Raw genomic sequence first — 72,089 nt, 5'->3', positions numbered from 1 at the left:
GTGGCAATCCCTTTTCCACATTCTTTTATGTGGCTCTCATCATTCACACAATATCTTATGGGCATTCTTATCTTTCCACAACTCACAAGATAATATCTTGCACCTCTAGGGTGCATTCACACACTCAACCAAATAACCCAAGCTTTATTTTACATTGCACATTTCAACAAGGAAGGCTCTCCATATCTCACAATCCACTAGAAACTCCTTGTTTTGTTGAGATTTGAACTGATTAAATCGAGAAAAATTTAAAAAATTATCTAGATGCTTAAATGCTAATCAAGATACTTAATTAGGATGCTCAACTTATCTAAATAATAAAGGCTAGCTCTAATACCAATTATGGAATGACTTGTAGCATTACGACGAGTAGCTATGGTGGATCATAATGAGAAGATAGCATGACTAGCAACATGATTAGGAGTTAATAATATTGATTAACACTAATAGAGCACTAATCAAAATTGTGGGAGATTAAGGTATAAACTTGATCACTTTATTCATAAAAAGGAGTCTCTTTTATAGGCACATTACAAGAATAAGAAGCTAACTATAATTCTCCTTTAATTTCTCCACTATTCTCTCACTTTGAATCATTTTCTTCTCCTAGATTGTAGGCCTTCACATTGATTCAAGGTGGGCACATTTGTTTTTTCTTCTCACTTGATTTTGTAGAGATTCCTAGGCCTTCACCTAGGAATCAAGGTGGGCACATTTGTTCTTTCTTCCCACTTGATTTTGTAGATATTCCTAGGCCTTCACCTAGATTCAAGGTGGGCACATTTGTTCTTTCTTCCCGTTTGATTTTATAGAGATTCGTAAGAGGCAGAAATAAAGGCTTTGACTTGGTTATTGCCTTCACCTAGATTCACCTAGATTCAAGGTGGGCACATTTGACTTGGTTATTGCCTTCACCTAGATTCAAGGTGGGCGCATTTGTTCTTTCTTCCCATTTGATTTTATAGAGATTTGTAGAGGCAGAAATAAAGGCTTTGACTTGGTTATTGCCTTTTACAAAGATTGAGTGAATCTAAGGTTCTTTGGACGAATACAACTTTGGATAAAAGTGTCCTCCTAGTGAAATCCCAACAATTATATCAACAAATGTAGAAAAAGATTAGAGAAGGAGAAGACGAAAGAGTGAGGCATGGTTGGGGTTGGCTGATGCACTAGCACCAAGTGCTAAAAAGAAGGAGTGATTAAACTATGCACAAGATGATTGGGAATTCATTAGGCACTACAGTTTATGACCCGTATGTCCATGATGTATACATGTTAGTGATAAATAAACGTGTCTCGTGTTTTAACAGTGATGCTAACAACAAGCAGATTACTTCTCAGCATGATTTGTTTTCCTCCCTTAAGTCTGCTCCTCAAGGAGGCATAGTCACGTGTGCAAACAACTCCTCATATCCAATGAAAGGAGTTGGTAAGGTTGTGCTCACTTCTATACATGGTGGGATAATCATTATCTCAAAAGTCTTGTTTGTGAAATAGTCATTAAAAAGAACTTATTGTCAGTCTCTACCATTGCTAGGTAGGCCTAGTGATCAAATTTTTTGATGATGACAAGTGTACAGTCTATGATCGAAGTGATGGGAGACATCACTATGGTATATCTGATACTCTAAGCCATGGGCTTTATAAGCTAGATATGTATGAGATATTAGCACATAATTCTTATTAATTTACTACCACATGTGCTATGAGTGACGTGGAGCTATGGCACGCTCTCTTTAGTCACTTAAATTTTGGCAATTTGTTGTGCCTTCAACTATGAGAGATGGTGTTAGAGTTTCCAAAGCTTGAAGCCCTTATCACATGTATGTGAGGGGTGCATTTTGGGCAAGATATAATAGGTGTCATTCTAAAAATATGGATCAGTAAAGGGCTTACAACATATACATAGTGATATATGTGGTCCTATGAGGACACCATCAGATTGAAGGATATCTCTCCTTTGCGACTTTTATTATTGACTACTCCAGGCACACCTGGGTGTATCCATTCAAGGCAAAGTTAGAGGTTTTACATGCTTTAGACAATTTGTTTCTATAGCTAAATATATGTCTACATGTAAAGCTAGCACCCTTCATATAGTTTGAGAGGGGGAGCATATATATCAAAGGGTTTTTATGCATATATTATGGCTTAAAGAGGCATAAAACATCAATGCACGGTTCCTTACACACCTGAGCAAAATAGTGTGGCTAAGGTGAAGAATAGATCTCTCATGGAGGTTGCACGTTGCATGGTTTAAAGACTAAGATTTTCCTCATGTTTTGGGTTGGAGGCACTTATATGTGTTGAAAAGATGTCCCATCAAGCCTTACAGACTGTTGCATTTTTTTAGGGCCTCAGGAGCATGTTATTGAGTGAGCATTGCATGCATGTATGTGTTATGTGTTCACACGTCTCCATTTACTACCGTTATGTGCATCTTGCATAATATTTATCTCACACCGATGATGATCTCACGTGGTCACCCTTGACGATCTATTTTGATAGGGAGACCTCACACAAATGAGAAGAGAAGATACGCCATGTCAAAGGGATGAAAGCCCATCAAGAAGAGGAACATTTTGTGATGGTACCACATATAAAGGGATGCAGTAATGTCATCATATTTGTAAACAGTGAAACAAAATCTGCTTGTGTCTTGAGACGAGAGTGACTGCAAGGTAGTAGTGTAACGAGCAAATGTTTTCAAGAACAAATATGCCCGATATCGCCGAGCATTTGATCAGGGGTTGGGTCAATCCAACCATACAATGCGACCATAAAAGAGATTATGGTTGGCTGATTAGCTAAAGCAACCTTAATCTGGGTGTAGATTATCTAATTGATGGATAACGATAAAGAGGGATGAAGTTGTGATGTGAATACTAGTGGTAGAGATTATTAACCGCAAATATAATAGTAAATCAAGGTTTTTTTAAAAGAAGGGTTATAACCCTTAGATGTGGAGGCGCAACTTTAATAGGATAGAGAAACCGAGCGATAGGAGGGGCATCACGGGCAATGGTTTAGTGGGCACAAAATGACTACCTTGCACAGAAATAACAAAGAAAGAAAAGAAACTTCATGCTTGGCCACCTTCCGCGAAGAGAAGAAGTGCCTCTCCAAAAGCGAAATGCAACTCGAAAAGAAGAGAAGACGGAGCGGCATCAAAACCAAAGCGTCCATCGAGAGCATCATCCGGCACCCACAATCATGAATTATGAGCTAAATGGAAGGGATAAGTACCCTTGTTGAATTATGAGCATTTGAAATAATAATTTAAATCCTCTTTAATTAGCATTTGTAACATAATCATTGTACAAAACTAATGGATAACCCATTAATAAAATATCACTATAATTACATTGTTGAATATAACATCATTATAATTACATTGTTGAATATAACATCAATGTGCATTAATTTCACCATCATTTCAAGATTAAGTGATGCATACATTTTGGCTAGTATAGTTTTTCTTAGACCATTGTTTCGCTCCATTACATAGTGTCGAAAAATTATCTAACAGATGCACACTTCCAGCCATAGGTCCTTTTCTTGTCACAAGCTTTACTTTGGGAGTTGAGGAGAGTTGTCAAAAATGAGCAGCTTTCTTTGTTAGGTATTCTTGGGCTTGGGTTTAGCTCCTGAGCTTAGGCTCTAGAATATTTCCTAACATTGGCACACCTAATGGGACTCTTTCCTTTACATTGTGGTCCACTGATGCAAACCTATAAATTTTTTTTCATAGAGCTCATAGTACATTCCTATTTTTGTTTTAGGTTGCTAGCTTTTCTTTTGGACTTGCAGTATAGTTGCAGCTTTAACACCCTAAAGCATAAGAGGTCCAGAGACTTTGCAACCCAAAATGTTGAAAACATTGATAAAGAATGAGTGTGATTTTTGAGGGAGCTTGGTGGAGGGAGCTTTTTCTAGCAACTCCTCTCTTCAAAATGTAGACATTCTCTCTCCATTCCCTCCACCACTACCTCCTCCCATTTCCTTCATGCTCACTTATCCCTCCCTTTGCCCCCCCTCTCTCTCTCTCTCTCTCTCTCTCTCTGTCTCTCTGTCTCTCTCTCCCTCTCTCTGTTATGTGCACATTATATACTAGGAGGCTAACCCACATTAGGCTTATGAGCATGGGAGCATGGGAACAAGCTCTAGTGGAGCATGGGTTAGGGCTAACCTTAAGAGTTGAGGGGTTAGGGTCAGGCATCCAAGGGTCACACATGGAAAATTGAGAGTCAAGAGTCACTTGAGGGCCCTCCTATATAATATGGGCATGGGGCACACTCAAGGAATGGTTCTCTTGTGTAAAGGATTGTATCTACTCTCATGCCATTTCACACTAGAGCTATGTGCTACTAGAATGATGTCATATCTCTTGGCGGTGTGGGACACCAAGGTAAGGTATGTGGTACTTCATTGTATTTATGGAACACCAAGGTAAGGTTATGGTACTTCATTGTATTTATGTGTGCATCCTTGGGCTCGGGGGTGGTTGGGTGGATAAGTTTATGCCTGGTTTATACATGTTTATATTTGGTGATTACCTAGAGAGATCTTAGGGTTTTAACAGTGGTATCAAAGCAATCTCTAGTTAATTATTGTTGTTTTTTTCTTTCTTACTTCAATTTTTAGCATCTTTTAAAGTAAATTTTAATATTTATTAAATAAAAATATTATTTTGTTGGTTCTTTTTGGTGATTACACACGTGGATCATCGATATGGTGGTTGGAATGCGTGTTTCTTCTATTCAATGGATGAATCAACATTATGGAAAAATTTCGTGAGTTCAATGCTATTTTTTCTAAATTTTTGGGTTTAAAACAAGCATTTATGGAACTTTTACCAAAAATACCACACATTTTATTATGGATATTCTTGGTAGATTGAATTCCTTGAATTTTCATAATTTTAAAAAAAGCTATTTATTTAGAAAATTTTAGAATTTTTTTTAAAAAAATTATATTTTTTATACATTTTGGGCGGGGTTTTTCGCGGAGATGCTATCAATTTTTTGTCAAATTTCTACTGAATTGCAGTATGGGACAGCCAGTTGATGCATTGGGTTCTCTGCCGTGTGCACGTAAAATTCATTTCTTCCCTCAAAATCTGGAATTTCCTTCTATTTCTCTCTCCCGTGTGTGTGAACACCTCTTAGAAGGCATAGTTTGATTAAACATTAATCATAATTCAATTATAATTATGATTAAGAAAGACTTAATTGAAATTTTAATCAACCTCCTCTCTGTTAACAGAGAAGGAGGGACTGGAGAGAGAAAGAAAGAAGAAATGGAAAAGAAGGGGAGGAGAGAGGAGCTCTCCGCCTCTCTCTCTCTCTCATTTTTCACAACGCGGGGAGGGGGAGGGGTGCGCTGCAGGTTGCTGGGCAGAAAAAAGCCGCCCCTCCCCATAAAATCGTTTTTTTAGAAGCTTAAAAAAGCTTTAATTAAAACTTTTAAAAATAAAAAAAGAGTTTTTTTATTTTAAAAAAAACTTTTCAAAGCTTTTCAAAAAAGCTTGGGGAAAAAGGTTTTAAAAAATAAGAGATTTGAAAAAAAAATCTTCTCTGAAATTTCTTAAATTTTTTCTCTTGGAGCCTTTTGGCTTTCCGTTTTCTAGAAAACCTATTGACCTTCTGAATTCCGAGGATCTTTTGACCTTTCGGTTTTTGGAAACTTTTGACCTTTCACATTCCTTTTTTTTTAAATCTTTTCATTTTCCTGAAACTATTGGCTTTCCGTATTCTGGGAAGACCATTGGGATTCTGAAATTTTTGGACCGTTCGTATTCTAATGTGTTCGGGGTAAAATAAAATTTTAACAAAATTCTTAGAAATTAGTGAAAAAATAGACAAAGATTATTTTAACTTTTTGCAAAATCTGGAATTGGTGATTGGCATGTGGTGTGTCCATTCAAGCACCCGTGGATCATTCAAATTCCTTTAAAAATCTCTTTTTTGTCTTTAAAAATAGAAAATTCATTAAAATTATAAATTTTTATTGGAGTTGAGAATTGTCATGCAGAAGTGGAAATTTCGTGAACGATGGGATTCTCAGGAGAAATTAGGAATATTCTAGAAATTATTTTTAAAAATCTTAGAAATTTATATTTTTAAAATATCAATGGTATTGTGGCATATCTAATTGCTTTTTTTTTTTTTGAAAAATATAGGTTTGGAATGCCATAAGATAGATTTGGTGGAATGTTTAAGTGTGGTCTATGCTTAATTTCCTAAGCTTAAGACAAATTCTATCATGGGTTAGTTGATCTATTTGTTTTGGTGGATTTTATGGATGGTTTCCAAGTTTTATATGGACTCATTAGGTTTTGCCTAGATCACTTGTGTTCAGGGGTTTTTAATGAGTGCTACATACATGTGTTTCACTTTATCACTTTGGAGTTTTGCTTGCACAACACCACGTTCATAGTTGGCCACCAATTTTAATGCTTCTTTTGGCATGATTAATGACCATTAGATGGCATGCATTGATTTTTTTGATCAACTATGGTTTTCATGGATTCGAGGTGCTTCTATGCTTCTATCCATGGTTCTATGAGGATCTTTTGGATAATATCATGTGCTTTGAAGGTAGCATTTGCCTTCATTTTTGCACATAATTTCGGAGTCTGTTCCTTGTACTCTTGTATATATTCCAACTTAGATACCTATTTACTTATGTATCTAGGTGAATTGTTATTTTTCTACCCTAGCTTTATTGTGTTTATTGGGTAGTTATCATTAGAAAGGCGCTAATAATTCAAATTATTTTCGAATGATGTACTTGGAAAAAGTTATTTCTTGATGTGGTCTCAAGTATATAGAGACAAGTTTTAGTATGTGAAAGTCTAGGATAAGGCCATCTCATTCCTTTTATGGAGGGTTTTATTCATATTTCCTAGACAGCATACTAGGGAGTTCCAAATTGGTAAGGTATGTATGGGTGGTATCATGGTGGTATGGGACGCTAGTGATTCCTCACATATATTATCTTATCGGATAATTTGGGCTCAGGATTGTTGCCTTGCTTACATCACTTGGCATGTTGACCCCAACATTCAAAGACAATCTCATTTTTTGACTGCACTTGAAGTTGTAGTGTAGGCATTGTCTAGATAATTTTTTTTATCTATAGCATGTATGTTTTGATGGGTGTAATCTCGTCGGCATTTTCACGTGTTGAATCACTTTCTTTAGAAATTAACGAGTTTATCTTATTGTGTTCGAGGATTCAGAAATTTTGGATTCTTCCTTTGTTGGCATTTATTTCTCTAGTTCCGTCCTTTTGGTTATTTATATAGTCCACCTGATGGTTTACGGATGTACATATGTGACTCATGGAGACGTTGATGACTCCCTATGTTGATATGGGTAACTCCGTACGTCGATAAATCACTGTGCAGATGTGGCTACGTTGGGCCGCAGATAGATCTTTGGTTCTTGCCGTTATAATGCCATGTCATTCCGAATGGTTTACAACAAGGAAACTACTTTAAGTATGAGTTCCTTTGATCATCCCGCAGTTTGATGGGCAAACAGAGTGTGTGAATCAGATTGTAGAGGATATGCTGAAAACCATCAAATTGGAAAAAGTATCTTCTAATGATGGAATTTGCCTATAACTATTCTAAACATACGATACTGGTTTTAGTCCGTTCATGCTTATGTATGGGTGTCAACCCAGGGCACCTATTGATGTTAGTCTTAAGGACATTGAGCTTGACGCATCGAGGGATTTCTTGCATGATATGTAGGAAATGCTGACCAAAGCTCGAGATTCAGGAGTGCTCAGGATAGGGCACAGTTTTATGCTGATAGAGGATGCTCACCTTGGTCTTTTGAACCAAGAGCATTGGTTTATTTAAAAGTTCCTAAGGTCTCTCAGACTTTTTCAACTAGAAAATGCTCGGAATTATCTCCTAGATATTATGGTCCATTTCGAGTTATACATCCAATTTGGCACGGTTCCGTTTGAACTAAAACTGCCTCCACATGTTAGAGTTTATCCAGTCTTTCATGTAAGTAGATTGAAAGAGAAACTGGGAGGTGAGGATAACACAGTTACTCCTCAAGAACTCATTGAAGTCAAAGATTTATTCTATGTTCCACATGAGCCTGAAAAGGTACTTGAATTTAGGGAAAGGAAACTTCGTATACTCGTCTACTCCCTGAGGTTAAAATTATGTGGAAAGATAGGAAAATAGAGGGTTTGACTTGGGAGTCGGTTGAGAATGTTCAACGCAGATTTTCGTCTTTTCATTACAAGAGTGCAATGTTTTGAGAGAGGGGAAGTATGTTATGTGCACATTATATGTGCATATACTAGGAGGCTAACCCACATTAGGCTTGTGAGCATGGGAGCATGGGAACAAGCTCTAGGAAGCATGGGTTAGGGCTAACCTTAAGGGTTGAGGTTAGAGTCAGGCATCCAAGGGTCACACATGGGAAATGGAGAGTCAAGAGTCACTTGAGGGCCCTCCTATATAATAGGGGCATGGGGCACACGCAAGGGATGGTCCTCATCTTGTGTAGAGGATTGTATCTACTCTCATGCCATTTCACACTAGAGCTATGTGCTGCTAGAATGATGTCATATCTCTTGGTGGTATGGGACACCAAGGTAAGGTATGTGGTACTTCATTGTAGTTGTGTGCACCCTTGGGCTCGGGGGTGGTTGGGTGGATGAGTTTATGCCTGGTTTATACATGTTTATGTATGATGATTATCTAGAGAGATCTTAGGGTTTTAACACTCTCTCTCTCTCTCTCTCTCTCTCTCTCTCTCTCTCTCTCTCTCTCATCTTCACATGCCTTTGCATAGCATTGCATGTGAGTTTAGGATCTGCATTTGTATTTTTGCATTTGCATGACATTGCCTACTTTTTATTATCCTTTTGCATGTCAATGCATGTATGTGCCATTATAATACATTACATTGCATGTCATGGTATGGCATTGCATTTGGATGTTATTACATGTGAAGGTCATTACATGGTACTACTTGCCCTTTGCATAGTGTTGCATGTCATTTGCATAGTGTTTCATGCCATTACATGCCTTTTCATGTGATTGTACGTCATTTGAAGCCTTTACATGTGATTGCATACAAGTAAAATTGACGTGGCTGCATACAAGTAAAATTTACATGTGACTGCATACAAGTAAAATTGACATGTGACTGTACGTCATTTGAAGCCTTTACATGTGCATGTCATTGCATGGTACTACTTGCCCTTTGCATAGTGTTGCATGTCATTTGCATAGTGTTTCATGCCATTACATGCCTTTGCATGTGATTGTACGTCATTTGAAGTCTTTACATGTAACTGCATATCATTGCATACAAGTAAAATTGACAAGGTGAATAATGTACACAATTATACATAAAAGATAATTTTATTCTAGGTAAGATATCTAGTATGCCTTTCGTACAGTTTCATAAAAACCATTGAACAATGTAAATTTATTAAGGTTACTAATTTGGTGGCATAATTATTTGAGAAGAGAGAGAGAGAGAGAGAGAGAGAGAGAGAGAGAGAGAGAGAGAGAGAGAGAGAGAGAGAGAGAGAGAGAGAGCAACATGACAACATTACATCCTCATAATCGAAAATACTGCTTTCAATTACAAATAAAACTAAGTTCATTCACATACAACTTCCAAAAACAACTCTTCTATCATAACTGATATTGAGTTCCATCAAGAGTTCTATGGGTGTCGCTTATCCTCCGTGGTGTAGGCATAAAGTAAGCAAACGACGTTCGTTCCCTTTTGCACTTCCTCTAGCAAGAGACACTCAGACACATCATCAATAAAACCATGGGCTCGCCATGTAGCAATTAATCCCACCACTTTGGTCTGCATTAGAGAAATATCATCATCACTACTAGGAAGTTGTAAGGATGTTAGAGCTTTCTATGCTTGTGCACCATCTACAGTCTTTTTTATGACCTCCGCATTGGTGGCCTTCCTAGCAATACTTGCAACAACAACTTCAATGCTAATATTTTATGAGGCCATCACAAACAATACGAAGGAGGGTTGCTCTACTAAGAATGCTATGCTAAATGGTGGTTAACAAAGTTATATGAAGGTTATCTATATATTTATAGTAGTGGGAGAGGGTGCACTTCTTTTGCACTAAACAAAAAAAGTTACCTTTCTTCTTTTTTAATGTCCATATAATAAAGGCATATTCTCTCAAAATCCTACACCCCAATAATGAAGGCATCTTTTCTTTCTTTTTTGGGGAAGAGCGAGTATTTCAGGAAGAACAAAGAACAATACAAAATTGAATAGGCTAATATTGCTGTCAATTTTTCTCTCGAAAAGAAATTTTATTTAGATCACATATTGTTTACTCAAAACAACAAACCGGAAATTGGACAAGGCAACTAATAAAAAAGACAAGGCAAATTATAGTTGAGAGATCACTTTATTCTAGAAAGGTTATTACACATCATCCTCTTGGGTTGAAGACAACTACGTACTTATATAAGGGCTACAGCAATCAAACACTATTAACATACAATAACTACCTAGGTTCCTACACCTATGCACTTTTATGGACTACTCTATTCTTCAACTCCTATCGACGCGTGGAGTGCTCCTCCATCTCTTCGGTAATGTACCGGTAACTCCGCCAAAAGTGCCGATAGCGCTTCCAATCTTCATATTCCACACATAAAAATATCCAGAATCAATAGGCTCATTCGTCGCTAGCATATTGCTCCAAAGATTACGGTCCTTTATCGTGATTCCGAGATGTTCTACCGAATCTCCACCCGTTTTCTTGCATAAATCTTTGCATACCCTATCAAGGGTATCCTTCATAGTATAGTTGGGACCATTAGAAGAAGCCATTAGAGATCACCAAAGGTTAGTTGATGATGCTGAGGGTTGTAAGGAAGAGAATGATAGTGAGGGAGAGAAATACAATAAGAGGGAGAGGGAGGCAATAAGATTTGGAAGTGAGGATTAGAGTAAGAGCTAGGGGTCATATTTATAGATACACAAAGCTAAAAGCTAAAAGGTACTTTGCATGGCTATTCCCTAAATTTAGAAAAGTAGATGCATAGCTATTCCCTAAATTTAGAAAAGTAGATGCATGGATAAATATTGTGTGTAAAAAGAGGAATTGCATTAAAGTAATATATTCAAGAAAACCTACGTACACATCAACATTGAGAAGACCTTGAAATAGTAAATGAACATATTCCAACCATTGGTATACAACCATATTGATTGTCCTGCTACAACCATATTGATTGTCTTGCTAAAACATTTAAAAAATGAAAAGTAAAAAGTCCTTGCTAGAGAGTTGAGACAAAGGACATTTTATTATTGCAACATGAAGGACCTTTTCAAAACTACAGTACAAGGTCCTTTTCAAATTGTTCTCCTTCTGTGCTGAACATTAGGTCCTCCTTTTTTAGAGTGGGTTGATGTATAATCATATTATGGTTTGCATCTAACCTAAAGATATGCAAATATACAAAATAAAGGTGCTTGCCTACACACAGCTTGCCTACACAATATGGTCTACCAGCACCTACCCTAATTTGAAAATCGGGGCATTTGCATGATGGATTCTTTCCCATAGTCACCTGTTATTTTTCATTGCATGGATTCTTTCACATTTGCATGATGGATTCTTTCCCATAGTCACCTGTTATTTTTCATTGCATAGTAGGGATTCCTCGGTCTCAATTACAAACACTTCCATCTATCTGGCCTTAATGACCAGATGCTCAAAGACCATAGTTGTGTTTGAAATTGCCGAATCTATTCTCTTAGCTGCCATATCCGATATGCCACTTCGGTACTTTGTTGACTGATTGGCTACATCATTTGCTTCCTGGTGTAGTCCCTTTTGCAACACAAATAGCCTCCAATGCTTGAACCTCATCCACAGTCAGGTTTGTACCACGTCCAACTGGCCATACAATTGGGGGTCTAGTAGGTGATTGACAGATGGTATTGCATACTCTCCAAGTATGTTTCACACTGCTTTTTGCAAAACCACATGAACTGATACCTCTAACCACTCTCTCATACAATAGAAAGATGGAGCTGGAACACCTTGCCTGCAGTTCTTGATGCTTTTCTTACACTTGCCATCTTGGCCACCTAACCATCCTTGGCAAGTGATCTTGATATGTAGAGGTGATTGGCGTATATCCCACATTGAGTCATGTATGTCATTCTCTAAAATTTCCTGCACCTCTAATTCAGTTGCTAATCCCTCTACATTGTGACCACCTTCTGCAATAGTTGAAGGAATAGTGGGTGGAAAGTTTAATCTGGTATCTTATTTCTTGTGTGGTTGATTTTCTATGACATATTCCGAACGATGTGATGAGTTATCTTCCTCAAAATTTATAATTGTGGGTTTTTGACACTGGCTAACTGTAATGTTATCACCAATATAGTTTGGTTGTATGTGCATTGGACTGCCACTCATCACTGTTTCTCCCACCAATTTGCCAGTGGTGGTTGACACACTTGGAGCTTTTGATGTTCTGGCCGTCTCCATCAACTTTGTTATTATAGGGCTTGCTCCGTGATATTTACCTTTCATGAATGCATGCTTCTTCGTGGATTGCGAGAGGGCATTAGCGAGATCTAAAACAGCAGCATCATATAAAGAGATGGTTCCCTTGAAACCCTCTCCTGCAAACCAACCTGCATGTTTCGTTTCTACTAGATTAGTGGTCAGCATGTGTGAAAAAGTAGTGTCATCCACATCCTATAACAAAAGGTTAACTGATAAGAATTGAAGTTGTAAGCTCCAACCACATTCCACAACAAAAGACTAGATTTACAATTCAAATTCCAAATGCGAGCTATTGGTTTTCAAATCCAAGAAAGTTATACCTACCCCTATAAGGTGCTTCCTCCAATGGGGGATATCTAGTATGCCACCAACTAAGCCAACTTTATCGTTCATCCACCACAATCTAATGTGTCTATATTTCAAGAGTGCTACCTCTTCACTCAATGCACGATGCCACTGATGACATAGTCGCTTGTGCTCTTGAAATATAGACATCTAATGTGTCTATATTTCAAGAGTGCTACCTCTTCACTCAATGCACAATGCCACTGATGACATAGTCGCTTGTGCTCTTCTTGAAAATTCATGACATATTGTATTTCATGGATGTTCAAGCTTTGTTCCCAATGAAAAAGACAAGAATGCTCAAGACCTTCCATTATACTATCTTGTCCATTATTATAGACTGTCATCACTACCCTCCACTTGGCTCCTGCCTCATTAGCCCCATGAAGCCAAAAAATTTAGGTTTGGAAAAGTCTTTTTGCACCACAACATTGTTGATCATTTCCCAGAAAAGAACTTGTGCAACTGTGTCCTCCTCTTTCATTCCGCAAGTCGCAATTGTTATGAGCTCTTGCAGGTTGCATGCCATAATATAACAATTGAAAAGCAGTCAAAAACAAGTTTAATTTCAAAGAATTTGAAAAGACCAAAATGTACCTTGGATCATATACGTGTGCAGCCATTGTTGTCCTTCCCTACACATGCCTACCTACACATGCTGCCTAATGGATCAAAACAAACCCAAGCCTTTCTCAAATCAGTGTCTCTTGTTTGGCGCATACGGTTTGTTGTAACATGTCAATAATAGGATGAGTACCTCTCACAGCCACACTCGCAATATTGACCCCCTAGTAGATAGCTTACCTGCAAATGAGTTCAAAGAGAAATGGAGAACTGCATTTTATAAAGATGAAAAGAAGTGGAAGCATGCTACAAGGCGGCTGGCACAGTAGTGATTGCAAACCCTGCACAAGGGGAAGATTTCTTTGAGTAAGAAAGCCTACACTCTTTCCTATGTCTATTTAGTAGGCTTAGACGACGACAATGGCTCTATTATTGTCATCGATACTATGTATCAAGTGACAACCATTATAACATAGGCTGAGCAATCTGGCTTCTCCTTAGACACCCTGGTGAATGTGCAATGTACAATGCAAATTGGAAAGGCGTTTGGACAAGAGGTAAGCAACACTAACCATAGAGGTTGCCATTGAACGTCACTTTTTGCTACAAAAAATCATCTCATACTCTTGTGCAGATACATACCCGTGTTGTTACCTTCACGAGCATAGTTGGAGTAAACCATATGCAACCTTTCTTACCTAATTATATCATTGATCTTTGCCCAAATGGGACAGGATGGCAAGGTATGGAGCAAACATTTTTGTGCTCCAAAATAAGGGTGTTACATTATGTTATGGAATTAAGAGAGATGTTTTCTTTGCAAGTGGATGTTAATGTGGATATGACTTTTGGGATAGCATGTTGAAGCGTCATGTAAAAAAAGGGCAAGTGATAGTAAAGCTTTATGCTGGATGTGCAGATTGTGCTATGGCAATACAAAAACTAGGCATGAACATTGTTTGTATTAATCCTGAAGAGGTCATTGTGGAAGGTGTCTTTATGAAGATTTCATTGTAGTGTAGTAAACATATTTGTTTGTGAATATTCAAGTGACTGGATTTAGCAATTGTTTATGATTATGTGGCTTTTCTTGAGAGAAAGTGGATTCCACCATGGATTCCTCTATGTTGCTCTCCATTTTCAACCCTTCCAAATGTTCCAACTTCATTTTCATTAACGTAATGCATTAAATTAGCAACATTTTTTTTTCGAATGCAAGCCCTTGTCCTTGAACGGTTACGGGCGAGTCACACGTGTTGCATCCAAAACCCGACCGATGAACTTGGTTTAAACTCAAGTATAAACAGCTCCTAACCATCTTCAAATCTCCTTTAAAACCAAAATAGGGAATACTAACTTCCTTTTAAAACATTCTTAACTTCAAACAACAACATAATATTCTACTTCAACAACCATTATCACACATGACCCTGCTCCAAATAGACTCAACTCTCTAAGACTGTAATTCTTAGAGAAGTTTTTAATACATACATGAGTATAATGTATACAAACCATTTCCTAGATGAATAAGTGAGCATAAGCTATTCAATCCATCTCATACAAAGATAAAGGGTAATAACATATATAGTCACAGAGATAGATAGATACAAAAAGAGAGAGAGAGAGAGAGAGAGAGAGAGAGAGAGAGAGAGAGAGAGAGAGAGAGGAAATAGAAGTTGAGATACAATAAAAAAGTGCTAGAGATCAAAATAATAGAGAAGTGTGAAATTTAAGAAAATGAAAAATTCATACATATAGCCAAAGAGAGAGCAGATTCTGCAAGTCGCAATACAATTTGTGCCTTGAGTAAAAACGAGAGAGAGAGAGAGAGAGAGAGAGAGAGAGAGAGAGAGAGAGAGAGAGAGAGAGAGCAAAGAGAAGAACAAAAAGAGTGTGTGTGTGCGTGTGTGCGTGTGTGTGTGTGTGTGTGTTTATGTGTGTGTGTGTGTGTGTGTGTGTGTGTGTGTGTGTGTGTGTGTGTGAGAGAGAGAGAGAGAGAGAGAGAGAGAGAGAGAGAGAGTGAAAGCAAAGAGAAGGGTAGAGAGAGAGAGTGAGTGAGAGTGAGAGTGAGAGTGAGCGAAAGCAAAGAGAAGGGGAGAGAGAGAGAGAGAGAGAGAGAGAGAGAGAGAGAGAGAGACTGAGTAAAGAATGCTAAAGAGAGTGAGATAGGGAGGACAGAGAATTACCAAAGAGAGAGACGGATAGAGAGAGTGAGAAAAGAGAAGGATGGAGAGAGAGAGAGAGAGAGAGAGAGAGAGAGAGAGAGAGAGAGAGAGAGAGAGAGAGAGAGAGAGAGAGAGAGAGCAAGAGCAAAGAGAAGGGTAGAGAGAGAGACACGGAGAGGAGAGAGAGAGTGAGTAAAGATAATGATAGAAGAGAGTGAGATAGGGAGAACAGAGAGAGTTAGCAAAGAGAGAGTGAGTAAAGATAATGATAGAAGAGAGTGAGATAGGGAGAACAGAGAGAGTTAGCAAAGAGAGAGAATGATAGAGAGAGTGAGCACAGAGAGAGAGAGAGAGAGAGGAGAGAGAGAGAGAGAGAGAGAGAGAGAGAGAGAGAGAGAGAGCCAAGAGAAGGATAGAGAGAGGGGGGGAGAATAGAGAGAGTGAGTAATGAGAAGAATAGAGAGAATGAGGTAGGGAGGACAAAAAGAGTTAGAAAAGAGAGAGAAGGATAGAGAGAGTGAGATAGGGAGGAGAGAGAGAGAGAGAGAGAGAGAGAGAGAGAGAGAGAGAGAGAGAGAGAGAGAGAGAGTAAAGAGAAGAATAGACAGAGTGAGATAGGGAGGACAGAGAGAGTTAGCAAAGAGAGAGAAGGATAGAGAGAGTGAGATAGAGAGGATACAGAGAGTGAGTAAAGAGAAGAATAGAGAGAGAGAAATAGGGGGGATAGAGAGAGTTAGCAAAGAGAGAGAAATAGGGGGGATAGAGAGAGTTAGCAAAGAGAGAGAAGGATACAGAGAGTGGGAGATGGAGGATAGAGAGAGTCAGTAAAGAGAAGGATAGAGAGAGCGGGATAGGGAGGACAGAGAGTGACCAAAGAGAAGGGTAGAGAGACTAGGATAGTGAGAACAGAGAGTGAGCAAAGAGAGAGAGAGAGAGAGAGAGAGAGAGAGAGAGAGAGAGAGGAGGAAATAGAGAGCGAGAGAGATAAGGAGGATAAGCAGTAAGAGAAGGAGAGAGAGAGAGAGAGAGAGAGAGAGAGAGAGAGGTAAGAGAAGGATAGAGAGAGAGAGAGAGAGAGAGAGAGAGAGAGAGAGAGAGAGAGAGGGATGGTAGATAGAGAGAGTGAGCAAAGAGACAGATATAGAGAGAGAAAAGCAATAAAAATACTTGAATGTTGGTTGGAGAGAGGGAGAGGAGAGAAGAGGAAGAGACGATGGTAATAAATAGAGAGAGAAGGAAAGCAACAAGGTTGGTGGTGGAGGGAGCTGGGTTGGGCAGGGGTGGACAGAGATGGTGGTAGGCTAGCATGGGCTGGGTTGGGGCGGTGGTGGACAGAGATGGTGGTAGGCTAGGATGGGGCTGGGTTGGGCGGTGGTGGACAGAGATGGTGGTAGGCTGGGCTGGGTGATGGTGGGCGGAGATGGTGGTGGGCTGGGCTGGGTGATGGTGGTAGGCTGGGCTGGGCGGAGATGGTGGTGGCAATAGTTAGAGAGATATTGTTCAAGTAGAGAGAGAGGATAGCCAAAAAAAACTCCCTCCACCAAGCTCCCTCGATGACCATCCCCATAAAGAACACAAAAATTTCTCAGAGGATGATGAGGCTAGTTTCCTAAGAATATGGGATGAGTTTCTTGATAAACTTATGTTGATGACCAAGCTTTAGAGGCCAAAGAGATTCTTGTGAGTAAAGGCAAAAAAGAGTGTAAAGGAGAATGATGCAATAAAGACTCCTCTTAAACCTAGAGGGTTTATATAAAGCCTTATGATGGGGTTGGGAGTGAAGAAGCAAACACTCATGTCAAAGATTTCATTCTTTAATGTATGATAGTTGGATATATGCATCCCAACGAGTGGAAATCATGGTTCCCAATAAATTTGAGCGAAAAGCTAAAAATTAGTTCTATGACATGGAGAAGCATGAAGCCCATAGGATTGCTACCTGGGAAGGGCTAATAGGGATCTTTCTTGAACATTTTTCACCTACCCCTGAGTCCATTAAATTCCCTTATTGTCTTGGGTAGTTTCTTTCAAAGGAGAGCATGAGACAATGAAAAGCTATGTGGGAAGATTTGTTAAGTTTAAAATAAAACATTGTGATCCTCATAGTTTTGATGAAAGAATAATAATGGAGAGTTTTATCAAGGATTTGTTGTGCTCATTGCAAGTCCATGTGAGGTTAGCAAGGACACTATCACTTGAAGATGCATTCACCAAAACGTATGAGGTAGAAAAAGCCATTTTGGATACAAATTTAGCAATACAATTTCGAGCTATGCAAGAGCCAAAGAAAATTGAAATTTCACATGATCTAGAAATTCTTAGAAACATGATAAATTATAGCCTTGGTGGAGAAACCAAATGAGCAAACAAATATTTCAAGGAGATGCTCTAGGGAGCCATGAGAGAAGGGGGATAGCATTTCACAAAGGACTAGAGGACAAAAAAAGAAAAGTGTGTTCTATGTTTTGAGAAGAAAAGAAGACGGGGTAATAAAAACACTTGATAGAAGCCTAATGAATAAGGCACCAATCTAACCAAAAATCTAGGTTCACACTAGCAAGCTAGTTTCCTTGTAGGACACCAGTCACTTTTTTTTTTGGAGCCTGGGAGCATGTTATTGTGTGAGCATTTCAAGCATGTATGTGTTTTGTGTCCGCACGTGTCCATCTACTACGGTTATGTGCATCTCACATTACATTTATCTCACACCAATGATAATCTCACTTGGTCAGCATCGTTGAGGATATATTTTGATAGGGACAAGGATCGTCGGCACCAAAGCAAGCACAAGATGAAGTGCAACCTCACAAGAATGAGAAGAGAAGATACACCATGTCAAAGGGATGCAAGCCCATCAAGAAAAGGAACATTTTGTGATGGTTCCACATATAAAGAGATGCAGCAATGTCATTATGTTTGGAAAGAGTGAAACAAAATCTGATGGTGCTTTGAGACAGGAGTGACTGCAAAGTAATAGTGTAATGGGCAAATGTTTTCGGAACAAATATGCCAAGTGCGGTATCGATATTGCCAAGGGTTGGGTCGATCCGGGCACAAATGAGACCATAAAAGAGATTAGGGCTGGCAAGTTACAAATTATCCAATTGATAGAGAGGGATGAAGTTGTGATGTATCTTTTTTGATACTTAATATAAATTTCTTTGCATTAAAAAAAAAAAGTTGTGATGTGAATAGTAGTGTTAGAGATTATTAACCGGCGATAATGCAAATATAATAGTAAATCAAGGTATTTATTTTATAAGGGTTGCAACCCTTGGGAGAGGAGTTGCACCTGCTCAAATATTCACATAATCACAAGAAGAAGGGAGGCACATGCGCATAAGAGAGAGAGAGAGAGAGCTTGTTGCTCACAACATAGACAGGAAAAGCCTACCCATAAGAGATTGAAAAGCCAACCCTATGCCAGCAGCATAAGTGCAGCGTGTAGCAGAATCACTACCTTCTTGCACAGCAATAACAAAGAAAGAAAATAAACTTCGTGCTTGGCCACCTTGCGCAGAGCGAAGGAGCGCCTCTGCAAAAGCAAAACGCAACTGGAAAAAAAAGAAAAGACGAAGCGGCATCAAAATAAGAGCCTCCATCAAGAGCATCATCGCAGCACTACAATCAAAGCTCATCGGAAGGGATAAGTACCTGTGTTGAATTCTGAGCATTTGAAATAATAACTTAAATAATCTCTTTAATTAGCATTTGTTAACCTAATCATTGTACAAAACTACTAGATAGCCCACCATCATTTCAAGATTACATTTTGGTTAGTACAGATTTTCTTATACTATTGATTCGCTCCATTACGTGGCGTCAGAAAATTATCTAACAGACGCACACTCCAACCACCATAGGTCCTTTTGAGGAGAGTCGTAAGTTTTGAGCGACATTCTTTGCTGGGTGTTATTGGGCTTGGGTTTAGCTCCAAAGCTTACGCTCCAAAATATTTCCAAACACGGATAACTATCCCTTATGAAGCTTGGAATTGGCAAGAAGCTGTATGTGGCTCATTTGCATGCTTTTAATTACTTTGCCTATGCTCTTGTGCGTGAGCACAAAAATTGAAATAAGTTAGATGATAAGGCCGTAAAATGCGTTTTTGTGGGCTCACGAAGGAAAGGGTATAGACTCTACTAGCTGGACACAAATTGGATTTTGGTGAGTAGAGATGTTATCTTTATTGCGAAATCAATTCACCCCACACTTGGAATGTTAGGAAGCTCAATGTGCCTTATTTATATGCTTTTAATTGACTTGCCTATTCTCTTGTGCCTGAGCACAACAATTTCAATAAGTAAGAAGATCATAAGGCGGTAAAATACACTTTTGTGGGCTCAGAAAGCAAAGGGTATAGAATCTACCATCTGGATTTTGGTGGGTAGTGATGTTATCTTTATTGAAAAATCAGTTCATCCCATGCTTTTATGTAAAAAATAGCAAAATGTATGCTCACATGATATCTTTGATACACTCCTACCTTGGTACACCTACTTTTGTATAACGCCAAAAAATGTGGAGTAAATGAATACTCAACAAGGTGCTCCAAATCAGCCTATAGGCTGAAAACACGGCTTGAATTTCAGCTTATGAGACAATTGTGGATGAGGAAAGGTCAGCCACACAAGAGTATGCCAAAATGGCTCGAACATTACAGGATAGAAAATTAGCTACTCCTTTGCATCTTATTCTTTCTTATATATGCTCTCACTAGATGCAAGCCATGAAGGATGAGTATAACTCAATCCTAAAAAATGACACTATAGTTGGCAGATTTGCCTTATGGTAAAAGGCAGTTCATATGAAGTTTACTTATAAGCTTTAGTGTAAAGCTAATGGTAGTGTTGGGAATACTACAAGGCAAGGCTTGTTGCAACACAAAGGGTTATGCTCATGAGAAGGACATAGATTATGATGAGATCTTTTCTCCCACATCTCATATTATTGCATTGGCAATGTATCATGGATGGAATGTACATCACCTGGATATCAAGACTGCCTTCTTGAATGATCATCTGCATGAAGAGGTTTATGTATCTCAGCCTCTTGGTTTTGTTTAAAAGGGACAAGAGTCTAAAGTATGCATTGTAAGAAAAGGTTAATATAGCCTTAAGTAGGCTCCCAAAGCATGGTATGAGAAGATAAATGTGTAATTAGTTATAAATGGTTTTTGCAATAGTCCCAACTGAGAGAGTACCCTCTATGAGAAGATAAATGTGTAATTAGTTATAAATGGTTTTTGCAACAATCCAACTGAGAGAGTACCCTCTATGTAAAGAGGAGTAATAATTGTTATGAATTATTTTTTGGTCATTGTTTTATACGTTGATAGCATGACGTTCACAGGTACTAATGAGGAGAAGATTAGTAACACATAATTCGTTGCAAATTGGTTTTGTAACAGTCAATGGGAGAGAGTGCCCTCTATGTTGGTCATCATTTTATACATTAAATAACATGATGCTCACATGCCCTAATGAGGAGAAGATTTCAGCCTTCAAGGCTAATTACATGTGTGACAAATTTAAGCTCATTGTATTATTATTTAAGCATACAATTTATGTAGCATGTAATGATGGTATTGTGATGTTGCAGTCAAAGTAAGCATTGGCAAGTTGTCACGTAAATATTTTGATACTTACAAGGCACTCAATCCCTTGGGCTATTCTATGCTAAGGGGGGGTGATATTTAGCTGCATGCTTTTAATGATTCCGATGGGGCTAGATATGAGTGTCATACTAGTGGTTTTCTTTTATCTTGGTGATTCCTGTATATCATGGCTCAGCAAGAAGCCACTGTGAATTATGAAGCTAAGTACTAGGAGTGTGTATGGCTCAATGCCTTTTGGCAAATCTTATATAAAGCCAGACATTCGGTTTAGGGTTTCCTAGTTGAGTAGGTTTATGCACAATCCAGGAAGTAAGCATTGGCAAGTTGTCACGTAAATATTTTGATACTTACAAGGCACTCAATCCCTTGGGCTATTCTATGCTAAGGGGGGTGATATTTAGCTGCATGCTTTTAATGATTCCGATGGGGCCAGATATGAGTGTCATACTAGTGGTTTTCTTTTATCTTGGTGATTCATGTATATCATGGCTTAGCAAGAAGCCACTGTGAATTATGAAGCTAAGTACTGGGAGTGTGTATGGCTCAATGCCTTTTGGCAAATCTTGGTGTTGGACACAGTAGTCCTCCACATCCATCTTCACTTTATAGCATGAGTACATTATCTATTATTGAGGAAGCCATTGTTTTATGTTCACACAAAGCACGAAGGCTTTCTCACAAAGAGAAGTTTAAAGTTTTTCACAAATCTTTAGGCTTATTGCCTTTTAGGGATTATTATCCATATGATCCTTATATATGTTCACATTATCACTACAAGGGAGATTTATAGCCATTTATATGGTAGTGATTGTGTGGACGTAGGCTAATAATGGACTGGGCCACTCTTTCCGTTAGTAAGAGGTTTTTTTTCCTATCTGTACACACTTGAGTATGTGTAAGTGACCTTATCATGTCACTTCATTAGTTTCTCATCAATTTACTTTTGAGTGTTGTGCTTCTCTCTATCTTTGTTTACTTGATGTATTTGTGTGTGTGTGTGTGTTACTACCTTTGTCTTTGCTTACTTGATGTCTCTATGTGTGTGTTACTACCTTCGTCTCCACTCCAACAAAAGTTGACCTAATTATAGCTTCTACCCCAACAAAATTTGGGGCTTTTCTCAAATTGTTTTTGAGTACCACTATTAAGAACCAATTTGAGTGACTTTCTATAGGCTTCTCATTAGTAGGACATTTACTAATCATATTGTGCACTCTTGGGATGTAACCTTGGGCCTTGCCACTTTTCTCCTTGTGTTTGTGAGCTAAAGATTTGGTTAGTCCCAAAATCTAGGTAATTTGAGCCTTTTGACTTCTTCCTCTCCCTTGAGACTACTTCCAAGTCCACATACCAATCAGCTACATTATTGATGCAACACAAGATATATCTAATGTAGAAATTATGGCCTTCGAACATGTAGAGCTTCTCAAATTTGTCCACTCCATTGACCATGTGGCCAAGAAATGTTACACAAACTTCTATGAATCCCCATGACGAGAGTATTTCTAGATATATTGTTAAGAGGTTTGGCTTTTCTTCCACTTATGATGGTGTTTTGTTCTTTGTCCACGTTAATGGTAGGGTTTTGTGACATCAAGTGATCATGTCAAAGTTAATGGTAGGGTTTTGTGCCATGGAGTCTTTTGTTCTTTGTCCAAGTGGAAAACTTTCATGATGAGTGAAATGGTGTTGCTGATGAAGATTTTCTTCGAATATGAAACACCATTTCCCTCATCATGAAGGTTTTCTAAGGTATTAAAACACCTTTTCACAACTGTGCTTTTTGCACCAGTGAAACAACTTTTCACCTACGACACAATATTAAACCATGACCACCTTCTTGATATGCATCAAAATTTCACACTACTTGGAGAATTCCTTGGTGGGTTTTTTGGGCTTGTTTAGTAAGACCTTGTTATGAGGCCATTTTTCAAGGTCAAGGCTTTTTAGTCAATATCATATCATATTCATTTTTGTCTTCTATATTCATGACGTTCTAAGAGGGTTGTTAGGCAACTAGGCGGGCAACATTTACGTCATTCTATATTTTTAAATTTACATTTGGCATGTCTTATTGGTGTGAATGAAAATTTGACTAAAATCTAGAGAGCATTTAACAAAAGTCTTAAGTGAGGTGCCTAAACCAAATCAAAAGTATTTCTATCACCAAAATTTTGACTACTTTTTTGGCACATTTGTAACTACTTTCAATCTATAATAATATGTAAAACCACATCATGATGCTAATTTCAAAATTGTTAATTATAAAGGTAAACCCATTGAGAAACTTGATTGTAAGCCATTGATCGAACAGGCGGTCACAGCAGGGTTCGTTTTTTGCGTATGCAGTGGGGAAAGGCTTTGGAAGAGTATTGGTCTCTTCTTGCACCCTAAAAATATTTATCAAAGAGCAACATTCTCAAAAAAATGCATCGCTACTGATTCATTTCTTGAACATGACAAGTGAATACAATGTCAATGCCACCTTCAAATGTGAAAAGACTTAACACCTGCGTTATCTACCCACAGCCACCTTATTGCAGACAGACAAGAGGCCCATAGTTGCTCACACCACTGATGTAAAAAACCCCCGTCCATCAAAGGTGTTATGAGCTCCCAATGTGCATGTGATCTTGCTAGGTGGTGCCCCTACATTTACCATCCACAGTTGGGAACTTATAATTTCCATTCAAAAATAGAATAATCATGTACCAAGCTAGCATATGATGGATCTTGTTCGCTGTTACCAACCTGTCTGCTTTCAGCACACATTGCTAGATGTGGGCACCCCAAATTACACACATGATAAGGCATGCAACGCAAGAAAACCCAAAAGCTGCATGATCAAAGCTTCCAGCTCTTACTTCAGCAGACAAACTCCACACAAATGCATGTGAACCGTTCAAGGTAAGGGGGCAGCTGGGATACAAACTGGCATCCGAGAATTGCACTCCACGTGCCATTCCCTGATACTTCAGACTCAAAAGACACCCATGAAAACAAAAATAAATTACCACATAGAATAGAATGCAAGCTCACTGATCTCATACCATTACACACGTCTCAAAACGCTCTCACCATGACTATTCAAGCTGCCAGTGGAGGTGAGGTAAATTAGCTTTTAGAGTGAATATACATGCCAGTACCTGAAATACAGTGAGCAAATTAAGGAATTTACATTGTACACTACAATGGCCACAACGCATTTCTGAACAAGGAGCAAATATGCAATTCAGACAGAGCTCCAAAAGGTAGATCTCTTGAATTCAAAAGAAAACCTCGTAAAATAAATGAAACTTCCGCCCCAGCCCCTAACTGTGTGATCCCGCTTCAGCACTTTAGATTAAAATGTATGAGCATCAGCCAAATGTGACCTTAACGATAGCTACCGCCACATCGTCTGCTTAAAGCCAGATCTGAATGGATCAAACCCACCTTCAGGTTCTTTTCTCTTTGACAGTCCAGGTGAGGGTCCTGCTTGTTGAAACGAAAGCTGACCAGGAGATGGCACCTGCTGCATTCTAAGTCCTTCCTCTCTGGAATTGCGGTCAGCTGAATCTGGGCCAGCATTTAAGTCAAGACTGGGCCTTGACCAAGAAGCGCTGGTCTCTGCCACAGGAACCTCTATGGCCCCCTTGAGATAAGGCCTTCCATATGGTGAAACAACTGACCCTGCACTCACTAGCTGAGATGGTCCAGTTGCAAAAAAAGGTGAACTCGTTGAAGTTATGTAGGGTGTGGTACTCATGTTGTATGAGGCTGATGTGAATGGAAAACCTGATCCAAATGGAAAGCCAGTATGTGGAAACATAGCTGGCATGGTTGTGGAATAAGAACCAGCCGTTGACAAGGCACCTGTGGGATATAAATCACCGTTAAAAGTTCCCAGTGTATGGCTCATGCTAGCTAAGTTTCTGGTAGTTGGAGCTGCTGGGACAGGGTATGCTGATTCTGACCTGCTTGCAGAAAATGCTACCATGGTATGCAAGGGATTTGCAACAGAATACCAAGGCACAACATTTGCAAACTCTGCATTGGAACTCATCTCAGGAACAACAGGTGCCTTACTCTCAAGATCTTCATGGTGGCTAAATTGAGGAGGCTCTTCCCTAATAGATTCTTCCACTCCAGGTCCGTCATTCAAATCGAAGTCCCGAATTGTGCGAATAGCAGCACCTCTCAAGTCAGAGAGAGGAACCATGCTCTCTTCGCTCTCATCTACCCTGTTTAAGTCGAGCTCTGGCCTAGATGCTGGGAGGCTATTATTTACAGGTAGCCCTGCACTAGAGGCCTCGATTGAAGAGCCTCTCTGGGCCTGACAGGTGGTGGTATTCACAATCAGAGGATTAAGTGAGGAAAGACTAGAAGCCACACAGGTGTCTTCCATCACTCTCTCATCTGCTAAATTTAAATCTATATCCCAATTCCTGTTACACTTCCCAGTTCGCCCAGTAGCATCAGCTGCTGCTTCTGTGCCATTAGAATCAGCAGGTGGTTCAGTTGCACGGCGAGGTTCTGCAGGTCGGAAAGCACTTGTAGCTGCTGAGCCTTTCCAGCCTAAATCTGCGTTACTCCTGAGAAATTTAGATGGTGGGATGAAGCCTCCTTTTGCGACAGCAACCACAGCAATAGGTGCTGCCAGAGCACTTGGCAATGCAGGAGGACAGACTAGGGAGTCAGGAATAACGTGTGAATTAACTACAGGGCCACTTGATGGTGGGGCATTATCATGGCAAACATCATCAGCAAAAAACCCTTCATTTAAATCAAACACTGGTCTGCCACAGGCATTGCTGCTTCTACCATTTCCATCATCGCCAGCAGATGCCAATGCAGCTGCTTGAGATGGTAATGATGCTTCAGCATTTTGAACATGACAGACTAGTGTGTCCATGTGATTATCTTGGCCTACTGGAGGAGAACACTGTTTATTTTCTTTCAAAGCCACCGATTCCTCTGCTTCTCTGATGCCCCTATCATCAACAACAGAGCCATGCACTGATTCAAACAAAGTTCTTGACTTCTCTGTGCTGTTAAGAGAGTAAGGAGCCTGCTCCACCTTTTGAACATCCCCGACTGAGGGCATTTTGTCTGCTTCTGTCTCTTCCCTTTTCTCTGTAACAGTCTCCTGACTGTTATCAGAAGCACAATGGTGAACTCTGTCTTGGTCAGAACCTTTTGCCTTGAGAGCATCCGCACCAAAGGAGACCCGGGGGCTTACAGGACTGTCGTGTCTAGGTTCCATTGGGCCGGCATCTTGGCCCTCAGGCTTGTTGTGTCCCTCCACCTCTTGCTCAACTTCCTTAGCAACCTGCCATGCCACTTCAAGAGCATCTTCCTCATAATATCCGCAGACAGAATCCCCACCCTTGGCAACACATCCATCTGAACCCAGACATTTTGGACTGTTGATACTGGCCCTTTTTGCATCCTCGAGCCCTTCTTCAAGGCAGTTGACATTATCCAAACCTGGTGCAGCGACAGACGTAGTGCCAGTTTGACATTCTCTTAACAAAGAATGGGCATCAGCCAGCAACCTTGGAGCGCTACCCTTGTCCTCATTGGTAGACTCCCTTCTGACTACTGAGCAGTCACCACCACATCCATCTTGACTACCAAAAGCTTCCACTCTCCTTATTCCAGCACAATTCGGATCCTTCAAAGAGGAGCTTTCAGAAGAGACTGAAGTAGAGTCAAAGGCATCCTCTCTCCTTTCTTCTAGACTCTGTGGTGATGTTGAAACACCTGATTGCTCTTTTGAATCGCCTGCAGATACTGCTGCTGCTTTGATATCGCTTCCATGATCTTCATGTACGTGCTTTCCATGTTTTAGAGGCTCTCTGATGAAATCCTTAGCCATGCAATTCCCTTCCCCAATGACACCCTTTTCGGCTTCAGAACCTTCACATGCAGCTACACCTGCCAGTAAATCTATGCCACCTTCATTAGAGTCGAGATTATGAAGTTCTAAACTCATGTCACTAGAGCCTACCCCTTTCTCCAAAACCCTCCTAACCTGTAAGCTGGCTGCTGGTGCCATAGTTTTGCCAGCATGATCAGGCCTTTGTTCAGCATCTGAAGATAAGCAGTCATTGTTCTCTACTCTGATGAAGCAAGGCCTCTCTTTCTCCTCACTACAATCAATAGAAGACTTCGCACCACTGCAATTGCCATTGCCAGTTTTTCGGTCTACACTTACACTTGAAGATTGATTAGCTGAGGGAGCACAGAATATCTTACTTTTTGCATCAACAGGATCCTGCCTCTCTGTGAGACCTGGTGAAGAGCCTTGACTAGCTGGAATCCCTACATCACCCCTACTAGCACGACTTTGTACTGGATTAGGAAGCCTAACAATGATCCTATGATTGCTCAAGCTATCAGACCGCAAATTATCGTTTGTGCCCTTCTCTGTCACCAATGGCGCTGCCACCTTTTCAATTCCCAAAATCGTATTCCATACTGGCTGTTTCCCGCCAGCAACACCTTTCATAGTTCCTGCTGAGGAAGTTGTTGAGTGACCTTTTCCTAGGGTGTTATGGCTCTGCAGTGTAGTGGTGGTACTTTGACTGCCAGTTGTGATCGCAGATGAGGCCTTGACCTCTTCTTTACATAATCCAGCCCCTTTTATTGATACGCTACACCATGACTGGCTATTCGGTGATTGACTGGAGCTACTGCTCTTCTCTTCTTTTGCAGCTATTAGTGGAACCTCATTTCCCGCATTTGCATTAGGTTTCATGGAACTGTCTTTGGAGACTGTATTGGAGATCTGAGTTGAAGCCTCTTTGGATCCACAAACACTTAAAGAGCTACACTTTAGATCCCCTGAAGGTGAGGTTTTTGTAGTGGGCTTCACCCCTGTGCTGGTTTTTTCAAGCCCGCCATCAACAGCAGGACAACCTTTAACTCCAAAAGCCTCGTCAAGTTGCTTGCTTGACAGAGGATTGGACTCACCAGAGGATTTCATCTCAGCATCCACACGTTTCTTCCACATATCTACAAGCTTTCTAGCCTTCTTTTGAATTTCCAGATTCCTGTGGCTTCGTAAATTTCTCACTGACTTCCCTACCGAACAACCTTTCAATGCATCCAAGTCAACTGGCAACTTATCTAGTACTTTGAGTAGACTTAGTGTGAGCTCATCCAGCCCTTTACCTCTGTCCTTAGGACATTCACCATCTCCAAGCCTTCCCTTGTGAGCGTCTTGCAGCCAGTCATCTAGAACTGGTAAACCACCAAGCTGCACAAAGCGTGTGAGATAATCCTCATCTTCTGTGGCAGCAATAATGCCTGCAAGAAGGGTTCGCCGTGAGATTGCATCACCTGAATTTTTTGCACCATCATTCTGCTCCTGAAGCATTAATTGTAAAAGATCTACCACTAGCACACTTGTAAGACCTCCATCCTTATTAACAAATTCCTCGAGCTTCACACTGCCATCTCGTTTCAAAGGTCCACAATCAGTCTCCTCCACCTTCGTCAATCTTTCTCGCTTGCATGGGTCCTGAATTTGATCTGTCCTTTCCCTCTTTTTGCCCTTGCTTTCAGACATATCAGCCTTGCACTGCTGTGATGAAGTGATGATACTTGAGGCTCTCTGCAAAGAACCTCCTGCTTGCACTACTGCCTGCATCTTGTGCTGTATACTCTGACCAATCTAGCATTTCCTGTTTGAAAAAAAAAAAAAGGAAACCACAATCATGTGTATGAGATGGCTATTCAAATAAATCCACCAAATGTACGACTAAGACAGATTAAGAAGGCAAATAAAACCTATTTAGCGACCACTAGAAGCTTGCAGAACTTTCATCGATAGCATTGCAGGAACAAAGCCTTAACCTCCTCCATATAACCAGATTAATGTATTTGCACACCATCAAGAATACTGCACAGGCACCTTTATTGACATGCCACACATCTTTCTCTGCTTCTCCATCCCCATTTCATTCCCTGTTCTGTTTCCATGTTTAGAATCTAAGTTTCCATTTTTTAATTTCCACTGGAATCTAAATTTCAGCAGATATGACGAAAAGTTGGAGACCTTTTTCGGCTTTCACCATTGTCACCATTTGCAGCGCCTATCTTGTTCATTAGGAAATGTCACTAACCTAACATTTCCCAGTGCTATCATATCTGAAAAGGCTCTAGTGGACTCCTGGACACCTAAATATTTATGGGTGTACAAAGCTTTGGGAATGGAGGATTATCCCAGTAGAAGAGCTAAAAGCCCGGAACCTGCTCATGGCACCTGGAATAAAACATTGGACAAGATCTAGGCATTCGAAGCTTCAGCATGCCCGATGAGCCCCAAGGATTTGGGAAAGGTTATGGCATGGAAAGACACTCTTATTCGTCTCTCCACACATTTACAATGTGAGAAGACAAGTTATTACATGCGCACCTTCGTTTTTAAAGGGATTGAAAATCATTATAATAAAGGTAGGACATTTTATAAATTGGGGTCCCCATGAGTAATGAGTTTCACACATTTTGGGCTGGACATTAATAAAAAAGAGCGCCCATGCATGTTATAGCAAGAAGAGAGTCATGGAAAACTCGAAAAGGCCACGAATTGGAAAAATTTTGTACTTGCAAGCCACCATTGAAGGCATCTTACAGATTGTAGTGCTATGTGTGAACATGGGCGGTTAGTGCAGGAATTAAAACCAAGAGCTCTTTCTCATAAATGCCAAGATAGAGCTCTGCATCATGCAATCTACAGCTCTCGTAAGCCACAGCATGTCCCTCTTGATTTAGGACGACAACTATGCAATTTCCAAATGCATCACATTCCACACTGAATGGCTTTTGTAAATCCAGAATGATCAACACTGAACCATGTGTAGTTGCACCTACTAATTTGAGAAATGCACACATCTCAACATCAATCCATTTAAATCTAGGCTTCTTTCTTGTCAAGTCATGCAAAGAAAAAGCAATCCATGCAAAGTGCAACATCACATTCCACTGAATGGCTTTTGTAAATCAAGAATGATCAACACTGAACCATGTGTAGTTGCACCTGCTAATTTGAGAAATGCACACATCTCAACATCAATCCATTTAAATCTAGGCTTCTTTCTTGTCAAGTCATGCAAAGGAGAAGCAATCTATGCAAAGTGCCGAATGAATCTCTAGTAGTAAGAGCATAGCCCAAGAAAACTACGGATCTCATGCACCGATCTCAATTCAGGCCAATTCCAAATTGCATCAATCTTTGAAGAATCCATCCGCACTCTATTGAATGTAGCTAAGGCATTCTAAGACCGAAAGCATAACAAGATACTCATAAAGCCCAATTGTTGTCTTGAAAGCGGTTATATGTACATCCTCAGGCACCACACGCACTTATGATGCCCACTCTTGAGATCAATTTGGCTAAAATATATTGATCCATCTAACTTGGTAAGAATGTCGTCTATGTGTGGGATCAGAAACCGATTCTTGATGGTGAGCTTATTCAAAGTTCTATAATCCACACACATATGAAAAGATCCATCCTTCTTTTGAACCAAGAGTATGGGTGAACAATATGGCAAAGAGCTTAGCTGAACCAAACCCTTCTCAAAATGAAAGAAAGCAACATCTAGATTATCTTAGAATTAGCTTGAATTAATCTTGGATTAGTCTAGATTAGAAAGATTAGCCTAAGTTTAGAGAGAAAAAAAGAGTAATTTCTCATATTCAAGTGATTAGCCCCAATTATGGCTTATTTTGGTATATATACATGATCACCCTTTTCACACTATCATTAATATTATCTATGGGCATGGTCTATTGGCCTTGGACCCATTATTTATATGAGACCACACTTTGTTACAAACCATCAACACCCAAGCGATCAAACCTTCCCGATTTTGAGAAAATTTTACCATAGTCCCCTTTGTATTTGCATCAAAACCTCACTATGGAAACTATGAGAAAATTGCATTTCTTTGTCCATTCATTGCCAATTTACAAACCATGCCAATATTATTGACGGATGTCAATGAGACGCTACTTGTTGATCTCCCGATCAAGTCTTCTCGCCTCCTTACCAAAGTTTATGAGCCAATGGCAAGGACCGAGCCAAGTCTTCACACCATGTACCTAATCCTCCATCTATCCACCTTTCCAAGGCACTCACGGATAGACAGATTCAAACCATGCTCCCCTTCCGCCTCTTCACCTATGCCAAAGGTACCCTCTCAACATACTAGATTCTACAAGCCTTTTGAATTGAAATTTGTATACAACTATGAGCTTGCAATAGAATATGTGAGAGTCCACTTATACCATAGGCACTTATTATTGCATGCCAACACAATCCATGTCAATACAACATTTTAATGTCGATGGTGAGGCTTGCAAAGGTGAGCTCCAAAAGAATATCTTCCAATATACAACTTCAAGCATTGCCTTGCATAATCCCCAAATGCTATGGCCAATCTCTCAAAACCAATTATGCAAACTCAAGATCAAATGCATGCTCAATGTGATGAAGAACTCATGTCTTTGATCCAATGAATGAGAGAAAGCCATGCATTGATTTTCATTAAGCTTGATTAGGCAATTGATGAAAGAAATGAAGGTAATCTTGAATTATTGAAGAAATGCCCCAAATATGCAAGAATAAATGCATAAGATCAAATGATTCAAAATCTTGGCTTCATGGAACATTAATGGCTATTGAGCAAAGATTATGATAAAGGAACAAGATTAATGGCCATGAGGATCTCCCAAATCATGATTCAATTCTTGAAAGGCCTCAAGAAATGCATCCACTTCAAAAGAGAGTCTGTAAACACAATGTCCAAGATCATTTGGCTTAATGGCTCATTAAAGAAGTTAATCCATGATTAAGAGAATGAAGAATTTCAACCTTCATAGAAAAACCCCTAATCTTGATACAAGAATGGTGATTCAGGCCAAAATTGACGAGATCATTCTATGAAGCAATCAATCATGAGCAATGTGGTGATAAAGAAACCTAACTTTTTCGCCGCTTTTTTTCAATATTCCCAGCCAACGTCAGTAATATATGGGCTTCAAGCAACAACCTCCTCTACCTCTTGGACAGCCTTCACCTCCAGAATCCCTTTCATCTCTTGGGAATACTCTATATTCCACCATCATTGATTTGCAAAAACAATTACAGAAGAGACGCTCCCAAGTTTCCCAAGCTGCAGCTAGTAAACTCCTCATGCAAGGTTCTTTCAACCCGGATCGCTTCTGGGGAGAGTAGGAAGGGCATGAGGAGCTTTACATAGATAGTTGGCTTGGGAATGTTTTCTTTGATTTGAATAGATAGACTAACAAATAGCGTATCAGACAAATACAGATCATGCTAGAGAATAAAACATTCCCTTGGTGGAAAGATCTCCATGTAGAGCCAACAAAGTGGGCTGATTTTCAGCTTGTGGTCAAAGCAGCTTTTGTTTCTACAAACAAATTAGACAACTTTCGGAAGTTGTATAAAACTTGAGATGGGGAAGAATAGCCCTAACACCTATACCCAAGAATTCAAGGATTTAGCGAACCGCTGCAAATCTATGGAGGAACCTCAAGTGTTGGTGAATATGCTGTATCTTTTTGGTCTTCCACCTGAATACCAGAATGCGGTTCTCAGTAACCAGATTACTTCACTGGATGAGGTCTACCACTATGCAAAGAACTTTGACAATACCCTTGTTATCAAAAGTGGAAGTGGTGAGCATGCATGTACTTCTTGCAAGAACCAAAACCCTTCAAAGGACAAGACGCGGTAATATACTGAAACGTCACAAAGAGGTCAATCACAAAGCAATCCCAAGAAGCGCTCAAAAAAGAAGCAAGAGGAAACCCGTGCAACCGACCAATGAGGCATTGGCGAAGGCACAAAAGGACAACCTATGCTTGTAGTGCAACCATCCCAGCCATCATCAACAGAATTGTCCAAAGAGAAAGTCCTTGGGTGGTAAGACCTCAATACACATAACAGAACTACAAGGCAACCCTTTGATCTCATCTATTGAAATTCATCATCTTGATAATAATCGTTACCAAGGTTCAAATAAATAAATATGCCTTGATCCACATGATCTCCTCCAAGTTGAGGGATCTATAGGCAGTCATTGAGTGGCAGTTTTTGTTTGACAACGGCTCTACCCACAATTTTACGACCAAGGAGATAAGGACGGCTCAGATCCGAAAGGGTGTTAGCTGAAGAGCAAGAACCAAAGACAATGGCACTATGATTCCTATAGGCTGCCATAACAACTTCATGAAGATGGCCAGCCTACGATGGCTAAGCATGTGCCCAACACCAGGCTCTTGTCAGCAAGTAGCCAAAGGAAGAGGAGAATCTTCTGAGGCCGCCCACTAAACACTCTCCCAAAGTTGATGCCAAAAATCAAGGGGAGGGTCTTGGGCCTGCCAATAGGTGACAGCAGCCCAAGAGTCATCTAGCTCCTGCAACAAAATGTGGTGGCCCAATGTAAAGCGATTATTGAAAGAAGGCCTCCGGCCAAATGATGGGATCTCGCCTGCACCATAGAAGCAATGCCAACGCCGTCCACAAGCCTCATAGGTGGGTTTTCACAAGAGGCATTGCACTTGCAGGTACTTGCATAGGGCAATGTGTGCCCTGTGGTTTTAAGGTTTTTTTTTGCATAGTGCAGATAGCAACCCCCCAAAAAAAACACAAAATTTGCAGCCGGAAAAACAGTTATGAAACTTAGAGGAAAATAATAATAATAGTGAACACATTTCATTGCAAACATGAATATGGAGCCCACTGGATTCAACCCTGACACCTCACCCGATCACAACAAATGCCTTAATTGTTGAAATGACATTAAAAGCTACACTTTACATAAAAATGTCCATCCGCTCCTTGTGAAGAAAGAAGTGGGTACTTCTACCTGGTCGCTCTCTCTTTCTCCTGCGTACATTGCTTGGGAGCATCATCAGTCTGGAGACAGTAGTGAAGCTCCCCTTAACAAGCTCTTAGATGGAAAACAACAAGATAAATGTGCAAACTCAAAAATTAAAATGCTTGGCAATAAAACAAACTTCACAGGCCGTAATCATGAATATGATCATCACAGCATGTCATTCAACAACCTTATGAATCGAAACTTAGATACCCTTCCTATGCTAGCGACAATACTTGCTCTTACTGTCAAGCAACCTAAATATGCTCATCTACAAGACGTAAAATCCAGCAAGTACAGCACTTCTCCACTCCCCAACGCCTTAAGGGTCTCAAAGGGATTCCTGCTTTATAGAAACAACATAGGAACAACTTCAAGCTAGCTCTCTGCTGCCCCTGCTATTTATAGCTAACCATCCCTGGGTGACAAGGATGCTTGACTGAATACCACAACCGGACCCAACGTCCCAGTAGCCCGGGTAGCTAACTAACAGACTTTGGCTCACCCCATAAGACAAACCAATCCTTGCTCTCACTTGCTGATGCCATCAAATGGCCCGGTCTCTCCGCGATGCCTTACCCCTCTCCTGTGCTAATATATGGCCAATTGAAAGAAACCAATCTCCGTAGAACCCCTATTAGTGCAATGATGCACATATCTAGGCAAAGAGGACACCAAGCACAAAATTGAAGTGTTCGCCTTAGCATCCATCTATAATCTTAGCATCATCTTTCATTCTCTCAAAGAGAAAGCACATGAACTATGACCACTGACAGTAGTTAGACAGGGAGACACATCAAACTTCAATTAAGTGAAATAAGCACAAATTGCTTCACCCACCTTAAAGGGCCTGCGTGCTGCACCGCATTCTGGATGCTGTCCACCATGGGTGATGTTTTGCAGCAGATAATTTTCTTAAGGACTTCGCAGCGCTCACTATCATGAACCCGTGGGACTTCATACCGGTGCTGCATAAGTGCAAATCATCCACAAAAGAGAAACCTCGCAACTTCTGGTGTTATCCTTCTCCCATAATACCCGAGAGGAATTTTCTTCTCTGCTGCTAGGCCATGGCTGAAGAAAGCACAGAGAAATGCTACAGCCTTAAGAAAAGCTTTTCTGCCTCTTCGGCGCCGGTTTACCTTGATCCCGGTTAGGGTATGCTAGGGTTTCCTTTGTTGCAGAAAAACTGCAGAGTTTCCCTTTACCAATCTTTTAGGATCCACCCCCCCCCCCCATGCAGAAACTGCAACATAATAGGGTTTCTCGTTTCGAAGTAAGCCTTAGAGTAGTGTGCTGGGGTTTGGGAGCAATTCTCTGAAGGTCCCTTCTTCTTCTATTGAAGGCACTCTACGGGTTTCCCTTTTCTCTCACTGCAGAAACCGTTGTAGAACTTCCCCTTGCCAAGCTGCAAGGATGCTTTTGGCTAAGGTGTGAGGGAAACTGCTAGGGTTTTACTGACCCCTTGTTGCAGAAAGGCCAGTATGCTAAGGTTTCACAGTTTACTTGACTCAAAAACAGCAGTATCCAAGGGTTCCCTTTCTGCAGGGGAGCAGCAGTGCCCTAGGGTTTCTTCTTGGCAGTGCACCAAAGTCAAACTTTTGTTTGAGGGCATTCAATGGAAGTGCTAAGAAGGGGAAGAGAAGGAGAGAGAGGCCTCCTCTGATTAGGGCTGCTAAAGACGGTGAAGGAGATGGGTGGGCTTCAGACAAGAAGCTGGAAAGCGCCACCATACTGGCTCCTAAACGCGTAACTGTGGCGCTGCCTGAACTGGGACAGTTATACCACCACTAGCCGCTGTCCGCTTTTAAGACCACCATACTCGCTCCTAAACGCGTAACGGTGCCTAGCCTTCACACGCTACTTTGATGCAAAGGCAAAAGCCCCATAGAAATCTTTTAGTCTCCCTACTCATTCAAGTATTTGGCACAACTTATCACAAGACTCTTAAAAAATATCAAATGAAAAAGGCAAGTCCCCTACTTCCAGAGCATGCGGCACCATGTAAGACCATCCTCGACAACCCATCCCTGCCTCTCACTACAACATCCCATATATACTCTACTATGATGGCAATGCAACTCAAGGCTGAGCGCAATAGTAAGTCATTCTATTTTTGGCACAACTCATCTCATAACAAGACTTGCATCAAACTTGCAGAGGTATTACATGGAAGGCAAGTCGCCTAAGTCCAACGTGAGGCAGTGCTCCACCATTCTCGTCATCCTTGAGCACCTTCCACAATGGAGGATACATTTGACCTTGTTTAAAGCTTCATCTATGCTTGTTTAAAGATTCATCTATGCTTACAAGTCCATATTTCCCACTAACCTTGAGAATTGCGATTAACACCTACCAAGTGGGATATCTACTCGATTTATAGAGAATAAATGTTGCTTATTTGCACAATAGCCATGCCTAATTGTTACACCAAATGTGCTTACCCAAACAATAACCCTAAACCTTAATGCTAAGAATGCCACCTAATTTTTATCACTAGTTCTAAGAATGCCACCTAATTTTTATCACTAGCACTAAGAATGCCACATAATTGCTACCACATCTTACTTACTCTTATGATAAACTTCACTCAAACACACTAACTGTGATACCTGCTACACGCCCTAGCCTATTTTCCACTTGTTTACAGTATTGCCCCTCACTTTTGCTTCAAGATGTTTTACCCACTGAATTTTCACTCTCTCCTCACCACCCTTGGTATTGCTCTAAACCATCTACCTTTTAACTACCTATTGAGCATCAGAGTTCATTCACTTGCACCACATCTTTGAGTGTAATGCATTGCGTGTAATAGCTTCCTTTATCCTTCAATGGAACCTTTTGCACCTACTTCCATGGTGGTTTTTTGTTCAATGTGATCACATGCTCCATTCTCTTTACGTACCATAGTTGTCACATTTCATCTCACCTTTTTCTTGAAATAAAACATGGTGTCTTTCTCATTAAGAGATGTACAATGCTCAATAAGTTTTATACATGTATGCATGTGTTCTTTATTCCACCATAAAATAAATATTCTTAAAACCTTTATTTCACGCTAATTTTAGTGGCCACATAAATGTATATAAAAATACCCACACGAGTCACATATTGTAGAAACATGTGACTTGTATGAGTAAGGTATTAAGGCTTTTAATAAAGCTTCCACTATATGAATGACAGAGAGTCCGATGCAAGGTTTGAAATAAAGAATTTAATGTAGAGCTTGATCATTGGACTAGTGCTCTCTCTGACCTTTTCACAATGCTAAAAAATGTTGTGCATGCATAACAATTTTATACATTTTGAAATTCAAAATCACTCTTCTCCATGGAAATGTCCCCTAGGCTATAATGAAAGTAACAACTTGTCAAGAAAAATAAAAGTACCAACTTCCTCTATGCGTAGTAGTTTATGTGAATTATTTTCATTCTATATGTGTTTAGTTTCTCCTAATGTGGTTTAAGTGTCTCTTTTAGAAGACAATGTTTTTATTCAAAGTTATGCTGGCAAATAATATTCATAAAAGCTATTAGCATGTTAACTCCATTCATAATTTGGCATAATAATCCCTTTCGATCAACTCATTGCCTCTTAATTTGTTTTGAACTTGTAATTGTTGATTTATTAATGTCACATCCTCATAACCACACACTGTCCTTATGTAAACTCTAGTGGGAGCTAGACACTAGAATACTTTGCGGTTCTCAAAACTTCTTTACATTCTTGAAAAATCCCCTCTTCTTCAATAATCCACCTTTCATATTCTACATGAGTTTTAACATCATGAACAAGTTGAGCATGTTATTTAAGTCCAACTTAACGGTATTTGTTGACACTCACATTACCATGTGCATTTCCTTGAACGTGATGTGATGGCCCTTTCTTGTATCACACTATTGAAAGCACATTTAGATCCTCTCTCTCTCTCTCTCTCTCTCTCTCTCTCTCTCTCTCTCTCTCTCTCTCTCTCTCTCTCTCTCTCTCTCTCTCAAAATGAACACTTGGCCATAAAGGCACAATTTGGGTGTGTAATTATAAAAGAAGCCTTTGCATTTATGTCCTTTTCCTTTGGACTACAACTCCTTCCTTCTTAATGAGCCTTTTTCCAAATTCAATTTTGGTTGTTTCTTCACAACTGTGAATGTCATCTCATGATGTACATATCACCTTACATCACTTTCATAACCCCCAAGACTTTCATCCTTTTGTGCATGTGGTCATAAAGGTATTATGCCGCTCCTTGTGAGCATTATTCCTACCCCTTTAATGTGAATACGATCTTTTTGCCTTACAATTCTCTTATTTATCAAGTACCTTTCTAGGATGGGCTCTTTCTTTCTAATAAAGTTGGGGCTAGATGGGCCATTTATCTATGTCTTCATTTAAGGACTTAAGATTACAATTGGAAAAACATAAATTGATATTGTGATAGCACTAAACTTGGAGAAAATTTTTATTTTTCTTAGGAGGTAAATAATTCATCTCTTGATAAATGAATTACTCATATAATGGAATTTACGAATAAAATGGTTCTGCAAAAGCCTAATAAACATAACAGAAGTAAGCACTTGAGATTTCATTAATTTCTTGTCTAATGAACAATGATGAAGTCTAATGTTCTTAATGAACATAAGAGAAGTACGCACTTGAGATTTCATTAATTGCTTATGAATCAAAACCAAATGATTTGCGTTTATACAATTTAGCATGGCCTCACAAAACAAGCCCTTTTAAAAGAGGTTTGCAATGCTATAGTGCTTGCAAAAAGTGCTAGTATCAAAAGGCAATCCATAATTCAAAGGTAAGTTTAGCATAATTTATGGATATTATTTATATCTACATTCATGCCCCAGCCTCCGCCACCACCTTTATGCTAACAAAGTTATCTCACCATCCTATTTCTATTAAGCGTAATACCGTCTCACCTTCCACCTTCTTTCAACTGAATACTCTCTCTCTCTCTCTCTCTCTCTCTCTCTCTCTCTCTCTCTCTCTCTCTCTCTCTCTCTCTCTCTCTCTCTCTCGCACACACACTCACTCACTCAAATGAGTGACGCTTAACCTTCACTAACAAGAGTCCAAGTATAGTAAGAAAGCTCAATGCTTAGACAGAAGTTTCAATGAGTCAACATTCGTATAAAGAACCGAGGAGTACAAAACTAATGCAACGTTAAGAGAATTTAAAACATAAAAAATGAGAAGGTGAGACATCCATCACCACCCTCTCATAAGAAGTTTTTCTCAGCAAGGTCAAGGAGTAGAAGCACATGAAAACTTTGACTATGAAAATCAAGGTAGGAAGACTACCACGTGGATGGCTCAGTCAATAAGGATTTAAATGAATGTAAAAACTAATGGAAGCTATGCCAATCACATGGGAATCAAATGGGAGGTGGAGGTTACAGTTGCAACTATAGGAGGAGAAAGTAACCATGCGACCATAAACTGGTGATCTAGAGGTGAAAGAATCGCAATCCTTAGGTAATGAAAAATTACGGAAGAAATAAAGGTATGGATAGCTAAGGATTTCACACCATCTCAACTCAAACAAAAAGGAGAAAAAACTCATAAAAGGTCACAGCAACATAATTGAAGGAACCTTGAAAGAGATGAAAGGGAGAAAGGGATGGGTTATTAAATGGGAGAGGGGTGGGGTGAGAATCGTTGATCAAGAATGGCCAAGTTTTTAGTACATAAGATCCAATGGAGTAGTGGGATTGGGTGGGACATACAAATGAGGCAACTGTAGATGTGAGCAATTTTATTTTGTGTAGACATTGTAAATTAGTTTTTAGTATATAAGATCCAATGGAGTAGTGGGATTGGGTGGGACATACAAATGAGGCAAATTGTAGATGTGAGCAATTTTATTTTGTGTATTTAGCATAGACATTGTAAATTAGTTTTTAGTACATAAGATCCAATGGAGTAGTGGGACACATACAAATGAGGCAACTATAGATGTGAGCAATTTTATTTTGTGTATTTAGCATAAACATTGTAAATTAGTTTTTAGTACATAAGATCCAATGGAGTAGTGGGATTGGATGGGACATACAAATGAGGCAACTGTAGATGTGAGCAATTTTATTTTGTGTATTTAGCATAAACATTGTAAATTAGTGGGTTAAATAGGAGGTGGATGAATTTGCTTGTAGGTGAAGGGCATTAAGCTTGGGCAAATTGGGGTTTGAAGGAGGCTGGTTTGATGGAGGTGGAAAGTTTGGAGTGGAACATGGACAAGGTTGGGAGATGGTTATGAGAAGAGGGTCTAGTAAGTGGAACAAGTTGGGGAAAATTAAAGTGGACAAGGTTGGTGCAAAGTGAGGTGGAGTAGGGTAGGAAGCAAGTCAAATGTGGAGTTTGGGGTGAAGTAACGTGGAGAGGCCGGGGTGGAGGGAGGTGGAGTAGGGTAGGGGGTAAGTGAAATGTGGAGGTTGGGGTGAAGTAACATGGAGAGGCTAGGGTGGAGGGGGTAGCTAGGAAGTAGAGGAGGTCAAGGTGGAGGGAGATGTTGTTGTGGAGGGTAGCTAGGAAGTTGATGGAATGCTAGGGTGGTGCTCAGGGTGGTGTCAAATGTTGTCTAAGGAAGGGGGTAGGTTGTGTGTCAACTTTACAAATTTGTACTACATAATGTCATAAAACTACTCAAATGTTATCATGAGACACATAATAAGGTTTAAAAATGGGATCTATATAAAAATTATGATTTGACAAACAAAACAAGATTGAAACTCCTAGTGTCTATTAATTTTTTTTTTCAAGAGAGAGGTTTTTGTGTACATTAACCCAACAGGCGAGAGACCACCGGCAATTTACTCATCATGTCGCACGTAGCAAGAAAGGTCATGGAACCACTCAACTGTATGCAGTGGGAGAATTCTAATGTCTACAAACTTTAAACAACATTCGTAGCATGCACATTTTTGTTATGAAGAGTAATGACTTTGGACACTTTTACATATACAGGGTTCCATAAGGTGGTGGTGATAACAATTTTTGGTTTTTATACGTAACCTTATTGCATTAAGAGAAGGGGAGGATAATGATAGCACATCTCACTAGTTTCAAAGATGGTAAAAGACATCATTGTCAAATACTTGCATTATTTTTGTAAATAAACACTTGATCAAACTTTTTGTAAGTAGTGGTGGCTATCTACTTGCCGTGAGTGTTCTTAATAGGGAAAACTTTACATGCATGCAACATTGTGGCCATCAATGTATTTTCACTTTTCTTCAAGGCCATTGGGTTGATGGGATGTGATTATGATTTTTTGCCAAAAGGACACCTCGAGAATGAGAGTTGGTGTTAGACATTGAAAAGATTGGGCTTTGATTTAATAGTTATTTCTTAATAATTATAGTCTATTAAAATGAATTTCTTGAGATTAATTTCACTTTCATGTTGAATCCTACCTATTTAGAGGTTATTCAAACTTAAAAGCTTGGCATATATGATCTATTACTCACATTTTTTTCATTGAGAGAGAGGGGTAGGTGGCTTGCAAAGCAAATAAAATTCATACATGTAAACACTTTTGCTATTTGAATTCGGGGTCATTACATGTTTGATGGCAATGGGGTCATCATTTTCGCTTTGTTTTCTCCATTAAATAAGGGCCTTCAAATAAAATTGCCCTTTGACAAAGTTAAATCTTTACCTTAGATGCCACATAGATCATTTTGAAATACATAAAGAGATGTGTAAATACAAGGATATGGAGGGCATAAGGTAGATAACACCCACATAGTTATAGTAGACATCTAATTTTATAAGGATTAGATTTGGTTCCAGAACACCTTTAGTGTTTCTCATTAAACATTTGATAATATGACAAAAATTACCACGATTGTTTTCAAAGAACAATGTTCTCTTTGCAAGTCTCAAGTTAAAAGCTTTTAAGAATAGATTTGCTCAAGTGCGCTACGAGTGATATGATCCTAGTGAACAATTTCAAGGAAGTAGATGAAGAATTATGTGTTATTAACTATATGAAGAAAATTAGTGAAATTCATATCATTTTTTCAAGAAGGGTAAATCTCATTATCATTGGAATTAAAGGCTTGAATTATTCAGCAATGGTGGGTGGTTGAAAGACATAGAGATAGAGAAGGTACAAGACCTTTTAACTTTTGGAGATGCATCTTTATTAGCTATTCCACCATGTACATAGCCTTTCACAATGTATTAAGGTCTTTACACACTTGCACTTATCCAAGTCTATTTGTGGCATATCAATAATGGGTAAGATTTGCATGCTAGGGATGTGTAGTCTTCCTTATGCATAAATTTGTGTTTGAAAGGCATAATGATAGAGAAGGTACAAGACCTTCTAGAGATGCCTCTTTACTAGCTATTCCATTATGTACATAGCCTTTTAGAATATATCAAGTTCTCTATGCACCCATACTCGTCCAAGGCTATTTGTGATGGATCAACAATGGGTAAGATTCGTATGCTAGGGATGTATTGACTTCCTTGTGCATCAACTTACTTTCTCTCTTGGTAAAGGATTATCCAAAGACCCCAAAGGACCCTTTCTCATGGGGCTAAGAGCATATCTTGCATTGATGTTCATTTTCCATGACCTAAGAAAGTATCAAGTCTTTTGTTGATTTATAGGTGGTGTAGTAACTCTTGTGCCTTTTCTAGCTTGTGTGGCCTACTATAATGATGATACCCATGATTTCAACAAGATATATGGGGTGTGTTTTTGTTCCTTCATTTAAGTCATGATGATCTCAAGTTTCAAGAATTTATATTGTATAATAGATTGGATTTAACAATTTTTCATAGAATAACTTGATGATCAATTTTCAAATATATGTAACACATAGAATGTATATGTGTTAGTAGAGCATGGAAAATTGAGCCCTTATCGACATGACACCCTACTTTAATTTCTATATCGTATGGGTCACTAGTGTTATGGGGATATTTCATGCTCTTATTAGCATTTGCTAGGGTCATGCATTTCTTTGTGGTTCCTTGTATCCCTTGATAATGGGGACATTGCATGCTCTTACTAGCATTGCTAGATGTATCTATTGGTCATCAATTTCTTTGTAGTTCCTTGTATCCCTAATGTGCATATATGCAATACACAAAATGTGCATACAACATTTAAGAAGTAGAAAATCCAAAGATACTAAAGGTGCAATAGAATAACTATTTTAGTTAGAGATGTAGTATGATAAGGAGCACAAGACCATCAAGATTGCCTAGCAAAATATCTCTTCTCTAAAAGCTCCACATGCCAATTCATATTATGTTGCTATCACTTATGCCATTTTCATTCTTTTCATTTATATAAAGTTACTTTCTTTGTTTTTATGAGAATGAATTAAAAAATCCTTCATTTTACAGAATGAATGTCTTTTCTCTTTTTTAAATCTTTCATAATGAAAAGGTATTCATTCGATAGAATGAATATCTGTTTTCTTTTTACAATCTTACATAATGAAAAGATATTCATTCTATAAAATGAAGATTTTAAAATCTAAAAAAATAACATAATATTCTTCTTTTTTTCTTAAATTTTTAAGAGTACTTTTCCCCACAGTTTAAATAATAATAAAATTAAGGTATATTGTTTTTTCTCATAATTTAGTTTTTTGGAAAAAATATAAATATAAATTTACTATAAAATATTTTAATATTCTTTTCTCCAAAGTTACATATACTATTTATTTTATTTTAATATGTGATTTTTAACCCTTTTTAGAGGCAAAGGTAGATGGATATAGAAAAAGTGTAATAATTACGTCATGAATATCAAAGGGAGATGAAAATAGTAATTATTGTGGCATGCATGTGCCATACAAGAGCTATAGCAAAGAGTATAGCCATGAGGCTTAGCATTTGGTAGGCTAATTAGGTATATGCATATATGTCTCTTCGATTGGTGTAGGTTTTACTAATCGCTACCATAAGGGTCGTCTTTGCTTCCACCATTCTTTACATCCTAAACATTTTCTATGGATGGGATTGTTGAGTTTCTAGAGTCAAAACTTTTAGCTAGTTTGGTTTATCTCTTGTAATACCTTGTTTCTTAATTTTTAATAGTCACTTGCTGTGGATATGTAGCACATATACATGTCTTTTTCTCTTCTCTAGAGATATTACCAATAAAATTATATGCAATAGTGGAAGATCAAGAATCTATGCCAATTTAAAGCCTTGATTTTGATTGTCATGTATTTTTCTTTAAGAGCTTAGGCTTTGGAATCTTCGTATAGTAGCCAAGCTTCTTTTTTATGCCCTTTAGTAAGAGTCCTCTAAACTAAAATCTTCTTTTTTTAGGTAAGGATCTTTTCCCAATCCTTATTTTAGAAGTTATCTTATGAGTTAGACTATCTAGATTTTTTAAATTATAGCTTTGGTCAAAAGAGGAGGAGATATTTAGATCTCCTTTTGTCATTTGTTGCTTTCTTCGGGTCCTTTGAGGCATAAGAATCATACTTGTTGCTCAACAGGATGTCTCCAAGAATGAACCCCCACAAAAAAAAAAGAAGGGAAAATCTATTAAACATCTTAGATGGACAAGTGAGAGTAACCATATATAAAACCAAGTTAAGCAAAAGAAACTATGTATGAACATTTTGCAAGCTAGTTATGCGAGACTAACCCATTGTTGTATGTTTTGTTCCCACCCTTCACCATTTTAACCACTACCACACAAGACGGTGGTGGGCCAAGGGTTTACCTAAAGTGTTGTTATCCCATTTAGACACATTCCAATAGAGAAAAGAGACCATATTTTACCCACAATGGTAAACTTTAGATTGAAGAATTTGTTGTCCCATTTATAGAGAGAACATAGTTAGCCAATGGTCACAATGTGCACGCACTAGTGAAAAAGGGATTAAGAAGGATGGTCTAAAGGGATGGGGCAAGGTTATAAGGGAAAAGTTGGGTTGGGCAAGTAAAGCACTATTGATGAATCAAAGCAAGCTAGATACAAACCTCTACAAGGCATCTAGCCATCATCTACCTAACTAACAAATGGTCAATATCTTCAAGTAAAGCACTATTGATGAATCAAAGCAAGCTAGATACAAACCTCTACAGGGCATCTAGCCATCATCTACCTATCTAACAAATGGTCAATATCTTCAGTTTTCTTGGGATATAAATCATAATCAGTAAAGATTTTAAGCTCAACAAGTGTCGTAGATACTGATGACCCACTTGGGTGATAGATTCTGCACTTATGCCACTGGCATGGTTGGTGAGATTATGGTTGATATGTTGCTAGTGGTGGTGGATAACACTCTATGTCACAAAGCCACTTTGGAGTACTAGAGCTATGACATAGTTATAGCACCAGCTCATGTAGTGAGGTTCACACTATGGATCGACCATTACATGTTATCGTAGTAGGAGAGTACTTTCCCTTATAGTATGTACTCTTATCTCTCGAGTTTATGGTTGTAGAGAAGAGAAGATGATAGAATAAAATTTAGCCATCCATCTCTCTTGCATCTTGCTCTCTCTTGTGTGTGTGTGTGTGTGTGTTTGCTTATAAGGAACTCAAGCTCTCCCTCTCTCCCGCATTCTCTTAATGATATTAGAGCTCTGGTTCGTGTGAGAGATAAGGAGACAAGAACAAGGTAAGCAATGAAGCGGTACACGGGTAAGGGTATTTCTATCTCTTTCCCTCTTTGATTTTGGAGCAACACCTTCATTGTGAAAGCTACAGGTAGATAGGGAAGCCCTTATATTAGATTGAGGCATCATCCTGGGTGAAGGAAAAAGATCATATTATGTATAGATAAGTATTTAATTGGTTAACATAATCGATTGAGTTTTTGCACGTTTCAGTACGATTCGGGCACATTTGGGCCAAGTTTTGGCTCTGCAAGTTTTTTGCAGGCACTATGTGAAGTGTCAATTTTTTTGACTATTTATGGTTTGGTGCAAAGTTGCATTAGAAATTTGGTTGTTATAAAAAGGATATTAGAAGTCCTTCAAAGGTGATGAAAAGGAGCTAGAGATTACTCTATCCCTCAATAAAATTGTAAGCATATAAAGCATGGCATGAAAAAGCTAGAAAGGTGCTGTATTGGTTGTCTGCCAATGTGATAGATTCTATGATGCACAAATTCCTAAGGAGTCTTGGGACACGGTGAAGATGTACAGCACAAACATCCAAGCTTAGAAGATTCCATGATACACAAATGCCTAAGGAGTCTTGGGACACTTTGGTGAAGATGTACATCACAAACACCTAAGCTTGGAAGATGCAGCTAAAGTATGAGTTACATAATGTGACAAGAGGAAAGTTGAGTATAAATGATTACTTAGTGAAGGTTAAAGGGCTTGAGGATGCCATTGTTTCTATTGGATCACCAGTAGATGATGATGATATGGTGTTTGTGGCCTTGAATGGTCTTGGCAAAAGAATACAACTAGTTTCAAACCTCCATTAGAGTTTGAGAGAACTTTCCTAATTTTCAGGAATTGATTGCTCTTCTCATCCATGAGGAGATGAATAGTGGGGGAAGTTCTTCTTCTGGAAATTTAAATGAGCAGGCCTTCTACTCAGATATAGGTAGTGGCAGAGATCATCATCTAGAGGTCAAGGTGGAGACCATTTTGGAAACATAAATCATGGGCAACAACCAATAATAGATTCAAATATAAAAACAAGTGGAAGAAGCCACTTAAGAGGAAGGGGGAGTCAGAGAGATCGAGGTGGTTGGCAAAGAAATGAGAGTGCAAATAACATAGTGTTATTATTGTGGTAAACTAGGGTAACAAAGTACTGCTATAAAAAGCATAATGATACTAAAAGTGAAAAGTTATAGGCAAGATAACTATGTATCATCGAGTAAACACAGTAGTGATGATAGAAGTGAGTAGTTGCTTGTGATGTAGCATATGCTCAGTTCCATAACAAGAGATGTGTCAAGATTTAGAGATGACAGAAGTGAGTAGCTGTTTGTGATACAGCAAGACAACTATGCATCATCAAGTAAACAAGGCAGTGATGCAACATGAAGTGAACAGTTGTTTGTGATGCAGCATATACTCAGTTCCACAATAGGAGATGTGCCAGGATCTAGAGATGTTTAGTATGTGGATTATGGACCCTCTAACCACATGACCAGTCATGGTGAGTGGCTTAGAGACGTAGAAAATGGAGAAACTAGGTTATGAAGAAACAAGTGATGATAGTATGCATCCCATTGCACATGTTAGTAAAGTGCCATTATCTATGGAAGATGGTAAAATGAAGTCCTTCGTAGATGTACTTTATATTCCAAATATTACAAAGAACTTGGTTTGTATTGGATAGATGGTTGAGCAGGATCTACAAGTGAGGTTTAATCCTTAAGGATGTTTTGTGGAAGACTTCAAAAGTGATGATTGAGAGGCATATTATGCATTAATCGCGGGTGGAAAATGTTTTGGGCCACAATGAGATATTTTGAAAGACATGTGAACACATTTTATGGTTTCATATTTAGGCAATAATATTTTTGTAAGGCTAAGGCCTCAAACTTTTGTACATACTAATTAGCATTTTATATGTTTGGTAGGCCTAAGACTTTATATTTGTTGCTTGCTATGTTTTTGTAGAGCTTTTATGATCCAAAACTCAAAAGCACTTGTGCTTTGTTTTTGGATTTATCTTTTTGAAAAGCAAGCGTTTTTCTAATATATATAAATATAGGTGAGTGGTATAAGGGCCACACTCATCCAGAGGAGATTCAACCAAATCTTGTGTCGACAATGATCTCTTTTTATTCTCTAGCTTTCTTATTCATACATTGATGACCCGCTTGGGTGATAGCTTCCACACTTATGCCCTTGGCATAAGTACATACATTGATGACCCGCTTGGGTGATAGCTTCCACACTTATGCCCTTGGCATAGCCAGTGATATTGTAGTTGATATGTTGCCAGTGGACAAGAAGCTATGTGATAGCCACTTTGGAGTACTAGAGTTATGGCATAGTTATAGTGCAAGCTCACGTAGTTGGGTTCATACTATGGACTGACCAATGTATGTTATAGTAGGAGAGTACTTTCCCTTCTAGTATATACTCTTATCTCTTTAGTATGGTTGTAGAGAAGAGAAGAAGATATAAGAAAATTTAGCCATCTATCTCTCTCGTATGTCTTGCTCTCTCTTATGTGCGTGCTTGCAAGGAACTTAAGCTCTCCCTCTCTCCCACATTCTCTTTGTAATCAATTACCTCGGTGAGATGCATACATTTTCCGTTAATAAATCAATATCTTTATGGAGGTAAAGCTAGATAAAAATTTCAATCTTGTGGGAACAAGATTGAAATTGTGGGAACAAGTGCCATTCTAGATCAAGATGGCATCATGGATTGAATCTTCATCCATGAATAGTGTGACAAATGAGTGTTGACGAGTAAAACAATTCATGAAGACTTTGTAGTTATGTTTAGTTTTCTCTTTACCATGTTTGTGGTCCTACCAATGTTTGTTAACAATGACAGTGTTTTCCTATGAAACCTCTCAAAATCTGACCTTGCATTGTAATGTCTTGGGATGACAGAAAATACTTTCTATCCAATAAGAGATTGCACACCAAGATTGAATCCAACCATGTCTTAAGGGCCATGCAATCAATTCTATCATGGTCATTTTTACCCATGATAACATTTTTGAGGGTAGTGACAACCCTAGTGATAATAATGGTGCAAAAAGAGGGGTGAAGATCCTATACGCAAAGGTTGTAGTTGGTGGCCCATCTAGTGTTCAAAAATTGACTATCCTTTCAATTATTATTAGTACATGCTTCTTCTTCCAAAAATGAGTATCCTTTCAATTATTCTTAGAACGAACTTCTTGGAAAAAAGATGTAACATTCATCCATTGCCGCATAGTGGCCTTAATCTAAGGATAAATGGACCTTGGGAAGATCTAATTTAAAAAAGATATAGTTTAAACAATGATAAGTGATGGATAAAACTTTGGGTCTATTTTGAAGACGAGTATCAAGAGTCTTCCAAGATTGAAAGGGGGCATAAGACATCATGATAACGAATGCAAGGCTTTCGCTTACAAGTGGATATTATGTATCCCCAACCCTCCTTTGACTTTGGGCATAACATAAGGCTCCCATTCCATAAAGGGGCTCACATAATGGACCAATCTACACCTTTTGGTCACAATCACATGCAAAAACCACTAACACTAGAAAGGTGCACAAGATAGAATTGGTGAACACTATCTCCTGGGCACACACACACACACACACACACACACACACACACACACACACACACACACACACATAGATATAAAGTATGTGGGACGAACTTGAAATTATTTATGCACTCAACTAAGAAGTTCATGCTAGCCTTTGGTGACGAACTTACACTTGGCTATGGGAATCCTAAGATGAGTATAACCTCCTCTAGGTCTACCCAAATATAAGGAAGATTGCACATAAGTCTTCAATAAAGGAGGAGTTTCTTATGATCATTCCCTTAGACTTATTAATATTGATATTTCCTTGAGAGGTACTACAAAAGCTATCAAGGATTTGTGCTATCCATTTAATGATCAGAGTGAAGTTGGTGGTAGTGTCTATGGAGAGGGTGTGAGTAAAGTTGGTGGTAGTGTCAATGGAGAGATAAGGAAGACTACACATGTCTTCAATAAAGGAGGAGTTCCTTACTATCATTCTCTTATACTTATTACTATAAAAGCTATCAAGGATTTTGTGCTATCCATTTGATGATCAGAGGTGAATTGGGGTGAAGTTGGTGGTAGTTTCTATGGAAAGGGTGTGGGACATGTAGTTACGAGTTAGTTACCACTTGGTCAATGTCTTTTGGTTATTAGCACAGATGATAAGGGAAGTGAGCCTAACCATGGCTAAAAGAAAGAGTTACAACATAAGTAGGTAATCTCACCACATCTTTCGAGACACCTTGAAAGAAACTAATGGTTTCTGGTAAATATTGGTATTCTTGTTAGAGATTATGAGTACCCACTTTAAACTGCCAAACTAGGCTGGCTTATAGAAAGAAATTGACTCCATTGTTAAGATGATTAGAAATAACAATAAAAAATCAAGCTTTATTAAGGGCAATAGATAAACACAATGAAATTTTCATTGCATAATTAAGCTCATAAAATGAGCCAAGAGCACATGATTTTATGTGTGCCATAAATTCACTTCCAAGCATAAAGCATGTGATTGGCACAAACCATGTGACTCCCACACTAGACATGTGCCCTTAGCATTTTCCATGTGGTCATCAATGAGCCCTTTGACTTTCTACCATGCACCTTTATATTATGCAAATAACCTTTGCAGATATGGACCTCCCTACAAATACACACAACACTCTACAAGGTCTATGCTCAACCCATTAAATAGTTTGAGGATTGAGGATCACATGAATTCCAACAGCCTCATGATTTGGTGATCCTAGGGTAGGGGCACATGATCTCATATTAATATTTGAGCTACAAGCATTGACCCCACACCCAATGACAGACTGTATAAGGTTTTGAACATGTTCATCCCCCTTTGGGATGGTGATGGTTCAGGCCTCTAGCTTCCATTGTGGGTAAGAACGCTTGTGTTACACTTCTACTAGTTCACTAGCCCCCCTCGACTCAATAGTTAGGTGTATCACAAGTTGTTTTCTCATGGTGGACATGGGAGGCCATACTATGCATGCTCATCTGGCCATGGTGGTGAAGTATAAAGATTACCAAGTTTTTACATAGGGAAAATGCTAATGAAAAATTCAATGATGATGGTGCGAGATTTGTTAAAGATGAGCATGTCAATGAAGGAGAACTTGATCGAGGTTGGGAAAGATTCAACCAATGTGGAAGAGAAAGGTGTCTATTTTCATGAGATTGTGGGTTGGTTTTAATACCGTCATGGTTTGGGATTAAATCAAGTCTCCAAGTTTGTTTCAATAGAATATTTATAACTCCATGGTCATAAGCAAAAGAGAGAGAAGAGATAGGCCAAAGATCACCAAAGGAAAGCAAGGAGGAGTGGAAGCCGGTAAGGAATTGATGATCACAAGCTTCCTAGGGTATGTAGCAACTAGTGCGTAGTGAATGGAACTCCATGGTGGAGTGAGAAAAGAAAGCTGATTGTAGAGAGAGAGAGAGAGAGAGAGAGAGAGAGAGAGAGAGAGAGAGAGAGAGAGAACTGTACAAAGAGAGTACACCAATAATGCATGACTACAGATAGCTTGATTAGTGATTATCTGAAGTACATCAAGTACATAATTTTATAGGGTACACACCTTATCTTTTGACTCAATCACATCACACTCACATATGGGGACATGACACATGGCACACACTTATCTTATCTAGACATATAGACACACTTACATATACATGGGGTGTTCACACCTATACAAACACATATAGATGGTTACACACATAAATAAGTGTTCACACCTATAGAAACACATATATAGATGGCCACACAAATACTGGCAGATATATGTGGTGGACACAAGGACTCTGAAATACCCAGATGGCCACACAAATACTGGCAGATATACGTGGTGGACACAAGAGACTCTGAAATACCCAACTGGAATAAAACATGGAGAAGGGTGAGTGTTGAAGCGGCCCAGCATAATGGTATGTCTTTTTAGGGCTAAGTGGTGTATCATCAGTATGCTATGGCATCAGGCATCCAATATTTGGATATTTAGATGAGAAGGGGATGGCCTTACCTTTAGTGAAGGCTAGATCTAATATTCCTCTAAAGACTTCTACAACAGTAGAGGATGCTTCATTGGAGCTGGAGATTATGAGTCAGGATGAGGAGCCACTACTAGGATATAAAGTAGTGGTGGAGTCTCATGAGGAGGAAAATCATAATGAGATGGATACATGTGAAGGCCTATTTGTTGGAGGGGCCTAGGGAGGAGGATTCCTCTTGATTCCCTCTAATGGGGCTAAATATGAAGAGAAAGTTGGAGGGATACATCAATCAAACCTATGACAACGTGGCTAACACACTTGGAATGCCCATGGCATGCACGACATGTTGGAGATATCTAGTAATTGAAATGGTTTCTATTTTGTATCTCTCATTTTGGATAATTTTTTTGAGTGCTTTCTATTTTGTCTCTCTCCTTTTGCATAATTTTTTTGAGTGATAATATAAAAAAGACTAAGAATTCTTACGTCGATGCTTTAAAATACATAGTTGTCTACATGAACGAGGAGCAACTTGAGCTTGAGAAGCCATACGAAATTTCTAATTTAGTAGTTGGAGCAGCTAACCAAAGTATTTAAAAGAAGCTCGAAGAGTAGGATGGTGTTATCTGAGGTTGATGCTTTAAAATACATAGTTGTCCACATGAACGAAGAGCGGCTTGAACTTTAGAAGCCATATGAAGAAATTTCTAATTTAGTAGTTGGAGCTGACCAAAGTATTTGAAAGCAGCTCAAGAGCGTCTCTTAGAGTAGGGTCTTGTTATCTTACTAGTTGTTAATATTTTCAACATTGTAGTCACATAGAGAAGAGAATTGTTAAATAATTCTTGAAGTTAATTCTCAAAAGTCATTGGACACTAGCTTGGAAGGAAGGCATAAATGCAAGGACACATGGAGTCTCGCTTCAAAATGATGGGATGCGCACGCTTTTTGAATGTTTTGTGTATGTATTGTGGCCTAGATAATTTTTGGATGTATTTGACAGTCGAAATGACGTTGGGGATGATGAATTTGGATGGTGATCTTGGATGGGTAATGGAAGGAACATGAGCATTGATGTTTTTAAATTTTATCTTCCAAGTTCCCATATAAATTTTTTGGGCATGTTTCCATGGATGGGTTTGTTGTGCCCTAGGACGAAGCTGACTTCCAGCTCACAACTGGTCACCCGTATTTTTGTGAAACTCATAGCCAACTAGATAGCAAGAACGTCCAACTAGCAGCTTGGCAATCATGCCTTTAGCCCGATATTTAATGCTTTTCAGTAATCAAATCCTACAAAATAGTCATTATAGATTATTCTCACCTTATTATTAGGAGCCAATGGGAACACAAGCTCAAAAAATTGGGCTTTAATTTTCAACTAACTCTATAACTAGGTTTCCAACTGCTGCATTAGTTTTTTTCAAATGGTTGCACTTTTTAGGGTGTTGAAGACAAAAGTGATGTGGTTGCCAAAAGAGCAAAGAGATTTTTCTAGGGCCTGCTTCCACGTAATGGTAACTAGTCTATGAATGGTACCTTGAAGGAAGAGCTAAAGAATTCAAAATCACACGGACGCCTGATGAGGAAAGACAACAGCGTATGCGCTTTGTGGTGGAGATGATCTATCTCACCCCACAAGATATATTGTATGTCCAGAAATGCTTACGAACTAGTAAAGGCAGCAGAAGTAGGAACAAAGGTGGCCTGGGCAGAAGTTTTATACAACAACATAAAGAACTAGATTGGAAAGCTCAACCACATGAATACTAAGACGGTCACTTCTTCTACGAGTAAAATTTTGAAATTTGTAGTTGTTGTAGCTTTTTGAACTTTGAAGGTGAAGATGAAATCTTAAATTTGAATGTAAGGTGGCTCGAAAAAAACATATTTTTTAACCAATCAAAATAAGCGCTACTCTTAAATCTATTTGGTTTTGTTTCCAAAATCTCTACTATATTCCAGTTTTATAACTAAAATATATGAAAAATCATTCCTTAAAATAAGGGCTACTTAAAATCTCACTGAGTTTTTCTTAATTTTGACTAGTAAAAATGTTGTTTTTTTTTTCGAGCAATGGTGGGAAGCTAGGCTTACAATGCTTGAGCCAAATACTCATTTAATGTGACTTGTAAACTCGCATACAATAAAATAAGTTTGGATTCTACTCAAAAACCAATGCGACGGTGTGACAGATTTTCATAACCAATTTTGAGATTTTTGGATGTGTGGAAAAATAGGCCCGTAGTAGAGAGCACTGGCAATGATTTTTTAAGGAGAGAATTGTTGTTGGGGGGGCATTTTTCACACGAAGCAGGTTTCAAAATTTGAGATCCCAGGTGGCATGGCCATTTTTAGAGCGTGGAAATTGGCCCTTAGAGAAGGGAGATACGTTGTTGGGTTGGCATTTTTTCATGAGCAAAATTTGAAATCCTTGGTAGATAATGGTTAGCGTGGAAATCGGCCCTTAGAAAAGGGTGGAGCTGGCATAGGAAATGGGTCGTGACTCGTGGGTCGCACGTGTCCAGAGCTCACTTGGCTTGCGTGCCGCGTGGCCCAGGAACGACTGGCAAAAACAGTTGTTCTGGGTGGGGCCCGCACTGCCATGCAAAGTGAAGAAATTTATTACACGGATCCGACTACGACCTTTTGCAGAGAGTCCGGACGAACGAACGGTTCAAAGTTCAAACAGAGTCCGGACACCTGACTCCCGTGAGACTCCACACTCCACAGGGCCCGCCGCCCAGGCCACTTTAGAACGACAGCTGACTCGGACAGAGCCCAGAGTGTTCAGACTCTAGTGGCCTGGCAGATAAAGGTCGGTCGGCCTTGATGATAGCGGCCCCTGGGCCCCTCACCCCCAGACTCCAGAGAGACGTGTGCATTGTGCAGTGGCAGAAAACGTGCACCCAGTGTTCGAAAAAAATAATTTTGCCAAAAAGTTAAAAACCTTCATTAGAAATTTGGGAAATTATTAATTGAAGAATTTTTCAAATTTTGGAGGTTTTACCTTTAAGTTAAAAATTTGAAGGTAATTTTCAGAAGTTGCAAGTGCAAATTACACTAAACCCGGTTTTTTTTCGAACACTGACCTGATGATGGTTTTTCTTAAAACTCCTCCAAATTTAAGACATTCTTATTATGTCTTTTTAACATCCTACCAAATTTAAGGCATTTTTAGTTCTTATTTTTTTTAAATAAACCGGAGAATCGAAGATATTGGTCATCTGTTCAGAAACTGCCAAAGATCTGTAGCTATCCTGTCACCGGTCTGGTCTGTTTTGGGTTGTCCGCCCTCTGCTAAACAACTGTTACTAGGGGATACTGTAGGGGTGCTCCCCCGGTGCTGGGCTAGAATCAGAGCTGAATTCCTTTGGGTGATATGGAAAGATAGATGTGCAACTGCATTTGATAGTGCTTACCAGATTCCAAATCTGAAAAGTCTTTTTGCTGACTTTCATATGCAGATGTTTGATTTTCATATGGTGCAGACGAGATTGTACACCACTCAAGCTAGGGTGCTTGGAGAGACTCAAACTCAACTAAGGAACATGGACTACATCATCCAGGATCAGCTGAAGGAGCACCAAAGGAAGATTGCTGAGTCCAACCGCTTTTTGTGGCTATGCTGCAAACCAGAATTGAAGCATTAAGCTATGAATATTGAGGGTTTTTGGTCATGTACTGAGGTCATAGGTGTAGACTTTTGATTGTGATGAACTCAGAGCTGTATCGCAGCCAGTCATTGTAATTTTGTCTTTCTTAATTAATTCACTCCTGCGCTTGTTGGTAAAAAAATAAATAAACCGGCTTACCTCAAAAATCTCCAAATTCTCAACAAAAACATTCAAAATCTTAACGCTTCAAGTTTTGTGATTTTCGAAAAATGTTTTCGGTGATCAACACTCGAGTGTTCAATGTTGTGCATTCACCACAACCAGTGTTGCCCAATAACAGATTACAATAATTTTTCGTCATCATACATATATATATCTTCCACGACATACGCATGAGTGTCCTAAGCAACGCAAGCCCATGCATCGCCTAGTCAGAACCCTCCAGGATCCTCCTTAGGTGTCCTGGCACTTCACTCAGAGATCGCTTCGTCGACCCTCGCCTATCGTACCGGAAGCACACCATTTTTCACCATACCAAGGCTGGTCAAGACCTGGGCAAGTTTTTGCCGCGCGAGCCGTCCTTTGAACACTCCCCGCCAGCTGTTGCAACTGAAGTTCCCTTAGAAAAACACATATACCAAATGCTCAGCCCTTAATTTTTATTATAAAAGAGTGATTTTCATTAGATTTGATTTCTATGCATGGAAAGATGCATAAAAGAATTTTTTTTAATTAAAAAGGTGTTACTTTCATCAATATTGATTTTTATGCATAAAGTGATGTATAAAAGATTTTAAAAAAAAATAAAAGTGTTACTTTCATCAATATTGATTTTTATGCATAAAGTGATGCATAAAAGAAATTTTTATTATTATAAAAGTGTTACTTTCATCAATATTGATTTTTATGCATAAAGGGATGCATAAAAGAATTTTTTTATTCTAAAAGTGTTACTTTCACCAATATTGATTTTTATGCATAAAGTGAAGCATAAAAGAATTTTTATTATAAAAGTGTGATTTTCATTAGATTTAATTTCTATGCATAAGTAGATGCAAAAAATGATTTTTTTATATAAAAGTGTTATTTCCATTGAAGTTGGATTTTATGCATAAAAAGAGACATAAATGATTCTTATATCAAAATTAGGGTTCTCTTTAATTCTATGTTTAATTTCCATGAATAATCAATAAATGAATAAGTAAATACACTGTGAAAGAAAATTCTATCGTTTCATATTCACTCGGATGGTAATGAGAAAATTCAGAAAATCTATCGAAGTAAAAAATTTAGATAAATTGATTAATTTATTCCTCATAGGAATTCGTGATTAGTTTAGAAATTAGCTAAGTGAATATTCAATGAATGAAATTCAGTAAAATAATGATTGAAATATCACCCCCTTTCGAGAAATATCACCCCCTTTCGAGAAAGGTAGTTCAGGAAGAATCAATAAAATAGTGATTGAAATATCACCCCCTTTCGAGAAAGGTAGTTCAGGAAGAACCTTACCAGACTCAAACCCAGAATCAGACTTTGACCAAGACCAAACTCTTCGTCAGTTTCAAGGAAAGACGATGTGACCAGTTCAGGAAAATACACTCAAATCATCCACCGAATCCGAAACTAAGTTGAGACACTTTGAATTTGATCTGAGGATCAAGATTATAGAATTCGAGGAATTCTGTTTGGTATTCAGACTTGCGATCTAGAAGTCTTGGATACGGATTTAAGATATACATAAAAAATTCTTTTATGCATCACTTTATGCATAAAAATCAATCTTGGTGAAAGTAACACTTTTATTATAATAAAAATTATTTTATGCATAAAAATCAATATTGATGAAAGTAACACTTTCATAATTAAAAAAATTCATTTATGCATCACTTTATGCATAAAAATCACACTTTTGCCGCGTGAGCTGTCCCTTGAACACTCCTCGCTAGCTGTTGCAACCAAACTTCCCTTAGAAAAACACATATACTAAATGCTCCCTCCAATATTCTTGCGTAAGACAGTCCTTTGAGAAAACAGGGTTTCTATGCAAGTTTTCAGTTTTGATTTTCTTTTGATTACAATGAGTAGACTTCTAGATCGCAAGTCTGAATTCCAAGAATTCTGTAACCTTGATCCTCAGATCAAATTCAAAGGGTCTCAACTTAGTTTAAAATTCGGTGAATGTCCTGAACTGGTCACATCGTCTTTCCTTGAAACTGATGAAGAGTTTGGTCTTGGTCAAAGTTTGATTCTGGGTTCGAGTCTGGTAAGGTTCTTCCTGAACTACCTTTCTCGAAAGGGGGTGATATTTTAATCACTATTTTACTGAATTTCATTCATTGAATATTCACTTAACCGATTTCTAAACTAATCACGAATTCCTATGAGGAATAAATTAATCAATTTATCTAAATTTTCGACTTCGATAGATTTTCTGAATTTTCTCATTACCGTCCAAGTGAATATGAAACGATAGAATTTTCTCTCATAGTGTATTTACTTATTCATTTATCGATTATTCATGGAAATTAAACATAGAATTAAAGAGAACCCTAATTTTGATATAAGAATCATTTATGCCTCTTTTTATGCATAAAATCCAACTTCAATGGAAATAACACTTTTATATAAAAGAAAAATCCTTTTTTGCATCTACTTATGCATAGAAATTAAATCTAATAAAAATTACACTTTTATAATAAAAATTCTTTTATGCTTCACTTTATGCATAAAAATCAATATTGGTGAAAGTAACACTTTTATAATAATAAAAATCTTTTATGCATTACTTTATGCATAAAAATCAATATTGATGAAAGTAACACTTTTATAATAAAAAAAATCTTTTATGCATCACTTTATGCAGCATAATAATCAATATTGATGAAAGTAACACTTTTATAATAATAAAAAATTCTTTTATGCATCACTTTAGGCATAAAAATCAATATTAATGAAAGTAACACTTTTATAATTAAAAAATTTCTTTTATGCATCTTTCCATGCATAGAAATTAAATCTAATGAAAATCACTCTTTTATAATAAAAATTATCCAATATGCATCTTTCTATGCATAGAATTTAAATATAATGAAAATCACTCTTTTATAATAATAAAAAATTCTTTTATGCATCACTTTATGCATAAAAATCAATCTTGGTGAAAGTAACACTTTTATAATTAAAAAAATTCTTTTATGCATCACTTTATGCATAAAAATCAATATTGATGAAAGTAACACTTTTATAACAAAAAAAATTCTTTTATGCATAAAAATCAATATTGATAAAAATAACACTTTTATAATTAAAAAAATTCTTTTATGCATCTTTCCATGCATAGAAATTAAATCTAATGAAAATCACACTTTTATAATATAAAAAAATATCCAATATGCATCTTTCTATGCACAGAATTTAAATCTTATGAAAATCACACTTTCATAATAAATAATATCCAATATGCATCTTTCTATGCATAGAATTTAAACCTAATGAAAATCACACTTTTATAATAAATTTTTTTTTCAATATGCATCTTTCTATGCATAGAATGAAAATAACACTTTTAGAATACACAAACGGAGGGGATTACTCTTTTTGAATAACATAAAGATAAAACTTATTTCTACAAAATTTAAGAAAATTTTACCATAACCTTCTTTGTATGGCTGACCATTTTTCAATTTTTACATTCTAAATCTACTTAGAATTTACCCCAAGATGAATTTAGCACTCAATTCTCATTTTTTAAAGAGAAAACAATACGAAAAGTTTAACTCTATTTAATTGATTACACATCTTGGATAAAGAAGCGTTGAATTCAATGAAGAGAAGGGGGAAGCCTTTTCATTAAGGCATAACATCAATTTTCAATTTAAAAGAAGCAAGAAATCATAAAACCATAGAATAGAATTAGAAAAAAGTAGAATTTCTAACTTACATGGAGTTTTGTGAGCTATCCTTTGGCTTGAGGGATTGAGGGTTCTACTCTTGCTTGGATCAAGAGTAGCCACCAATTCTTTGTAGAGGAAATAGTCAAAAACAAGTGAATTATTAATGAATTCAATGTTTTTGGCTCTGGGGAGGAGTAAAGTAACAGTGCATAAAACACTATTCAGCTTCTACAAAGGGGGAGGCTTCTATTTATAGGAAAAAGTGAGCCTCTAACCAAGCAAACTGATTCTAGAATTTTCTAGATTAGTTTGGTCAATTTTTGACCATTTTTGGATCAGTTTAGCTTACTTTTTGGAACTAGACTTGAATTAGGAGAGAGGAGAGATAAAATATCTCATCATTTGAGAGTTTAAAACTCCACCACACAAGAAATAGGCGCCTCCTTCATGAGGGGGAATCTCCACTCTGAGGTGTCAAAATTTTATTTTTTTAGTATTTCCTTTGGTCCTTAGTCCACTCTTCATCTTATGTGAGTATTTACTCATTTTTGGGGGGATTTTCTTTATTTTTTTAATTTATCTCCTCCTCCTTACATTTGGATTAATCTAATTGGCTCCTCAGAACCTTAATCTAAAATTTTCAGAAAATCTGGACCCTTAGGATAAGGCCTTTTGAACAGATTATAATTTATTTCTAATGCACCTTCTGAAATTCTTTTTGAACTTCTATTTCGGGGGAATTTATTTTAATAAGAAGAGATATTTTTCCATCCAAAAATATCTAAAACTGAATAACCTCTCTTTAGAACATTTTCTCTCTCTAAGCCAAAATAGGTAGAAACAAAATCTTTTATTATTCTGAAGAGGGGATTGATTACAGGGGAAGATACTGGACATCTTGAGGCATGGGGAGGAATCTTACATTCTCTCTCACTTGAAAAACGCGAGATGTCCTCATCTCGCAAACTGGGGGTAATCCCGCAACAGTTCGGCTTCTTTCTCCTAGGTGGCATCTTCAAAAGAATAGAACTTCCATTTGACCAATAATTCTCTTAGAATTCTGTTCCTGAGAACCTTCTCAAGGATTTCTTCAGGTTGGAGTTCCATCTGCCCTTGGGTTGAAGAAGTTAAGATTTCATCATCAAGCACATGATTCGGGCTTGGTACATACTTTTTAAGTAGGCTGACATGAAATACATTATGTACTTTGAGATGAGAAGGTAGAAGAAGCTCGTAGGCTAAGTCACCTACTTTCTTTGTAATCAGATATGGCCCACAATACCTGGGGGATATCTTCTTATACTTCCTAAGAGATAGAGAACTTCTTTTGGGGCGTACTCGAAGGAAGACCATATCTGCTTCTTCGAATTTTCTGTCTGTCCTCTTCTTATCTGCATATTGCTTCTGTCTATCTTGGGCAGCTTTTATATCTTTGTGAATTGACTGCATCTGCTGCTCCATGTCGTCAAGCATCTGTCTGGACATCTCGACCCTAATCAATAGGTTGGACCAAGTTAATGGAGTTAAGCAATCTTGTCCATATAGAGCTTTGAAAGGGCTCATCCCAATACTTTGGTGATAAGAAGCATTGTAAGCGAACTCGACTAGGTGCAGATAGCTCAGCCACTTCTTGGGTTCCCTATACAGCATGACCGAAGTATATCTTCGATTACTTGGTTTACCCTTTCTGTTTGACCGTCGGTCTCGGGGTGGTAAGCTGTGTTGAGATCCAAGAAAGTTCCTACTGCTTCGAAAAATGCAGTCCAGAATCTTGATGTGAACTTGGGATCTCGATCACTTACTATTCTCCTGGGGGTAGTCCATGCAATCTGAAGATTTCCTTGAGGAACATTCTGGCCACATCCACTGCAGTGTAGGTTTCTTTTACTGGAATCAGATGGGCAGCCTTGGTAAGTCTATCAACTACCATGAAGATGGAGTTGTAATTTGATTGCACTGAAGGTAATCCAGTAATAAAATCCATACTGATACATTCCCACTTCATCTGGGGGATGTCTAATGGATATAACTTCCCAAGCATTTTTACTCCCTCGGCTTTGACTTTTTGACGTCAGACATTAACGTACATGATTAAGTACATCCTTTTTTAGACCAGGCCAAAAAAAGCTTTTCTTTACAGACATCTAGGTCTTGATGAAACATGGATGTCCTGCAATAAGGCTGTCATGGGCTTCATTCAAAATTTGACCCTTAGTCCCCTCATCATTAGGAATGCATAGCCTGCGATTATACTACATAATTCCATCATCCAGGCTGTACCCTTGAACTCGGTTCAACTCCTGATGAGGAGTTTTGCTTTCCTGCATAAGTAGGGTAGCAATAGGGCCAAAGAATCTATCCTGCATAATCTTCTCTCTTGCTTCATTAATCAAAGGATTTGACACTACAGTAATTGTAAGCAAGGAGGCTTTTCTGCTGAGGGCATCTGCTACCACATTTTCTTTGCTTGGGCAGTACTTGATTTCAAAATCAAATTCCTGTAGGGTCTGCATCCACCTTTTTTGGCGCGTGTTGAGATCCTTTTGGGTGAAGATCCACTTCAAGCTCCGATGATTTGTCATCAAAGTGAATCTTTGGCCCAGTAGGTAATGTCTCCACAACTTCAGGGCATAGACTACTGAAAGTAGTTCCAGGTCGTGGACAGCATAATTCCTCTCATGCGTTCTGAGTTTTTGGGATTCATAGGCCACTGCATGACCTTCCTGCATGAGTGCACCTCCCAGGGCAAAACCAATGGCATCAGTTACTACCTTAAAGGGTAGACAGAAATCTGGCAATTTCAGAACGGGATTGGTTACCAAGGCGGTCTTCAGCTTATCAAAAGCGCTCTGACACCTAGCAGACCATTGAAACGAGATATTCTTCTTGAGAAGATTAGTTAGGGGGGAAGCTATGAGAGCATACTTTGGTATAAAAATTCTATACCAACCAGTCAATCCCAAGAATCCTCTGACTTCTTTCACTGTCTTTGGTTCCGGCCAATCTATGACTGCTTGGACTTTTGCAAAATCTAGAGAAATTCCATCTTTGGATACCAGAAAGCCCAAGTATTCAACATGGTCGGCAGAGAAAGTGCATTTGCTCTTTTTTGCAAAGAGTTTGTGTTTCCTTAGAATCTCAAGAACTTTCAGACATGAGCTTCATGGTCAGCTGCATTCTTTGAGTAAATCAGAATATCTCAAAGAAAACAAGAACAAAATCATCCAAGTATTCTCTGAGAATGTCCTGCATTAGGTGATTGAATAATGTAGCTAGGGCATTTGTCAATCCAAACGGCATGACATTGAATTCATAATGCCCATAGCGAGTGTTGATGGCTGTCTTGGGGATATCTTGATCATTAATCTTGATCTAGTAATACCTTGATTTGAGATCTATCTTTGTGAAGATCTGGGGTCCATTTAGCCTGATATTTATTCTTAACTTGATTTTTGTGGAGCCAATCCATTCCAAGGATCCCGTCGAAAACTCCCAAATGTATGACTCTGAACTGACAGTCAATTATATTACCATCTAGATTAAACTGAATACGATATGTCTTATGGTGAGTGAAAAGAATCTTCCCACTAGCCAATTCAACTTGCATAGGTTTCCCTGATTTCTGTTCTAGGACTAGCTTACGCAAGCATCCTGGGGAAATAAATGAACTGCTTGAATCAATCAAAAGCTTAAAAGGCTTACCCTGATACTCAGCTGGAGTATGGATGACAGAGAATTGACGATTTGGCTCTTGGTTTTCAATTGCTGCATAAATCTGCCATCTTTCCTCTTCTACTACTTCTGCTATTGTGACTGCTCTGGCTGCTGCTGCTGCTGCAGATTGGGACGGAGCTCTTTCTCTTTGGTTACCCCAATTCTGGAAAGGAGTTCTGAGACTACTTTGAACAGAGGCAGATGGCTGAGCTGGATTCCTCCTGGGATTGCTCTGATTTTGACGAGATGGACCCTAATTTGACTGATACGAAGGGGTTGGTCTTTGCACTCTCGGTCCTTGACTTCCTTGTCCCCTTGACATGGCAGGATTAGGGCAATCTTTCAGCTGGTGACTAAAACACTGACATCCAAAACATCGGTTCTCACTTCTGAGCTCATCCCTCTGAATCCTTGAAAGAGGTGGGGCTCCTAAGAAAGTGTTCTGTGATGAGAAGGTTCTTCCTTCACTTCTGAATCTCCCAGTATCCTGATTCTGATTTGGGCCTTGCTACCTCTTTCGGGGTGGAAAGTTTGAAGTACTTACCGGGGTTTGGAATCTTTTAAAGTTAGAGGGTGCAGGCTTCGGCGGAATCTTGACAACAAAGGCTTTGGCAAAGTCCTTTGCCATTCTTACAGCTTCGGCCATTGAGACAGGTTTGGCATTCTTCACTAAGGTGTCCAATGGCTCGTTCATTCTTCAAATGAATCTGGCCATCAGCTGCTCTTCATCCAATTGTGGGGAATATTTGAGGAGAAGGGCAAAGGCCTGATCGCACTCTTCAATTGTCCGGCTATCCTGCTTTAGTTCTAAGAACTCATTCATTTTGGTTTCAAGGAAGCCCGGAGGACAAAACCTCTTCCTGAGGTAAGCTTTAAGATCTGTCTAGGTCTGGGTATTTTGGTCGAGACGGTTTGTCTCGCAATGGTTCCTCCATGCGACCCTGGCCGTTTCCACAATCTTTAATCTGGCGAGAGCCATCTTGCTTCTCATTATAGCCAGTTACATCAAAGTATTCTTCCATTGCCTCAATCCACTTTTCCACTACTTCACTTAACTGCTCCCCTTCACCCTTGAAGGGACCAGGTTGGGATCTGTGCAGGGCTTTATGAACATCTGGATCTAAGTCTTCCTCCATCGGTTAGAGGATCCGGTTGCCTTGCACAGGCCGCGCGCCTCATGATTCTGACAAAACGAGATTTTTGTCAGCTTAACTTTGACAACAAATTTATGATTATTTAATTTTTGTGATTTATTCTTTAAACAGATAATTATTTCATCATACTTCTTGAAACAAGATTTACTCTGATAATTTTACTAACCATATTCACAATCATGAAAACAATTTGGAATTTTTTTGCAAAACATCGTTTATTATCAAAAGTTTGAGATATATACATAGAGCATCACGGCTCCAAAGTCACTGCCTCAATCGCGTACGCATAAAGAAGCGAAACCTGTGAAGGAGGCATGCCATGATAAACATGATTCATCATCACTGAAAGAGGTGTTGTAATTCTACTTCTAGGGATAAAGCGGCTAAGAAGCCTAAAAACTCGGCAAGAAATTCTAAAATTCTTGGGTGAATGATTAAAGAGTTGTACATAATGAACAACCCCTAGCCTTATCAAGACGATAGCTAAGGAAATATTTTGCTCTGACGCTGATTGGTATTGATATTAATACATCTTCCTCCACAGAACCACATATACCGACGTCGCTCTATAGGATCAGGGAAGTATAGATCCTCAAAGTGACGGGCAAGCCTCACTCTGCTTACACGGGTTGTAGCGGAGTTGACGAGATGCTCGAATGCAAAGGCTAACATATCCTGACTCTGGGAGAGACCAAGAATGCCAGATAGATTTGGGGTATCCATCTAAAAAATCCAATTCAATTTATGAGTTTTCAATTTATGAATTCATTTCAAACATAAAACATTACTTTAGAATTTTAGGCAGTTTCTGTTGTTGTTTCATAAGTTTACATCGCTCTGATACCAACTGTGAGATCCCACTACCCCCTCCGCGCACCGGATTCTCGATTGTTGGCAGTGAAAGCAGCTCCCTCTTGCGCGGGACAAGGTTTCCCACTCGGGGCCTCGCCCTCGAATGTCCGGGCACGAGACTAAACTGGTGGTCATCCCTAAAACCGAAACCGGGAAAATTTCCCATGCCCGAAAAATAGGGACGATTCTACCTTTTTGAATTTCCTTACGAATTTTCTAAGGGGGTTAAGAGACTAAACTATCCTTCATTTGATTAAACCAGATAGAAGGAAAACTATTACAGACTTAACTTGAAAGAATCAACGCTTTTTTCCTAATTGAATCAGGCACAACCGTTGATCTATTCATTTGAGAAGTCTTTAGGTTATTATTTAACTATTCGAGTTCTAATAAGCGTATTCCTATTAATCAATTTTATTATTAAAACTCTAGTGATTCCAGCCTAACCCCATCCGGCCCATGGGTTAGCCACCGCCCAACCACTGGAATTGGTAGAACCAGACAAGTACTCACCCACCCACCCATAATTGAATGCCTTTCTTAACTTTAGCTCCTCTTTAAACTTGAACTTATAAAATGATCCATTGAACAAACAGTTATTGATTATAGATGTCATAACTCAAAATTTTCATCCAGTTCCTTGTTTCTCAAAAATAGGTATCACTCTAGACTCTCCGTCGAGACCAGCTGGTCAGCAACGAGATCCAGTAAACAGATTACAATAATTTTTCGTCATCATACATATATATATCTTCCACGACATATGCATGGGTGTCCTAAGCACCGCAAGTCCGTGCATCGCTTGGTCAAAACCCTTTAGGATCCTGCTTAGGTGTCTTGGCACTTCACTCAGAGACCGCTTCGTCGGCCCTCGCCCATCATACCGAAAGCACACCATTTTTCACCATACCGAGGCTGGTCAAGACCTGGGTAGGTTTTTGCCGCGTGAGCTGTCCCTTGAACACTCCTCGCCAGCTGTTGCAATCGAACTTCCCTTAGAAAAACACATATACCAAATGCTCCCTCCAGCATTCTTGCGTAAGACAGTCCTTTAAGAAAACAAGGTTTCTATGCAAGTTTTCAGTTTTGATTTTCTTTTGACTACAATGAGTATATCTTAAATCCATATCCAAGACTTCTAGATCGCAAATTTGAATTCCAAACAGAATTTCTTGAATTCCAAATAGAATTCCTTGAATTCTGTAAGCTTGATCCTCAGATCAAATTCAAAGGGTCTCAACTTAGTTTTAAATTCGGTGAATGTCTTGAACTGGTCACATCGTCTTTCCTTGAAACTGATGAAGAGTTTGGTCTTGGTCAAAGTCTGATTCTGGGTTTGAGTCTGGTAAGGTTCTTCCTGAACTACCTTTCTCGAAAGGGGGTGATATTTCAATCACTATTTTACTGAATTTCATTCATTGAATATTCACTTAACTAATTTCTAAACTAATCACGAATTCCTATGAGGAATAAATTAATCAATTTATCTAAATTTTCGACTTCGATAGATTTTCTGAATTTTCTCATTACCATCCGAGTGAATATGAAACGATAGAATTTTCTTTCACAGTGTATTTACTTATTCATTTATTGATTATTCATGAAAATTAAACATAGAATTAAAGAGAACCCTAATTTTGATATAAGAATCATTTATGCCTCTTTTTATGCATAAAATCCAACTTCAATGGAAATAACACTTTTATATAAAAGAAAAATCATTTTTTGCATCTACTTATGCATAGAAATTAAATCTAATGAAAATCACACTTTTATAATAAAAATTCTTTTATACTTCACTTTATGCATAAAAATCAATATTGGTGAAAGTAACACTTTTATAATAATAAAAATTTTTTATGCATTACTTTATGCATAAAAATCAATATTGATGAAAATAACCCTACAACTGCAAGTTCCATCCTCCGACTGTCCGACGTGGCACTTGCAAAAACAGTTGTCTCACAGGCGGTGGCACTTGCAAAAACAGTTGTCTCACCTACACAGGCGGTCGTGTTTGGCCGCGCTGCACGGTCTCCGGAGTCCGGAGTCAGTGTGGACTCACTGTGTAGTCACACAGGACTCAGGAGTCCGGACTCCGGCGTCAGGACTCTGTCGGAACCGTTCGTTCGTCAGGACTCAGGACTCTCTGCAAAAGGTCGTGACTCGTGATCTCATGTCATAAATTTCTTCACTTTGCATGCCAGTGGGAGCCCCACCGGGCCCAGGCGACTTTAGAACGACAGACTCGGGCAGAGGCCAGAGTGTTCAGACGCCAGTGACTCTATTGGCTAGTCAGTCTCCCTGCCAGTGGGCGATTGTCGACACTGCTTGCAGGATACGGCGGGAGGTTCAGACTGGCCCCTGGGCGGCTGGGCCCCGAGTCTCTCTAGAGTCTAGACTCCAGAGCCCAGAGACACGTGTGCAGTCTCCCAGAAAACGTGCGTCACGGTGCAACTCGTGTGATGACTGGCGTCTTGGACCTGCATCGTTTTTGTTTTTGCCTCTCGGGCTTCATAGGATTTTTTCTTATATAACTCCTCCAAATTTAAGGCATTTTTAGGTCTATTTAAAATTCTACCAAATTTAAAGCATTTTTAGTTCCAATTTTTTTTGTAATGGCTTACCTAAAAAATCTACAAATTCTCAACAAAAACCTCCAAAATGTGATTTCAAAAAAATGTTTTCGGTGATCAACCTTGGAGTGTTTTTTGCATCCACCACAACACCAGTGTCCATTGTGCGATGTGCATCCACCAACACCCAAAGCAATGAGCAATGAGTACTCACCAATCCTCCTGGGGGGCGGGCAACTCTGGCCCTATCTGTGATTCGGTGTTGCTGACATGGACTTGGGAGAGACTAGACCGTTACTGAGTTACTTAGTTAGTGCTCACATAACATAATTTTCTCAATAAATCTAGAAGTTTTCTTGTAGATTTGCTGATTTTGGAGCTAAAAAACTTTCAAGATTGAGAAAATAAAATTTATGAGTTTCAAATTTACTCATATTGGCATGCAAGCTAAAAGTACCAATCAAAGCCCGCCACATGGTTTAGGCTACAAGTTACAAGAGGCTTGGCTTTGCACTCTAGGGCATGTTCACATGTAGACCTTTGGTGGGGCCTATTGGGAGCTAGGTGGCAACCATTCAATTCACATGCTTCATATAAATGCCATCTCGTTGGCATAAGGTAGAATTCTGCTCCCAAGGTGGACAAGGTGCCAATCCTCTACCCAGTGGTTCGTTTGCCAAGGGCATCCGGTCATCTCCACATTGCACAACTTATTCCAAGTAGAGACTATATTTAAACATTTCTGAGAATACATCATGTTTTGAGGCCCTTTGTACAAAATAATTTTAAAAGATAAATGATGTGTCACACAACGGTTGGGGCTTCAACTCCATGCACCACCACAACTTGGAGCGGCTAGGGTGGCTATTGTAGATTGTGCATAAACAGACCCCTAGAGCACCATACTTGATCGTCTTTTGGTCTATAATATTGGTGGTCGATTTAAGGCTCAATTTTTAACCAACAAGCTCTTCCAATGAACATGTTGTGCATACCTACATCATCTTCACTTTTTATAATTAAGGACCCCACTTGCACAAGCAATACCTTACTAGTCATTATTAGTCTGTTTTAAGAGCATGTTCACACAATAGCTTAGGTCATTTGCCAAGTGGCAACAACTCCTTTGGTTGGCATTGGTAGCTTGATGGGTTAACAACTCCTCTGTTTGACCCATTTATGCATTAGTTGAGAGGTATATGCGTCAAGCACATTTACTTTTGTCATGATTTGCTCTATGTTTGGGTTTAACAAGCTCCAACATATGAATAACCAAGAGAGAGTGTTGGGCCTTGTTTTGAAATTCATGGCTAAAACTATGTGAGTTTGAAAATTTTGGTTGTCGTGCAAAAACCTTGAGTAGTGTATTATTACTTTGTTCCCATGTAATCATTTTTTAAAGGTAGGTCCTTAACTACAAGAAGTTCATGGTAAGATAATATTGACATTGTGCATGATATTGAAAGAAATAATCACATCTTTTGAAGGTTGCAAAATGGAGTCTTTGACTTCCTAGCTATTATTTTGTTCTCATGCAATCAGTTTTTTTGAAGGTAGGCGCTGATATTCGTAGGGACTAAGCACATGATGTCCACTCTCTAATCTATACTAGAGAGTCCAAGTTAGAGTTATGATGGATCATGAATTGATTAAAGTCAACACCTGTAAAGACTCACAATAATAAATTAAAGCATTTTTAGTAGACCAAATCTCTTCTAACCAAGAAAACCTGATCATACCAAAAAGAATGTTTGTCTTGAGTTGGGCCTACATCCTTGTTCACCACCACCAATGTGAGACAAAGAAAGCTTGCAATCAAGTAAATTCATAGCCCTCTACTCATTTTAGACCACACACTCCTTATAGCAGCAGGACAACTCCAAAATGCATGGCCAAGGATCTTCTATCCTACACGTGTATCTAGGGCATACAAGTTATGTGGAAGAATATCATTTGCTAACCCAAACCTCTCCAAATTTTATTCAAGTAGGTACAAATAAGATCCAGAAATTATAGCTCATACATAGTGATGTGTGTGGTCCCATGAGGACACCATTGATCGGGGGATATCTCTACCTTGTGATTTTTATTAATGACTACTCCAAGCACACCTGGGTGTACAGTTTATTAACCACATTGGCTAACATTACTCTGAATGGATGGTAATATCTTCAAGCCATATTTTTTTGTACCATGAAATGTGATTAATTATTAAAACTTTCTGAGCTTACGAATTGTGTAACGCGAGAAGATAGTCAAACACTAAGCTTATGACTTATGATGTAATGTCAATAATGTATATTTAGGCTAGGGAATTAGCTTAGACCAAATTATTAGGCCCTCAAACATTATTTAGGTAGCTAGATATAAGACATTTTGACTACTAATGAGAAAACACATAATCCCATTCTCACAATTGAGTTTGAGTCTTCTTGCTCTTGTGATAGAGTAATTTGTATGCTTTCTCTTCTTCTTTATTCCATGCATGCGTAGGGATTGTGTGGTTGAGTGATGGTGTTGATGTATGTTCTTTTCTACCTCTATCCTTCTCTTGTCTACTCTCCCATATGATGTCACTCATTGTGGCATCAAAGTAGAGGTTGAGCTTTTCATCTCTCTCTCTCTCTCTCTCTCTCTCTCTCTCTCTCTCTCTCTCTCTCTCTCTCTCTTTGCTCCCCACCCATTTGCAAAGCTCCTTTGTGGTGACAAACGGAGGAAGCAAGGTTGAGGACCCTAGCTCTCCACAAGAGAGAGTTACTCTACCAAGAGTGGCTTCAGGTGCAAACCAGTAAGACCCTTGCATTCTCCTCTCCTTCTCTCTATCTTGGTAAAGTATTCTTTAATCAGTGGAACATCTTTGGTGCCGCTATTAGGGAAGTGCCTTTGCTTAGGACTCCCTTGCTATACTTTACATTTGGAGTATCGACATAGCCTAGTTGGAGTGCAAATATACCAGTTTAACTTTTGTTTATTGTTGTCTTATGGTTTATTTTTCCCACCTTGGTGCAATGGATCATGGAGAAATCCTTCGGGCTCGAGTTACATGATTACAAGTAGGTGTCGATTTAATTTCCTTTTATTTTTGGTAGTTCCTTCTTATAATTATATATTTTTTAGTTTTGTTCATTTTAGGAATCAATCTCTCCATTAATTTTTGTAAAAAAACCATTAGGTTACATTGTGCACATCATTAGATAGGTTAGGGAAAGATAAAGCATACTATTAAATCAAAAATCCAAAAATATTCACCATTAATGATAAATAAGAGGGAAAAATCTAGATGTTTAGACCAAAACTGCTCTCTAGTTTTCCTACGTACGTGCTCAACTGGGCCTATGTACACACGTTCACACGCAAGAATGCACATTGTGTGGAGGATGATCAGTGTTCTTATCAATGGCCCATGTGTGCATCACATCTGTGTTGCAAAACCACATCATTTGACTAGTCTTCCCAGCCACATGAGACCTTGTTGATAAAAACAAGGGAGCAGGTGCCCCCTTTGCACATCCCACAATAGTTCACCCACATTTTCCCATCCTTCCTAAATGCCCCAGACCCACTAGAAGGTTTGATGTATTGCTTGTTCCACCATACTAGTATATGTGGATTCACTGCCCTACGTCTTCCAATTGGTTTTCTATCTCGAATATGCACATTGAACTTTGGCCTATGGCTTGCATCATCCTCCACATTAATTACTACAAAAGATTACCTCTTACGCCTTGTTGACTCTCGATCTCCATTTAAAGGAGTTGGTGCCTTGTACATGGGAGTACCTGCAATGCTGCTTTTCATAGTCCGTATGACCTATGCTGGACTAGGAGTGGTAGAATTCGCCCTTTCAACAAGCTTCTCAAGACTAGGCCCTGCTCCAATGTGTTTGCCAAGGTTGTAATTATTCTGTTTTGCACTTTGCAGTAGGGCATTGGCCATGTTTATAACACAAGCATCAATCATATAATGATATTCTTTGCTTAAAACCTTCCCCGGCTAGCCAACTTCCATGCTTGGATTTTGATAAGTTTGAGCGTGGTGTGCATGCTTGATCACTACTCTTCTCTATCAATAATTACTTAAATAAGCCAATGACAATAATTTCTCCACAGGTTATGTTTCCAAAAACACAAACTTAACAAGAGATAGGGATAGTAGTCATACAAAAATCATTAAATTGCCCCAATGGGCAATACGAATTTCCCACCAACTGAACCATACGTCCATAGCAGGTATGTCTCGATCACTCACATTGCCACTTCGCCACCATTGTCGGATGACACGAGCTTGCGCTTGTGCTACTATTTTTGTCGTCCGTTCGCCATTGCTCACACATGTTCTTATGTACACCCTGTACTGCTTTCACGACATACTTTGTGCTATGAAGGTTGAGGCTTTGTGCCCACTGGAACAAGCATGACCGTTCTCGACCCTTCATCTCTAGCCTTCATT

At 38.7% G+C, this 72,089-nt stretch overlaps 1 protein-coding gene across 2 annotated transcripts; it reads right to left on the bottom strand.

Annotated features, from left to right (window-relative positions):
• Positions 1 to 24,345: 24,345 nt before the first annotated feature.
• LOC147634771 (uncharacterized) lies at positions 24,346 to 36,035 on the bottom strand. 2 transcript variants are annotated; one of them, XM_086803957.1, is made up of 3 exons: positions 34,989 to 35,899; positions 34,137 to 34,186; positions 24,346 to 28,922 (listed from the first exon to the last, which is right to left on the bottom strand). In XM_086803957.1, exon 3 carries the CDS (start codon positions 28,886 to 28,888, stop codon positions 24,638 to 24,640), a length of 4,251 nt encoding a protein of 1,416 aa, XP_086660083.1. In that variant the 5' UTR covers positions 28,889 to 28,922; positions 34,137 to 34,186; positions 34,989 to 35,899; the 3' UTR covers positions 24,346 to 24,637. The 2 variants fall into 2 exon arrangements, with proteins under 2 accessions (XP_086660083.1, XP_086660082.1); XM_086803956.1 differs by lacking the exon at positions 34,137 to 34,186 and having other exon boundaries at positions 34,989 to 36,035.
• Between the last annotated feature and the right edge of the window lie 36,054 nt (positions 36,036 to 72,089).

This window comes from Cibotium barometz, chromosome 10, assembly GCF_041138505.1.
Source record: "Cibotium barometz isolate CiBa-2024 chromosome 10, ASM4113850v1, whole genome shotgun sequence".
NCBI classification, from domain to species: domain Eukaryota; kingdom Viridiplantae; phylum Streptophyta; class Polypodiopsida; order Cyatheales; family Cibotiaceae; genus Cibotium; species Cibotium barometz.
The sequence above is the reverse complement of the archived record's forward strand: the minus strand, read 5'-3'. Positions and strand labels throughout refer to the sequence as shown.

Bases quoted from the DNA above. Each gene is read 5' to 3' on its own strand.
- LOC147634771 (XM_086803956.1), bottom strand. From the start codon at position 28,888: ATGCAGGCAGTAGTGCAAGCAGGAGGTTCTTTGCAGAGAGCCTCAAGT.